Genomic DNA, 69,767 nt, shown 5'->3' with positions numbered 1-69,767 from the left:
TGGGAATGCATCATCTCTCAGAAGGAACATCAGGAAAGCTGAGACCTTTAACCCTGTAAAAGGGACTTTCACCTCCCTGACCTACATTTTATGACAATCCTGCATCTCTGGCACACAGGCTGGCTCCGCACTGCAGCAGAGAGGCTGAACTCTGAGAGCTGAGCCATGAGCATGTACCACTGCGTCTGCTTCCCCTTCCTTCCCCAGGAGGCATGCAGGGGAGGACCCAGTTGCTGCTCCTGGGGCAGCTGGAAAGATCAGGGGAGCTGGGACACAGGGATCAGGCTAAACAAAGGCTTTAGCATCAGCAACACCCTGATACCCGTGAGCTTCCAGACTCCTGCTTCAACCATCTTGTCTTCATTTACTCAGCTCTTTTAAAGCCCCCTAGCTCTGAATTTCCATCCTGATCCCTTCCTCTGACTCTGCTTCTCCTTCCTGCCCCATCTTTTAATCCTAGCCACAGTTTCTGGTTCTGCCCACTCTCTCCTCATGCTGCTTTTTCCTGTCCTCCTTCATAACTCTTTTCTTTAAGGCATGTGCTCAAATGCTTCAGCTCCTTGTATTTTCATTAGGCAATTTGTTTCTCTCCACAAGACTGCCTGAGCATCAGCGAAGAACTGTCACCAAAACCCTGGAAGAGGCAGTGTTATGCTTAGTCACCGTTTTGTCCCAGGCCTCCTCTAACTCGCAGGTGCAGGTGGAAAACCTGTACTTTCCTCATTTGCTGCACTTGGAATTACTGCACTATGTCAGTAAGCTGACCAACATGAGCAGCTACAAGAAATGACCGTTTAGCCAGGACTTTTTTGATCTTCAGTTTTGCCTTGGAGGCCCTGCTGCTTGGAATAAGGGAAATCTCTGGCACATCTTGCAGCTCCTGCTGCCTATCCAGCCAACGCAGGGTAGCACTAAGCAGAGCCTCGGACCTCTTCTGCATGACATTCACTCACATGCAGTATGTCAGACAAGAAAGGAACTGGCAAAGCAAAAAAAAAAATACATCAGAGAGAAACCATTTCAGTCTTAAATAAATGGTGTCACCAAATGAGTCTGAATCAATGTAATGAGACTGACACAAGCCTCCACTGTAGGTGTGTTTAACTATTGCATTCATGTTTTGGTTAATGAACACATTCAACCAAAGCTGTGTGTGCTCACAGTGCACTACCCTATAGATAGATTGATTCCCCTGATACTGGCTGAGGACACTCACCACTGACTGCCCCTTGGTTTCAGAAGGGTTCAAAAAGCTCCTACTTTTTGGGTCACTTTACCAAGACTTGGATAGTACCTGACAGAATCACAATGCTTGTCTGAGTATCCTTCCTCAGGCAAACTAAGTGGGAAACCAACCATCTCTTCAGCCAGACCAGTCTGTAACGCAGATTTGACCAGTGCATACTGTAGACATCACACTATGTTCCTCTGGCATTTAGAAAATGAGTCACCCCAGGCTTGTTTGCTTGCTTGTTTGTTGAACCCTCATGGTATGTTCAGCCATTGATGGAATCTGGGCTTCAAACTAGACCGGCTGCCCTAGAGCATCTGCTCTTCTGCCACTGGAGCTCTAACTAGGAGGCACGGAGATGCAGGACAAGTCCCCAGAGCAGACACTGGCATTTGTTTCCCTGCCAGATCCCTTGTGGGGATTGATCTGAAGTTGAAGATGGTTTTACTTGTATTCTGGTCACTCCCAGAGAAACCTGGGCTTTGGATCGATGTGGAATGTGTCACTGAATGGTCTATTATTCAGTGAGTGCAATGTGCACTCGGAGACACAGCAGCCCTCAGTAAAGATTCAATTCTGCCTCTGAGGATCAAAGTGGGAATGAACCAAGGGAACTACTCAGCTCCTTTACATGACACTGCAATCAGTGGTTGCTTGTTTCAGGGCAATTCTTCACGGCACTTTCAAGTTATGTGTTGCTCCTAATTAAATGGCCATTTACACAGGCACATCCCTTTAGCAGGGTGAGGAGATATCTCTAACTGAAGCTGTATTCCCCTCTACACTGAGACTTACACCTGAGTTAGCACAGCTTGTCCATGCTGCCGTATCTGGTCCACACCACAGCCCCAAGGAGTACAGGGATGCCCACAGCTCCACAGACGCTTTCCCACCATTACCCTCCTGCCCGTGGTGTGGGGCCATGCTGCGAAGGCACACAGAAGTGGCAATAACCAACACGACAGGCCCAGGGAGGAGGGTAGAGCCAGAGCAAATGGAGTCCCGATTTCCAGCCTCAATTCTGGAGATGATCCTTGGAGCAGAGGAGGCAAGCTTGTTGCCAAATCCCTGCGTTGACTGGCATTTCCAGCTGACAGTTGCTTGAATTTTTTTTTTTTTCATAATGGGATAATTTATTGCAGGTTATAGAAGGCACTCAGCTGGAGGGAATCCCAGCTTTGGGAGATGTTTTCATAATGTTTTTTTCTGAAGTACTCTGTTTCCCAGGAAATCACAGTGGTCAGCAATATCTCATGCTTGTTTTTGACCACTTGTTGGGGTGATTTTCATGTGTCTTGAAATGGTCATATGGTTTTTAGGTGTTCTTCTTTGATTTAAATGACCTAATCCATTCCTCCCATCTCTGCTGTCCTCATTTAGCATGCATCTCCCCATTCTAGCTCCCTGACAGAGAACAGAATGCTGGTGAGATGCTAGGGAAACAGGGGAGGCTGGAGACTGCGTTGGAAGGGAGATGCTGGGGAAGGAGGCAGTGCTGGGACCAGACTGGAACGGTGAGAAGCCAGCATGGGCAGGTGGGCAAGAGTGATATAGTGAGGAGTGGTGATGGGAAGGGACTAAACCAGGGAATTGGTGTTTTGGGAAGCCAGAAGAAAAAGGGGCAGCTCATGGACCTTTTCCCATGGGGCAGAGAGTGAGTCCTGGTGTAGAAAGGGACCACCTGACCGAGCAACTGCAGCCTCAGCCTGTGCTGAGAGGGCACCAGAGAAAAAGCATCTGATGACAGAGAAGTCAACAGAAAGGGCTGAAGCTCTGGCTGGAAGGAGGTGAGGTTTGTGGAAGACATTTCACTGAGTATGTATCACAGTATCACAGTATCACACAGTATATTCTGGATTGGAAGGGACCTCAAAAGATCATCTAGTCCAATCCCCCTGCTGGAGCAGGAACGCCTAAGTGAGGTTGCACAGGAACTTGTCCAGGTGGGTCTTGAATGTCTCCAGAGAAGGAGACTCCACAACCTCCCTGGGCAGCCTGTTCCAGTGCTCTGTCACCCTCACTGAGAAGAAGTTTTTTCTCAAATTTAAGTGGAACCTCTTGTGTTCCAGCTTGATCCCATTGCCCCTTGTCCTATCATTGTTTGCCAACGAGAAGAGCCTGGCTCCATCCTCATGGCACTCACACTTTATATATTTATAGACATTAATAAGGTCACCCCTCAGTCTCCTCTTCTCCAAACTAAAGAGACCAAGCTCCCTCAGCCTTTCCTCATAAGGGAGGTGCTCCACTCCCTTAATCATCTTGGTTGCCCTACGCTGGACCCTCTCCAGCAGTTCCTTGTCCTTCTTGAACTGAGGGGCCCAGAACTGGACACAATATTCCAGATGGGGTCTCACCAGGGCAGAGTAGAGGGGAAGGAGGACCTCTCTTGATCTACTAACCACCCCCCTTGTAATACACCCCAGGATGCCATTGGCCTTCCTGGCCACAAGGGCACAGTGCTGGCTCATGGTCATCCTGTTGTCCACCAGGATCCCCAGGTCCCTTTCCCCTACACTGCTCTCTAATATGTAATTTCCCAACCGATACTGGAACCTGGGGTTGTTCCTGCCCAGATGCAGGACTCTACACTTTTCCTTGTTAAATTTCATTAGGTTATTCCCCGCCCAACTCTCCAGCCTGTCTAGGTCTCGCTGGATGGCAGCACAGCCTTCTGGCGTGTCAGCCACTCCTCCCAGCTTAGTGTCATCAGCAAACTTGCTGATAGTACACTCTATTCCCTCGTCTAAGTCGTTAATGAATATATTGAATAATACTGGCCCCAGTACTGACCCCTGAGGTACTCCACTAGATACTGGTCTCCAACTAGACTCCGCACCATTGACTACCACTCTCTGGCTTCTCTCCTTAAGCCAGTTTGTAACCCACCTCACTACTCCATTGTCTAGACCACACCTCCGCAACTTAGCAACTAGGATGCTGTGGGAGACTGTGTCAAAGGCTTTACTGAAGTCAAGGTAGACCACATCCACGGCTCTGCCATCATCCATCCACCTTGTAACATTCTCATAAAAGGCTATGAGGTTGGTCAAGCATGACTTACCCTTGGTAAAGCCATGCTGACTGCCCCTAATAACTTTCTTATCCTTGATATGCCTTGAGATAGCACCAAGGATAAGTTGTTCCATTACTTTCCCAGGGACAGAGGTGAGGCTGACCGGTCTATAGTTACCCGGGTCCTCCTTCTTGCCCTTTTTGAAGGGCAGTAATTTCAGCACAGTGACAATCTATCACCTCCTTGGTCAAGTCTCTCCAGCCTGCCCAGCCCCAGAGCCACTATATGTGGTTGACTGGAGAGGGTCAGTCGGGGGGGACAGGTGACTAGTCACCTAAAGCAACATGGGTGAGGGACTCCCTGCTCCCAAACTTGGCACAGGGGCAGAAGAGGTATTGTTCAGCCTCTCATGCGTGCATGCCCTGGGACTGCCACTGCAGACATGTGTCTGCTCTCCCATGGGCCTGGAGCCACCTCCAGCCAACAGAGATCCTGCCCAGAGCACAGGGTGCCATGTGGAGGGGTCTGGCTCTGCAGCAGGAGATAGTCCTGGGTCCTTCCAGTGAGCAGAGACCTCAGGACAGAGTCCAATGTCAGGTCTGGTCTGGGGAGCCTGCTCCTTCCTCTGAGAGTAAAGCAGCAGATCAGGGATGCCTTCAGTGCCTGAAGGACTGGGACAGCGAGTGGGCAGAGGAATCAGGGGCTGGGGCCTGTCCCCAGCACCCAGCATTGCTGAGGAGCAGCCCTTTGGAGTGTCCACTCTGTCTGGTGCTGGTCTCTAGCACCCCCTCCGTGCCCACCCCAGCACCAATCACCACCAGGGCTTGTGAAGTGAGGGAGTTGCAGGAGACAAGGCTGCTTAATTACAGAGCAGCCCTGGAAACCAGCAGCAGCAGCGGCACTGTGGCCAGGAGGGGAGGCAGCAGGGCTGTAAATAGAAATTGCGGAGGCAGCTGCAGGGAACAGAGTGAGGGAGGCTTCTGCGCCTGCATCGCTCCATCTACCTCCTTTCCCTTCAGCTTCTCTCACCTCTCCCGGCCACCCGGGCTCCCAGCACAAACCAGTGTGTGACAAGCAGCCCGAAAGCATGTCTGGGAAGCAGCAGCTCTGTAGGCAAAACAGCTGCTCCAGCTGGAGAAGTGGGTGTGCGAGGCCGCAGCAGCCTCCTCCATCAGGGGCCACCTCCCATGGAAATGTGTGAGGACCTCTTTGACCAGTGAGGAGACCAAGGTGGGATGGATGCAAAGCCCTTCTACTCCCTCCAGAGGAGGCTGTGGGATGGCTGATGTCCCCATCCAACTGGGGTCTGCCCAGGACAAAGTCCCTGTCATCCCACCCTGACATCTCCATTATGTCCTCTTCCACAGCAGCAAGAGCTCTGCTTTCAGTATTTTGCAAAGGTTTATTTAAAAATGTTGAAACTAACATCCCACAAGAATTGAATATTTCACCACGAGGAGAAGAGAAATCCTACAAAAATATATATCACAGCGCACAAGGGCAGGGGAGGGGGAAGAGCGAGACTCAGTGTGGAAGCAAGAGGGAATACGGAGGGGAGGATGGGAGCCACGGCAGAACGAGACTGAATGGCAAAGGAAGAACAAGAGACAAGCGGGGAAAGTGAAACAGCAGGAGGGAAGAGATAATCCGGAGGGAGACCATGGTACAGGACAGGAGTGGGAAGTGGGAAAACAGTGGGAGAGGGAAAACTGGAAAAAAAGGAGTAGAGAGCCAGCAGTTGGTAAAGGATGGGGCCTCCTCTATGGTCTTGCCAAGGCAGGGCCAGGACTACAGTGAGATGTCAGCAGGGGGGCAAGCAGGGACCTAGAGTTTGGCCCAAGGCTTTTGTGCTGCAGGACTTGGCTCTAAGGCTGTGTCATATACATGGTTTGTCAGAGTGAAAAAAACAAACCCACAGTTTAATTCAGAACAGTCAGAAGGTGATCGTGTTTGAGAACTTGCGGGGAATGAACAAACTGCTCCTTTCCAAGCATTTTTCTTTAACGGGAAAGGGACCAGATTTGCAAGGGCACTTAGGTGCCATTGAGGAAGAGGTAGATAGCCCTCTCTGAAGCTGTGGGATGCTTGGCTGGATGTGAGTCCCTGGAAACTGGACCGGAGGAATGATGTGGAAGCACACACTGGAGGTCTGCTCCCCTGCATACGAGTCGCAACTGACCAGATGGTAAAGCCCAAGCAGGATTTGGGCTTATGGTCATGCTACTTTGCTGGGTTAACAGAGGGAGTTCCAGTTCCTGCTCCAAAACAATACAGGGCAGAGAGGAAGGATTCTTCCCCAGACCTTCCCTCCTCCCCGCTGTGCTCACAAGGAGATCACCCTTGTGTTAACAAAGCCAGGTCCCTCCAGGAGCTCAGCAGAGATGCGATTCCTTCAACTCACCCAGCCCACCTGGACGTTCCTTTTTAATTGCACAGAAATGTTGGGCAGGCTCAGCCCAAGGCTACAAACATTTTAGGTCAGTTTCGCCTTACACATTTCTCTCTGTAAAATTTCCACTGGAAAAAAAATTAAACCAAATCTTTCTCCTCCAGCCAGCTAGAAGACAGGGAAACCTGATATGCTGTGCCTGAGAAGGGACTGGCCTCTGCCCTGGCTTGCTGTCAATCTGTCCATACGAGCATCCCACTGAATATCAGCTTGGGCCAGGGGAGAAACTGCAGGCATGCTCTGGCTCCAGCCTGCATAGGGGAAGATGGTTTATAAGGCTCCAGCCATGGAGAAAACAGGTCCAGTGAGATTATTTATTGACTGGAAGAACCTTGTATGTCCACACGTTTTGAATGTTTTTTTCCAGGGACAAAATGTAGCAATGAAAGTTTGCGCGGGCCAGTGAAGTTGTTTCCTATATCTAACCTGTTTTGTGTGAAAGAGTGAATGACTGTCATAAAAACGTATTTGACTAGAAAAATTGGTCTCGGAAAAGATATTCAGCATATCTAAACTTCTGTCATTGTACGAGTTTTCCCTACTGCATTCCTCAGCTTACCCCTTACCACAGCATCCATGGAAGGTTTCACTCCCTGGAGATACTTTTAACAGAAACAGAAACATGTTAAAGGGAGGAAAAAACAAACAAACAAACAAACAAAACCACCAAAATCTGATTTGTTTGCAGAGTTTACAAAAACCTGGCCAGCAGAGCACAGGGCTTCCCCGCATGAAGTGCTGGAACACGTTTTCAGCACAGGTCCTGCAGTGCCCTGCCGCTTGTTTACAGATATCTCCACGCGGACTGTGGAAAGGGAAAGTCCAAGGACAGCCCTTGGAAGTGGTAGAGTCCAAACTCTGGCCTTGTTTCAACAAGCACTATCGATCAAAGAGCAATCTAATTAATCTGGTCTGGAAGATTACTTAAACCAGCTCAAGGCATTTTATTATAAACCGCCAGCAATGAGCAGAGCAGCCCCTTGCAGCCTGGGCACGGATGTCCTTCCCTCCCCATGGCTGATGTGCCAGCCAGAGGGGGAACAGTGCCACGTGCCCTCAGGGGACAGTGGTGAGCAGGGCAGCAGGCAGAAACAGCCATCTGCCCCCTTCTCTGTCCTGTCCAGCTGCAGCTTCAGTGTCCACCAAGGCCTTGAACAGAGCCTGAATAAGGAAAAGGCTCGGTAATAGATCGATCTGTGGTAAAGCCATAATAACTCCTGCTATAAGTGGAGACTCAGCCTGTGCTTAGACTAGAGACCTCCAGAGTCCTTTTCCACCTACATCTTTCAACCTTTCTGTGCTTTTAATAAACCAGTAATTTTATTTGACCTGTCATTTTCTCCAAATCTCTACTGTTTTTTGTGAAGCTTATTGCAATTTACACTTGTATTTAAATGTCCTTCACGGTGAGCCAGTTGGGACCTGAGATCACCTAATAGTTCAGCTGGGTAAATGGGCAGAACCAGGCCTCTTATGCAACTCACTGTGCTTTGTCCTATAAAGAATAGGCTTTTACTGCAGAGATAAAGGATGAGAGGGACATTTCCTTTTCTCCAAGAGGACTTTTATCAGAGACCTCGTATGGTGCTTTAGGGGCTTCTAATTGTGGGTGAGTTTCCTGTCCCTGGACACATCAGTCCAGCAGCTGAAGGTGTTTGTACAGTATACAGGCAACCTTACCTAAATCTGCATCATTTCAGCTCAGTTGTTATCAATGTGGTGTCTGTGAATTACTTTGAAGGTGTCCATGGAACCTAAGAGAGATCTACCAGCAGTAAATTACAACCCTCCAAATGTTCCCAAGGTAATCTCTAGATTTCTCTTTGTCATCCCAGGCACAGAGAATCACATCTGCTGCTTGTTGCCTGTGGCATGAGTTTCTGAAAGCAATTCTCTGTCTCAGCCTGGCAAAACTTAAGCTCCTCATGCCCAGCTATATCTGCATGACGTTTCAGCTGCTTCAGCTGAACCCCAGTGTACAGGACACTTGCTAAATAACATGATGGGCAGAGGGTTTTGCCTCAGATTTTCCGAAGAACAACACCACAGACTGATGTTATTCAGAAAAATCTTACTGAAGGAGACTGAGGGGGTTGAGGGTGACAGCAAAGAGGCTTCCAAGAGATAAAAATATTTGGAAAGCTAAAGGGACCTTTTCCAGCTTTAACTGGCAAGAAAAGTGGTGGGGGGAGGAACTGAGAGGAAAAAAATGGGGACAGAGAGATGAAGAAAGACACAAGCTGAATATAAAAAACAGAGTAGTTCTAGGCAGAAACAAAGTGGAAAAATGTGAATATCCTCCATTTAGGGGGGATGTAATGTTTCCTTCAAGGAAATGGGTTGCTGAGGGGGCCCAGGTGTTGTTTAAGCCTCTTCTTCCCAAGCTTCACCCACTCTTGGAACCCTTGGGAGGCCAAGGCCTCGGGAATAGAAGAACCTGCCGCCATCTAAGTCCCGGCTCCGGGGAGACCGAGCCCTGGCGTGCAATCCTGCAGCAACTGAACTCCAGATGTTCACTTCAAAGCACACGACATGGGAAGGGACACACAGAGGGGTTAGGTCCATGGGGACAGGGGTATGCCTCTTCACCTTGCCTACCCCCAATGTCAGGCATGCACTAGTGAGAGAGTCACGGAGATCCGACTGTGTGTGTGTCTCTGCGTGTGTGCTAGGAGAGGGGCTGGGGACATCAAGATTTCCCACCACCACCAGCTGTCTTCCCTCCCACCATCCTGCTCTCTCATCACTCCATCCTGCGTGGGCCAGGGGTGGTCCTCAACCTTCCCCCAGCAGGAGGCTAAGGAGGCCCAGCTTGTCCATTTGCCCAGGCATGTCCTGGTGGAGTTGGTTAATAATGGTGGTGGCGGGCCGTGGCACAAGGAGGTTGTTTTTTTCCTGGGGTAGCAGAGGTGGCAGGAGTCTGCACTCGCCAGCTGTGACAGGAGGGTGGGGGGAGCCAGCTCTGCTTCTCCCAGTGAGCGTCACAGGTTCACCAGTGGGATTCTGGGGGGAAAAGGGAATTGGAAATTAATTAGCAACAGGCATTTATGCTGCCCCATGACACCTTTGCCCTGCCTGTCCCCCTTCCCCCACCGCCTGCCACCCATCCCAGCTCACTGGCCACTCACCGGTTGAGCTGGAATGCCGTGCTCTTCCCATGGCCGCCCAGTTTATCCACACCCTCCTGGCCCTTCCTGGACTCCTCTGCCTCGGGTGTGGGGGCCAGGGAGTCACTGTAGGGTCCCAGGATGCTGACAGTGGCGGGGGAGAGGTCTGTGAGGTGCTGCTGGCTCTCCTGCTGCCTCCCACCACTCTGCTGCCCCGAGTGACGCCGGCGCTTCTGATTTCGGTCCCAGCTTTGGAGAGAGACAAGGGGTGAGGTAAAGAGTGACCCCTCAGATAAGCCCCAGCCCTCTGTGACAGAGAAGTTTGTGGGACCCCGCTATGCTCAGAGTTGGAGTCCAGCCTATCTATGTGCCAAAGCTCACAGGGGCTTGCAGCACCAGGTCTGCACTCTTGGGACAAATGGCTCCCAAGCCCACCGTCCTCCTGCCCACCCACCTGAAGATACCGGCATGGTGACAGCCTCCGTTGGCCAAAACCCCACTCACCAGAACTTGAATATGATCCCAGTGGCAACCAGGACAATAATGATGGAGATAGTGATGGTGACATATAGCTGGGGGTCCACACCTGCGAGACAGAGGGTGACAGGGGGGTGTGATGGCCACCCCCACCAGTACCTAGTGGGGGCAGCAGTGCAAGGAGAGGCTCTCATGAAGTCTGCAGAAGGAGCTGCTCCTGAAGGGATAGGGGGGCCAGGGGGAGGCAGAGGGGGGAGAAAGAAGCAAAGAGCAGATTTACCTTCTCCCCGGGGCCCAAACAAGAAGGGCTGCAGGGTGGCTGGGGTCTCACGCAGGTTGAGCCCCGCGTTGTGCAGGAGCGAGTGGGAGTTGGGCTGCGCTGTCGCCATCCCGTGTGGCGAGACAAAGGTGTATCCCAGCGGTGGAAAGCCTGGGTTGGCTGAGTTGGTGTCCCCTCCATCCTCATCTGACACCGTGGGGCCCCAGACAATGGCCCAAGGGTACTGGGAGGAGGGCATGCCATCCTCAAATCCGGAGGGGGTGGCGGGGCGAGCCCCCACCGCCTGGCGCCTCAGCCGCACAACATGACGCAGCTCTCCTCCCCGGGCAGGTAGGGAGCGCTGGCGTGGCAGGGCAAAGCGAGAATCCCTCTCTGGCAGCGAGGTCCTGTCCCAGATGCAAATGGGTCGTGGGGCTGAGGGGCTCCGACGGGAACAAAGAGGCCGAGGGGCTGCTGGACCCCGAAGGCGAAGAGACCAGACGCCAGGAGGAGGGATGGATGAAACCAGGAGGAGGAGATGCCAAAACTGCAGGGAGTGGATGCAGGAGAGGAGTGGAGGCATCCTGCTGTGGGGTGGGGTGGAGGAAGAAAAGAGCCATATCTGAAATGTCTGCCCTGTCAAAAGGCAAAGCCCAGAGCAGCTGGGAGCAGCCTGTCACCCATGCTCCCGTTCTCTTCCCTCCTTGCCGCCAAATGCGGGAAGCTGTGAACCTACCAGGCACTGTGCTCCATCTCAGATGCAACAGTATCTTTGCTTAGCGAGGATCCTGTCTCATCTTCTTCACTGGAAACCAAAAGGGAGAGGTGTCAGTGTCCCCTCACCCAGAGGCGACCACTTTCTCACCAGAGGCAGGGCAATGGGGCACCGGTGCACCCACACATGCACCCACTCCGGCTCTTGTGTTCCCCCATGCCTGCATGCCCTCCTGCACAGAAGTGCATCATCCCCCAGACCAGAGCGCTGCACAGAAACACATGCGTTAGCATTTGCACACAAAAGAAAAGGGGTAATCTCTGGAGCACAGGTGCAGAGGTACATGTGCAGGTTCCCTGGGGATTCTTCTGTCTGAGGGCCAAGAGGGGGATTCAGCATCTTTATTTGCTTATCGTTGGAACAAGTTTGAATCTTAATTCCTGTGTTTATTTATAGTAGTAGAGTGTGTAATCCATTTATTAAAAAAGAGCCTCTTCATTGTGTGCCAGAATGAAGGAGCGAGAGAGGAAGCACGAGAGTGATAAACTAAGAAGACTGAGAAAGAGAGAGTGAATCAGCGAGAAAAGTCCAGCCTTACTAAAGAATTTAAGAGCAAAAATATGCTTATGAAATATTTAGTATTTACTTTCCTGTTAGCTAACACGGAATTACCTTCCAGCACTCCTTGTCCAAGTGTCCTCCGTGCTGTCCCATCCCTCCCTTTCTCCTCTGTTCTCCCACCTCCTTTGGCTGAGCAGCACTAGGCAGCAGTGGTAACAGAGAAAGGGCTGGTCCCCCCATCGAGATTTATGCACTGGCCGCACGACACCCTCTGGCACCAGTTCATCAGGCGGTAGCACAGCTGCCCTTCATGCTGCCTGCCCCTTCCCTTGGCTAGGCATAGCACAGCACCGGCCCTTCCCTGGCAGTTGTTCTGTGCCTGACCCAGGATCCACTCTGCAGCAGAGACCGCATGCATGCACACACACATACACACACAAAAATCATTCAAGATATTGAGCTCATTCCTCCATCCTGAAGAGGAAAGCATGAATGCCAACAGCCCACGGTTATGCCCTTCTGTGGCTGTCGGGATGGAGAAACAGGGATGCTTGGCCAAGGGAGTCAATGCAGAGGCCAACCGCACACCTCCAGCCCTGAGCCAGATGTCTTGCACCTCCCGGCTCCTAATGGGTTACTGTCATCTCCTCCTGCTCAGCCCATGCCCTGAATGAAAAGTGCACCCCCTCTTGAATGGGAGGCCTCCTCTTGCTGAGGAAAGAACCCATTGCTTGCTGTGGTAAGGGGACTCACACCCCCCGATGTACACCTGAGCAGAGGGACTGGGAAGAAGGGCACCCAAGAGTGAGTAGCTGTCTAGCTCCTGCTGCATTAACTGGGGATATTTTTAGTTTCCTTCTGTTAAATATTTAAACAAAGTTCACAGAAAAAAAAATGAATTGTCGGCTAATGTGCCCTGCCCTTCCCTCTGGGGCAAGATCAGTCTCTGGAGGGATCCTGAGATGAAGAAGTGGAGGAAAGAGCAACTATTCTCAGCATTTCTTTGTACTTTGCTCCTGAACTTCTAAGCCTTGGAGGGGACTCAGTATTAAAATGCAGCTCTGCAGAGAGGCAGCAGAACGGTGCAAGTTTCTTCCGAAGCCAGCGGCTGGCGAGATCTTGGCCATCTGGATTATGATCACGATGCCATGGAAAAGCACGTCTGGCAACACAAATCCGTGACAGAATTTCTTTTGGACTTTAGAAAGGGAGGGAATTCCAAGCATCAAGGACCTCCTTGTGTGTGTCCCTGGGCTAGAGGGCACACAAACCTCCTGAGTGGTTTTGAGGTGGCCTGGAGGGCCTGGGGCCATGCCTGCGACTCACCACAGGACAGTAGTTCCCTGGGGTGAAGAGCCTGCTTTGTTTGTAGCACAGCATTCTCAGTTACAGCTCTGACCTTCAGGGGCTGTTTTACATCAGGCAGCAGTAGATGTGGATCTGGACAGTGCCACTCTTGGAGTAGAGATCTTCAGGTACTGGTCTCATGGGGGAGCGTGGTACTTTTGAGGTGCATGTGTAACCACTAGCACTCCTTCCAGCATAGGTGGCTCTACAGGCAGAAATGTGTCTGGATGCAGATGAACAGTGTGCTGGATCACACAGTTCACTGTGGTCCTCACACTTGTTGGGATGCCTTGTAATGGAGACCTCATTGTGCTTCCCAGCGAGATTGTGAGCTCCAGCAACAGCACCACAGACCATGGATTCCCAGGATCTACAGCCTGGGCATAAGAAACCCTACAGAGCCAAACCCTGGCTTCACATCCAGTAGTCTGAATTTCAGCCCTACAGAGCAGGTAATGGCTGTAGCTGAGGGGAAAGCGTGAGTGCCAGCACTGGCTTCCTCATGTACACACAGTGCTGTGGAAGTGACAGCCCAGATGTCAGGTGCAAGCTTCAGACATGAGATGCTGCTGTGCATAGGTCCTGCTGCTAATAGTGAAGAGCAGGTGGCTCCTGGTGCTCCTATTCCAAAGGCAGCTCTAGGTGAGTGCAGAAATGAGGCGATGTCAGTCCATCTCAGTCAACACATTCTGATTTGCTAATCCTGTAACGGATGAGACAGAATGTGTCCTGCACTAGCACACCCAGGCATGGTTGTGGAGGAGCTAGGAGAAGCACAGAGGTGTCTCCCATAGCATGAGTGCTGTGAGAACAAAGGAAGGATTCAGGTGTGAATTCCACGCAGTGAGGGCTGGACTCCACTGTCCATGGAGCGCTCATGTTCAAAACAGAGCACGGATGTCCCCGTGGCTTATTGACAAAGCAGCAGACAAAGCATGTCTGGGGCACTCTGCAGTTAGTCACCAGCAGTAGAGATTGTGACCTGGGCATAGACCCTGCTGCGTTGGAGGGCAAGTGTAACAAATGCCCTTCATTCAGTTCTGTATGCAGCTCCCGATGCAGATGCTGAAGAAACTGGTAGATTTTTCAAAGAAGAGAAGGTGGTGACAATTCTCTTACTACCTGGATATATAAATATCAGTATGCACACACCTTACACCGTTCAAGAGGCCTCTGTGTGCCAGAGCAGACTTTGGATTTCTGTACCAGTACAATATGGCATGGCTCTTGCTTTCAGATATGTTTCCCAGGTCTAATTGTGATAAAAACAGAAAGGGCTACTCCCAGGGTCCAAAGATGGACCAGTGTATTTTCACTCTAGGTACAGAGCCTTCATAGCAGTGTTCCAGTCCTGTGATGCACAGATGACAAAGTGTGAATGACAAAGCTATTTCCCCAGGGCACTTCATTGAGCTCAGTTTTTGTGAATCCTGGTGCTTGAAAGCTGTGAATAAGAATTACACTGCTCTTTGCTACTGCATATGGACCACAATACTGGTCCAGACCAGAGATGCCCCAGGGCTAATCTATTAGGAGCTACTCTCATTGCATTTGCAGGATGGATGCACAAATCCCGCTGCTGTTCCTCTGTGTCAGGGACCCAGCTGCGCTTCCTCCCTCTTTGTAAGTCATGGACCCTGCTGGGACATGAGAGAGCAGATCTCAGTAGCCATGCCCCAAAGCATGTATCCCAGTTCACCAAGGGAGCTGGGAATTTACATCCTAACTAATGGCTAGGAGCAAAGACTGCTGCACTCCTGCTCTGAGCAGGGAGTACAGCTTAAACCCTGAATGTGACACCCTAAGCTCCAGAGTTCAGATGCTACTGTGCCCCAGGGAAGCCCTAGGATTCACTGCCAATAACTCCTTCTCTGTGTTTGGTACTCTTGTATGCCATGGTCCCAAAGATAAATCCTATCCAAATATAACAGCTGTGACAGGAATAAAAGAGCCGAGGTGCCAGCCGTGGGCAGGCAATACCTGCGCTGTAGCTCCCTCACATCAAGTGCAATCTGTAACCTTCTGTTACAAAATGCTGAAGTTTGACAAATTCAAATGAGGAACAATACTATTAATAAAGAGGGTCAAACACAAGCACAATTCACTGAGGCAGGTGGTGTATTCCCTACTGCCTGGAGCCTTCACATGGCTGAATTTCTAAAAGAGATGCTACAGTTCAATCATAAGTTATGGGCTTGAAGCAGGAAATGAAATTGGTGAAATTCTCTGGCCTGTGCTCTGCTGTAGGTCAGACTCAATGATCAAAATGGTCCCTCTGGCCCTAAAATCTGAGGATGTCACAGCTTTCTCAATTCCTACCTGAGATCAGCTCCGTTTGAAAAGCAATTGGATGAAGCCATGCCAGTGAGAAGTGGGTAGAGTCTCCTTCCATCCGGGGATGGGAAAAGAGTTGCACCCGATTCTGTCTGGCCCGGCTGGCAGATGATGATCTATCTGTATTTTTGTAACATCTCGAGCTTGACTGCTGTGATACTGTGCCTCTAGGAATGAAGCCATCTGCTTTCAGAGCTCTCGAGCTAGTTCAGAATGCAGCAGTCTGTTTGCTCGGCAACTCAAGATGACGGGAATGCATCACCGTGCCCCTCTGCACCCCAGATCACCTCGCCTTTGTGCACAGAGTCCAGTTCAAGGTCTCTAAGCCAGCATTCAAAGCCCAGCATGGGACAGGCCCCAGTGACCTAAGCAATCAATCACCACTCCTTATGCAGCGATGACCTCACGTGACGGATATATTCTGCTGGAACAATGAAATTGCCAACCAGTTTGGGGAGAGGGGGAAGGGATGGAAGAAGGGGAAAGAGGCCCATGACCCTGATGAACAGAGCATTCACAAGAGCTGGGCCAAGATTATGAAACTTATTGCCAGCTGAAATAACGCTCGCCATTAGCAACCCCGCAGCACTGAGGACTTCATGCAAATCCTTTCTTCGCCCAGCTCCCCCACAGCAACGATCGCACTCGAAATAGTGATAAAAAATCAAAACAAACCTGAAGAGGACCCAGCCCTCCTCACAGAGAACGAACGCTAGGTTGGCTGTCATTTTTTAGCTCCCAGCTAACATGAAGGGCTACGGTGACAGCTTCCAATATATTGAGACTATGATGTGGGACTGTGGAACCTAGCAGCTATCTCCAAGCGTTGAGCAGAGCGAGTTTAGGCACTGGCAGTGAGACCCACACACACACTGCCTGGTGTCCCAGGCACCCCATGCCAATATTTTTCTTGATGGTCATACACATCCCAGAGTTCATGGTCCAAGAGGCAGAGATGCAGTCATTCTCAGTTTGGTAGCAGGAAGAATGAACCCCGATGCTGGTGAAAAGGGGTTATATTTACATGCTGCTATATTCGGCTGGGTGGGGATGGGGAAAGGGAGGAATCTCAGAGTAGCTGCTCCAGGGTGGCAATTCTGCTGCACTCAGACGAGTTTCAGCAGCTGGGAGTGATAATCCAAATGTGGGTACCCTGGGGTAGGAGATACCAAGCACATCTGGGGAAGGAGTTCCCACCGTATGTGGGGCCAGGTGCAACAACAGCTCGCAGATCAGGCTGAATTTGGGGGCTGGCAGTCTGAATGCAGTAGCTCATATCAAGCTGCTCTACTTGATGTCTGAGGCTATGAGGGTTGGTGGCAGCGCCCAGAAGGATCCAGCAGGACTGTGGAGGGGCTGACGCTGCTCGCCCTGTGTCAGTGCGGGTCCTGCAGCGTTCAGGGACTGCTGGTGGGAATTCTTGTGCCAGGGTTCCAGGGCCAGCACTTATGGGCTGGGTATGGAAATCCTAGGCTGGGGCAGAATCCAGGGCTGCAAGGGTGATGGTGCATTTGGACATATAGCTAGCTAGGGAATGGGTGTGTGAAGCCCATCAATGATCCTCTAAGCGTAAGTCTCCCTGCATTTGGGAACTGTGAGCGTGGCCCCATTCCAAGCAGCGCTCTAGGATGCCGGTCCCCTGCCATCTAGTGCCTGCCTGCAATACATGTCATGAGTCTGCCAATCTTCTGGCTCCCAGTTTCCTACTGTTCCCGGGCATCTAAGTGCTCCAGGTGCTGAGTCTCTACATCTGAATTGCTCTCTCTTGCATGCTGCACCCTTGGCCAGGCAGGAGGAGGGACTAACCCCTCCGTTTCCTTTCTCCAGCTGCGCCAATTTGGCTGAAGTCGCCTTGCTCAGTGCAGGCTCCAGTGCTCCAGCACAACAGGTCTGTGATGGAGCCCAGAGCCGGAGGGCAAGAGACAGCGATGCCTGGGCTGTGCCCCCTCCCTCCCAGACCCTCGGGCAGCCCCTGCCCCAGACTGAAAGAGAAGAAGGAGGTGGGAAGGAGACGACTAGAAGGAGACAGAGCACCTAGATGGGGAGAGGGGAAAGAAAAAGAGGTAGAAAGGACACAGGGAAGGAGACGGGGAGAGATCACTTGGAGACGGGCAGGCATCCCTCCCTGCACCTCGTCCCTGCAGCTCCATCCCCACCCGGTCCCCCAAGCCCGGGTTGAGAGGATGAACTTACCTTGCGGGGAGACAAGTGGGGCGCAGCCGGGGCGGCGGAGCAGGAGCCTGAGGGAGCACAGCTGCTGCTGCCGGTGCCTCTCATGGCCAGGACGAAGGAAGGAGAGGAGGAGGAGAAGGAAGGTTTGATGAGGCTGAGCCCTGGCTGAGGGAGAGGGAGCGAGAGATGCCTTGAAATAAACAGCTGCCGGGGACTGGTCCAGCCCCTCTTTCTCTCCCTCAGTCTCTGTCTCTCTCGCTCCCTGCCTCCCGTTAACCCCATGGCTGCTGGCACGGGCGCGTCCGGCACCGTCGCCCCCGCTGCAGCCCGAGGGCCGTGATGGGAGAGCCGGGCGGGGGCAGCGGCCGGGCGGGGGCACCGCGTCCCCCCGCTCCGGGAACCCCCTGCCCCGGCGGCCGGGTGCGAAGGCTCCTCCCGCTCCCGGCCCGCCCGCGCTGCGCTCCCGCAGCCCCGCGCCCGCCGCCCGCCGGACCTGCCCCCCGCCGCCCGCCGCCTCCCCGCCGCCGCTGCCCGCTCCGCTCCGCTCGGCTCCGCTCCGCTCCGCTCCCCCGTCTCGTCGGTTATTTCGGGATCTTCACAGGAAGCGATTAGGTTGCCATGGAGAGAGGTGTCTCCAAGGGACCCGTCGCTCCAGCTCGCTCCGGCGAATGCCACCCCCAGACGGGTCCGTCCTTGGGGGCGGAGGCCCCCTGGGATCCCCCTCCCCGGGCCGCCCCCCCGGGCTCACCTCCGCCGCCGCCTCCCCCCTCCTCTCCGCCCCGCAGCAGTCCCCTCGGGGAGATGCCATCCCCCGGCCGCTCCTCGCTGCCGCGACGGTCCCGCCCCCCGTCCCTTCATCTCCGCATCCATCATCCCCGGGCTTCGGGCCCCCGGGCCCCCCTGTGCGCCACGGTACCGGGGGGCGACAGGCAGGACGCAGCCTGGGCGGGCGGCGAGGTCCGGTCGAGCCTCAGGGGCAGAGCCGAGACGCCCACGCGTGGGCCGGGTGACACAGACTGGTGCTGTGGGAGCGATAGAGGATCCGTCCAAGGTGGGTTTCCCGGTTGAAGGATCACCCTCGTCGTCTGAACGTGTCCTCAAGTTCGTTTCTGCCAGGGATCAATGGGATGCGTCTCGAAATTGTAGGGATGTGACAGTGAAATGAAAGAAAGAAGCTGATGTGCCTTTGTGAGGCTGGGTGTTTTGCAGGGAAGATCTCCCTCCACCATCAAGTACCAAACAGAAAGCACAGTCCAAATTAGAAGAAAGCAGCTGAACAACAAATGGAGAACAGAAGAATGTCAACAATAGAAAGACAGTTTCCACTCTGGGGTCTGAATTTCCTCAAATCTTCAGAAACCATAAAACTTTTCATCATAAAGCAATGAGGGAAGACTGTGGCTGACCCTGGGGGAAAAAAAAATAAAATAAACACCAAAAAAACAATGCAGAAAGAAATAGTAGAGACAGCACTGTGCTGTAAAGCAACCTGCAGCTGCATCAGGCATGGACACAGATGACAAATGGACACACAGTATCAAACCTGAGCATGGTAGGATGCCCGGAACAGGTGATGCCACCCTCAGACAGACACCTTGAGGGGGCTGAGTCCATCGGCCTTCGTCAGGCCTCCTATGAACTCCCACAATAACGAACCAGGCTGATATGAGCTTTCCTGTGTCGGGACGTTTGAGCCCCGCGCATGTTTTTGTAAGTGTGTTTGGGAGAGCCAACAGGTTTTTTACATGTTTGGGAGTAATGCCGGTGTGTGTTTGGATGTATCAGCACAGGGATGTGGTTGTGTAAAGGCTTATGGTCACTAGGAGGTCATAGTGTGAGAGGACGGCACTGCCAGGGAAGATGTCACGGTCTGGGTTTGTGTGAGACATGGCACCATTGTGTGTCAACAGGCATGAACACGGCTCAGCCCCTCGGCTTTTGTCCCTCTCACATACACAGGGCTTTGTGTTAGAGATTATCCAGGCTTCTGTCACATTCTCCACTCTTTTCATCTCTAGCCCTCCCAGGCCGTGTACAAACGATCTGTGCAAAGCTCGCTCAGCGAGCCCTCGCACACTCAGCCCAAGTGACCAACTGTACAATGTGGCCAGGGACACAGCAGTGTAGCATGAGCCAGCATTCAGCTTTTCTTGCCCTCTGTGCTTCTCCTCCTGCCATCTCACCTGGAAGTAGCGGACAGTAGAAAGCTCTGGAAGGGGCTACATCAGCCACACGGGCTCTTTCTGACCTTTTCAAATCCTGACGAATGTGTTTAGTATAATTGGGAAGCACAAAACAGACGAGAAATTTCAACCGGGGAAAGGTCAGTTAAAGGGCGAAAATCCAAATGACGCAAACACTGAAAATCCCCCTGAAGAGCTAAAGTACAGAAGGAAGCAAAATGAGCCAGAGATATGAGAGAGAACGGGGAGGAGGATGTTGTACAGACCAAGGGAACCCTGGGAGATGTGGGGGGGAGTCAGGAAAGCCATTGAGGTGATGGGAACAGTGGGTGCAAGGGCTGATGTCACTCTTGCATCACTCTAATGTGATACAAAGGGAATGGCTTGTTTGGCTTGGAGCAGAGGCTTAGACAAGCAGTGTGTCAATTGGAGGTACAGGGTGGTCTCAAGGGAAAGCTAACAGGAAATTACAGGAAAATTTGAGGGTGGCTATGGAATCAGGTGGGCTGATGGAGGAGCATTTGGGCTGTGGAATGGGGATACAAGAGTGGTGCTAAGTATAAAGCATTACTCTGAAGGTGTTAAAGTGAGGGTGATGTGGTGATGGAAAGAAGAGGGAAATGTAAAAATTATCTCTGCTGTGTATTTGGCCAGGATTTGGACCAGGACCAGTGTACGTTGTGTGAGGACAGCTAAGTACCTCCCTGCCCAGACATACCCAGGAAGGATATGAGGTTGTTATTTCTGTCTAGCAGAAACACTTTTCAATGATCGCGTACAGATCATTTACAGCCAAGAGTCCTGAGGCCAAGCAGCTCATTGCTGCTGTTTTTAACATTGTTTCCTTAGGGCAGAAGGACCCATGTAGTCACCCTGCTATCTGCAGAAGTTTGTCTGTCCGTCTGTCTGTTAGTTGCCATGAGTTTCACAAAAGAACCAGAGTGTAAAAGGTAAATAAGCTCCAATAAGTTGTACGAAAACCAGTAGCCTGACAGAGAAGAGATGCTATCAGTACCATGCTGGAAGAGAGCCCATAGCCATGCTGCTGGGCAAAACCCCACTGGTCAGAGCAGTCCAGACAGCAGGCCAAAAGAATCAAGCAGAAAATACTGGGAAAGCTGTGTGTGTCAGAGAATAGTGGAGCAGGAGCCCAGCAACAAAGAGGATGAGCAAGAGGAAAGGACTTGCAGACATGGCAGCCTGTGGAAGGGGTGTCATCAAGATACCCTGGTTGAAGGCATGGTAGTGGGAAGCATAGAACATATAGGAAAGAAATCTGTAGAGAACCCAATTTCCTTGGTCCTTTTGCTCACTGAACAACTGGTTAATAAGCTCTGGAATACCAGAGACATCCCAGAAGACTGGAAGAGAGCCGTGCTGTGCCAGTATTTGTAAAGAGCAAACAGAAGACCTGAAAGTTTCTAGGCAAAGCAACAAAGAGCTGATATGAGATTCTCCAGTTAATGCCAATCAGCATGATTTGGAGGAAACTAATCTTGCTGCATAAACTTGTTTTGTTCTTGTCAGTCTTTGATGTGACTACAGGTTTGTTCAGAAAAGGTGATGCCTTAGATCTATCCAGGCTTCTGGAAGCATTAATATCCCAAAGCGTGCTGATGAAAAAAATAGCATTATGCAATGCTAACAGAGCAGGAGGTTAAGTGAACTGGTTAATTCCATTTAACTACTTGCAAATGCAAAGGGGGTCATCCCTGGAAGTCTGCCATTGAGTGGCAGTGTTTCTTACGTGGATGCCCAGGAACAAGACCAGGGTCAGGTATGACTCACCATTTTATTCACTGCTTGGTGAGCAGATATAGGTCATTCTGAAACAATTTACTGAGGACACAAATATTGTTAGAGTGTTAAAAATAATGAGGATGGGACCAGCATAGAATGACCTACTGTTCTCGGTAGGGTGGTCATTCTCATAAAACTTCTTATAAGATAATTGAGAGCAAATTGTGTGGCCATGAACAGGAAAAAATATCCATATCTAGTGAGAACAACTTCCAGTCCTGAAAAGCAGTGATCTGAAAAGTATTTAGGCATCATAACAGCCAGAAAACCCAACACAAGCCCAGCAAGCTGGGCTGCAGCAATGGATTTTTACTGATCCCTGGCCATGCAAAGACATAAGTAAGGAAGAGAAGTGAGGAGATGATTAAACCTTTCTCTGTGTCTGGGTGAGTCCCATGCTGGAAAACTGTACACTGCTTCATGGTCCATAGTTTTAAAATAACTTGGAATATAAGGTGATCTGAAGGCTGGAGATCTCAGCTATTTAAAGAGGTCAACCCGTTTAACGTATCAAAAAGCAGAATAAGACGTGACTTGATTGCAGTACCACTTCTTTCCTGGGGAAAAGTCTACCAGGTATTCTGGCAGAGAATAACAAGAGCCAGTCACTGGAGAGTGATTAATCACAGAAACGAACTACCAAGTGAAGTACAAGATCCTCTCTCTTCTGGAGCCTTTGAATCATGACCCAAGGCCTGTCTGGAAGACAGTTCCTGATCTGCAAAATCCTGAGGGCTGTGAGAGCAGATCAGATGAAGAGTTACCATGCATTTACCCTCTTTTTAGTAAGCAGCTGATATTGGGCTGCCTTTAGGTGTAACTAGGTACAGGTTTTATGACCCTGTGCATGTTAGCCTAGTACCAGTTATAGGGTTAAAAGCCTCTGGATCGTGTTGGTATCTAGGCGATTCACCCCAGCCTCCTTTGTCCTTACGGTGTTCTTGTCTCAGAGTCTGTTATTACACACAGCTGTGAAACATCATCTCAGAAAACGTGACCCTAGCTATGTTTGGAGAAGGACTAAGAAAAAAAGTATCATTAGCCTTTTGACAAGTTATTTTGATTCTGCAGTGGCCAAGAGAGAATCAACCTAGAATGAGACAGGACAGCTCTACAGGCTTTAAAGTGGGACAGTGAGCATATAAGAAAGAAGGTGGATCTACAGCAAGAAGAGAATGGTGTTTTCTTTCTGGAAAGATCAGAGCAAGATCAGAAGAGAGGGATGATGCTAGGGGTGGTTACAGTGAGGATTAGAAATCCCAAACATTCAGAAATAACAACGCTGAACCTCCCCGTGTCACAAGATTTATCTTAAAATTATGTAATGTTGTAAAGACTTGCTTTCATCTGCACTCTTCGCCTCCTATTTTCAACTCCTTAGGTTACATGAAAATCACATTTCACAGTTTCCCTGTGACCATACAGATAGGCACTTGCCTTGTGAACAAAGTGAAATCATGGGAGTTAACGACTCCAGGAGTCTGGAATTTAATCTCAACACCCGGCACTCTGATACAGGGAGGAGGCAAAGACTTTGCTAAATTATGAGGATGTCACCGTGCACTCTCACAAGAGCTTGCATATTTTAGGTAGACAATGGCCTTCTCCTTTGGAGAGCTCAGGATCTGATTCATTCAAAGGACTTCCTGGTCTCTGTCCTTGGTTTAGCTCTACGCAGGACAAAGAAGGAGCAGACGAAAATGTGGGTCACACAGGACACAGGACCTAGGGGTTGGAGTCGAGAAGGAGGACAGAGAGAGCATCATGTACCTCGGATGCTCAGGCTGCCTGGCTTTATCTGACTAATAATGAAAGGCAGCAAGCATGTCAGAGAGTGTGAGAGAAACAGATCAATAGAGAGATAAAACTGAGATGGAAGGAGCTGGTGAGGGGGTGGGGAAGAGAGTAATAAAACACTACAAATCAGCCAGGTTACATTTTAAGCTCATTTGAATGCACTCTGTGCTGGTGTAAATGAATACAGCAGGTGTAAGGTTATGGTGAATCAAACCTACATACAGAAAGGGAGAGTGCGAAGTGGGAAGAAGATAGTCCTCCTGCTACTTTTTTAATCCTGCTGTATGGAGCAGCGCAGACCTCACTAGCTCTGACAATACGGATAGATGGCCTGTCCCCATTGCCCTGGGACACCATGGTCTTCAGCCTGTCCTGGAGATGTATCTGTTGGGTAAAATGTGTCTGGGTCATATTTTACTCAACAGAGTACAGGAAATGCTCCTTACCTTACCACTTAATTCATGGAGACCATGGGGCAGGAAAACTTCTGGCAATGCCCCAAACCAGTGGGTTGGGGGCACTTTTCTATGAAAGATGAGTGACTGTGCCCACACGGACGTACCAACAGAAGCTGACCAGAGAAGCCTCTTTGTTCAGTGACAGATTTTTGAGGCAAATGAGACTGAGACATCCCAAAGCTAAGGAGGAGGCAGAGTGTGTAAATGAAAACGTGCTCTGCCAGAACAAACTGAGGGTCTGGGTATGTCCCCCTGTTGGGCACCTCTTTGCCTCCCTGGCCCAGGCATTCAGAGCCATTTTCCTCCTTCTGCCTGGAATTAGTTTTGAGTGACTTCCACCTAATTCTAGTGGCATATTCACTAATGTTAGAAGTCTGGTTTTCCACACTGACCATGGCTGTCCACATTGCTCCCTTCTTCTGTCAGTAGCCTCAGTGTGGAGACCGAGCACTGAAGGAGCCTCAGGGACGGAAGGGACCCTGAGAAGGGGTAGGAACAATATGTATGGCTGTTCAAATGGGCTTGGAACAGCCTCTCACTGGGAGACACAATGATCTAACTCCCCAAGGCAGACATGGGTGGTATTTTCTAGCTCTAAAATTGTGCTTGGAGCAGTACAAAACCCCAAAGGAGCCTTTTCCACTACTCAGCCACAGCAGCTGCATGAGAAGAACTAGAGTCAAAGCAAATGATGAGAAGAGAATTGTTGATACTGGCAAGTGAAACCTTAACAAACTTAGACTTTACCCAGATAAAGATTTCAAGATGTTACGCCTGTTTCAAGATGTTACGCTTGCAGAAGTCTGGCAAAGCACAAGTCAACTGCATTTAATACATGCTAAACTGATCAAGCTGAAGACTGATTCTCTGGCTGGCAACCATATGCTAGAGTGGAAACTTGCCCTGACAGCACTAAGATTTTGACATGCTAAAACCATGTTGCCTGCACAGACTATATTGGGCTCACATCAATTTGTTGCCTCTTTTGCTTTCATTAAAAATCATCACTGATTTCCAAAGGAGCCAACCATGAGGAAGCTGGTGTCGGGCTGGAAACTCTTGGCCAAGCAGCTTAATGCTGCTTATCGAAATGCATGTTTGCTGCCTGCGCTCCTCCCAGTCTCCCTCACAACTCACCTCCACCTACCACATGATTTATACAAGACAAGAAAAACTATGAAGTTTTTTTCCAAAATGACCCTCACTTTTTAGTCCCACCGTTGTAAAAATAGCTCTTTCACCCAGCAAAGGGAAACGTGCCCTCAGTGATGCCTCCTGATCGCATTAGACTTACTGATTTGCCCACAAAGAGATACTTAAAACATACCATAAACATTTCTATCCTTGTGGAGTGTTTAAACTATCTTTTTATGGCCATACTCTGCCTGCAGCAGGGATGCATTTCTTTATAAGTGCGATGGTTAATGATTCAGCAGATAGTAAAGCAATTTTTTTGGTAAAAACGGATGCAGTAGAGGAGGGGAGGTATGCAGGGATTTAAGAAATGCACAGTTTAAATACACAAGGACAGTACCTTGCAACATAAGATTTTTTACATTTATATATCCCCAAAACACTGCCTAAAATAGTGAGATCTTAATGGTGTGAAAGCAGAGCGATGTGTAGGCACATACAAGGTATTCTATGGATCTCTTTTAATTGTGGTGTGGTACTTACAGAATGTATCATTGAAATATGAAAAATACTGTGCCATGTAGTAGTGTATCTGTTTTTTCATCAGTTATTTTATTTATATATATATATATACACACACATATATATATAAAAAATATGCATATATATTTAAAATGCATATATTTATATGGTTATACGTAGAGGTCTATGAGAAAGATGGCGACAGACTTTTTAGCAGGGCCTGTTGTGATCGAACAAAGCATAATGATTTTAAACTAAAGGAGAGGAGATTCAGACCAGACATGAGGAAGAAATTTTTCATAATGAGGGTGGTGAAACACTGGCACAGGTTGCCCAGAGAGGTGGTAGATGCCCCATCCCTGGAGACATTCCAAGCCGAGCTGAACTGGGCACTGAGCAACCTGATCTAGTTGAAGATGTCCCTGCTCATTGCAGGGGGATTGGACTAGATGACATTTCAAGGTCCCTACCAACCCAAACTATTCTGTGATTCTATGATTTTAACATAAATATTGTACAGCTAAGGGGCAGGTATTCACCAAAATGTATTGAAAGAACTATAAACACACTGATATTCATGCTGCACCTGTGACACCTAAGCCCACTGCAGCCTGTTGGATGACAGGGCAGTTCATCCGAGATTTTCGACACAAGAAGGGTGGCAAAGAGCAGAACAGTGATCAGGAGCTAGCAGCAAGGAGGGTAGGCCATGAAAAAAGTGGTGGAGAACAGAGATGATGGCCGGAGGGCCGCTGTGACCAGCACGGCCGGGCCAGGGCCTGGCCGGTGGCCCGTCAGCCCGGGAGGACGCGGACGAGCCCCAGCCTGGCAGCCACCGCCGCCCCTCGAGGTCCAGGAACGCGAACCCGGCCGTGCCACGGCAGAAGGGTCTGCCCGCCCTGGCCTCACGCCAGGCCCCGCGGAACCTCCCGAACCGCAGGGGTCCCGGGGCCAACGCCGCGGCTCGCCGGGGCGGCGCTCAACTGTCGGGGTGGCGACGCGCCCCCCCTTCCGGCCAGCAGAGGGCGCCTTCGCGGTAGGCCCGCTTCGCCGCTCGGCCGTGTGGCCGACCAATAGGAAAGCAGCGGAGGCGGGCCGTGCCGCTGCCTCTCCCAGTCGGAGGCCGGCGCGAGGCTGCGGGGTCGGGCAGCGTCAGCACCCGGAAGTGGGCGCTCTGCAGCGGCGGTGCCGTAGACAAGTGCTGGCGGGGCGGGCCGGGGCCTGAGCCGTGCGGCGGGTGGCGCCCGGCGGCGGGGCCGGGGCCGGGGCCGGTGTGAGAGCGATCGCGGCGGGGCCCGAGCCCCGCGGGGTGGCGGCAGCAGCGCCATGGCGGCCGAGGGGAAGGTGACGGGGCAGAGCCAGGAGCAGTTCCTGCTGCTGGCCAAGGCGGCCCGCGGCGCCGCCCTCGCCAGCCTCATCCACCAGGTCCTGGAGGCCCCGGGCATCTACGTCTTCGGGGAGCTGCTGGACATGCCCGCCGTCCGGGAGGTGAGACCGGCCCGGCCCCCGCGGCCCACCCCTGCGCGGCAGGCCTGCCGGGCCCTGCCCGCGGCCCGGGCCGGGGGGCGGCGGAGCCTGACCCCGTGTCCCCGCAGCTGGCCGACAGCGAGTTTTCCCCCGTGTTCCGCCTCCTGACAATCTTCGCCTACGGCACCTACGCGGACTATCTGGGTGAGGCCGGGTGGCGGGCCGTAAGGGGGCTCATGGGCCCTTTCCCTTCCCGGTGATGCAGGTCCCTCGGTGTGGAAAACATGCCAGAGTCCTGAGGCGCTGGGGCCCCTCGCCTGAACTGCCCCCTGTGCCTCTGTCACTGCGGCCCCGCAGGTTGTGATTTCGGGCCAAGACCACAGGGGTACCTGGCAATAGTTAATGCTCCCGTTTGCCGTCTATGTGGGAAATTTCCAAAAACATCTTGACAAAGGCATTTCTGAGCAGCAAAGGGAAAGACTTGGGTATCCACTGGGATGTGCAGGCCTGCATGAATAAGGCATGGGACAGCTAGAGAGCATAACTTGAGGCTGAGGGAGAGGAAAGCCTGCTCAGAAGAGGTCTTTTGAGCTGAGAACTAATGTGGATGGCTTGGCAAGATGTAGCATTGCTTGGGAGATTGATGTGCAGATACTTTGGGTATAGTGTAGATGCCTCTGTGCAGGGCTGGGAAATGGAAAATGAGGCATAAATTCTTATACCCTGTTCTTTCCCCTGACAATAGCTGAAGCAGCAAACCTCCCTCCCTTGACAGAGGCTCAGAAGAACAAACTAAGGCACCTGTCAGTCGTCACTCTGGCTGCCAAGATCAAGGTAGTGGTCGTATTTCTCCCTGAGTTTTCCCTCCACTGAGATTGCCTCATGCTAGTTACTGTCATGTTTCCACAGTGCATCCCTTACTCAGTGCTGCTGGAGCAGTTACAGCTGAAGAACGTCCGACAACTGGAGGACCTTGTGATTGAGGCTGTGTATGCAGATGTGCTGCGAGGGAGCTTGGATCAGCGGAACCAGCGCCTGGAGGTGGATTACAGCATTGGGAGGGACATCCGGAGGGAGGAGCTGAGCACCATCAGCCGCACGTTGCAGGAGTGGTGAGGAGGAAGCCCCCAGTACTAACACTCAAAAAAGGTTGCAGGAGTGGCCGGTGGCTTTCCCGGATTCCTTGTGTGTCACTGGGGGATGGCGTTGTGAGGTGGCATACTGAATCCCCTTTCTTTCTACTTTGGAAAGGAATTTTCCAAAAATAGTTTTCCAAATCCCCCTGCTTGTTGCTGGAGGGGTGATGAGACTGCAGCAACCTTTGCACAGTCCTGGCTGCTGGCAGCAGGCTTTCTGAGTATAAACCGGTAGCCCCTAACCTAGTGCCACCTTGTTATTTGTCTCCCTCCTAAGTAATAACGTCACTACATTATTACATTGGACTCCAGTCCTTTGTCTTTCCTGCCTAGTGTAGCTGTCACTTTCTGGTCTTTTTGGTCTCTAGAGTTGAAATGTGTCACTTTCATGTTTCTTTCTATGCTGGCCTCTTCATTTTTACATCTTCTCTCCAGGTGCCAGGGCTGCGAGGTTGTCTTGTCAGGCATCGAAGAGCAGGTTAGCCGGGCCAACCAGCATAAAGAGCAACAGCTGGCACTTAAGCAGCAGATAGAGAGTGAGGTGAGTGGGCTGAGGAGGGAGCAGCCCAAGCCCCTCACTTTGACATAAGGAGAACCAATACTCTGTGGTTGTTACGGTCTTTGCTCGAGTAAGGTGTTAGCATTTCCCTAGGCCTGATCCCCCAGGGGGTTGTGCCTGAAGAAGAATCCTAAATGAGCTTAACATTCCTCTGCCTTTGCAGTGCAAGGGTCTGGACAGCTGTTAGCTCTTTTGTTTGACCTGAGCTTGCAGCTCTTAACTCCAGGCCATGCTTTATTAACAAAAAACAAAAGAACACAACCAAACAAAAAAGAACCCCAACAATGACAAAAAAACACTAAACCAAACTAAAACCCTTGGGAAATTCCTTGGTTCTTGCTTTTCTGCTGTTGCAGGTGGCAAACCTGAAGAAGACTATTAAAGTGACAACAGCAGCTGCTGCAGCAGCCACATCACAAGACCCAGAACAGCATCTAACAGAGCTCAGGGAGCCGGCTCCTGGCACCAACCAGCGCCAGGCAAGCAAGAAGACTTCTAAAGCCAAAGGGTAAGGATTGGGGGTAAAAAAGCAGAGCCCCTGTGTGTTCATAGGAGATGAACTGAGGGGAGCCCTGTTTCAGAGCAGTGAGGTTGCTGACTGCAGGGTCTTGCTCCCTGGACAGGGAGTGGTTAGAGATGTAGTCCCAGCTGAGCTTTTCTCCTGTTAACTTGAGGGGGAATCTCTGCAGCTCTTGATCTGACTCAGAGTTTGTAAGTCTTTCTTGTGTTCTCCTCTTGCGAAGAACATCAGCTGCTTTTCTCTGTGTGCATTTAGAAAAGGAAATCAGGGATGAGCCTTAGTGTCCACTCTGAATTTTTTTTTCCTCTCCCCACAGGCTCCGAGGCAGTGCGAAGATTTGGTCTAAATCAAACTAGTTGGATCTCCCTTCACAACTGGGAGGGTGAGAGGAAGAGATTTGGGGGATGGAGGGGTCACAAGGGTCCCAGGTGTGATGCTTCTAAGCTCTTTTCCAAGATCCATCTTGCCAACTAGTTCTCCTGCATGTTTGTTCTCTTCCCTACCTTTTTTACTGACTTCCCAGGCAACGCCTCCCTCCTCTTCATCACAGCATTTCACACTTTAAGCTTCCAGTTGTATGCATTGCTGTTTTCCCTACCCCTTAAGTCCCCATCACCACTGCCATGTGTTTCTCTCTTTGTCTCTGTCTTTTGACAGTTCAATTTAAAGAGCCATGAAACTGTGTCAGTCACCTTTGCAGCTGCAGGGCTTCACAGAAGCTTGGAAAGGGTGCACTGGCGCTCAGCAATCATTTTGGCTCTATGAGACCCCTGGGATACTTTGCTCCAGGATGCAGCTGCCATCTTAACCTTTGTTTTACTAGGTGGGAGGGTAGTTTTTGAAGGGATTCTTTTAAAAAAATATATAAATATGTTATAAATATATATAAAACAATAAAAATATAGGTCTATGGAATATGGACATATCTGTACAATGTTGTGCTCCTGTGGTGGTGTCTCTTTGTCTCATACACTGATTCTGGATGTTCCAAAATAAGCTGTGATACTGAGAGCCTCTGTCCCATTTCTGGGTGGAATATGTTCTCAAAATACTCTTCCAAAGGGCAGTGCCACAGTAGCTCAATAGAGCTGGGATGAGAATCTCTAAAGCAGGAATGAGGCATAAATCTTATTTAAATTGTTTATTGTGTGATTGATTTGCATCCGGAATGTTCAAAAAGACACTTTCCAGATAGTCTCAGAGAAAGGTGCAAAGACTGAGGAGAAAATTCGTATTTGTCTCAATAATATGTGCCCAGTGACCCTGGACAAAATGGAAAGGGATGTGGGAACTTGTCTGACAGAGGGTTGAAGGTTACAGAGCCAGTGCCCACTGGGGTGAGTTTTTGTGGAATAGATGCTGCTTAAGCCATTCTTGGGTCATGTTGGAGTCTGGTTGAAAAAAAAAAAAAAAAAAAGAATCCTGTGAGATGCCTTGAAAAAAACCATCAGATTCTTCAGAGGATGCGTGCTTGAGTCTGGCTTGAAGCCGAGTCAGTCAGATGCGAGTGTCGCGCTGCGGTTCCACCATGGTGTACGCTGATGTAAATGTAAATTGACACCATGACTCCCACCCCAGCTCGGTTCTGCCTCTTTCCTTGTGCCAATGCTAAAATTTGATTCCCTGAGCCTTGGTATCTCTGCGTGAGCAAACCACCGGAAAATTAATCCAACAAGGGAAACTCCTGATTGTTGTCTGCACGGAGACTTTTTCAGTTCACTGGCCGGGATGAATTTTCTTCTGGGTACTGTGCAGACAAGCAGGAGCTAGAGCTGAGGCAGCAGAGGTGGGAGCAAGCCTTGGTTAGGGGAGTGGGGAGAGGAGTGCAACCACGTGTTCTGTGGCAGCAAGGTGTGAGATTGTCTCAATACTCAAAACACAACAAAATTGCTGTTTTGTGCAATATTGCTATTTTACTAGTTCTGGATGCTGTGATGCTGCACCAGCTTTCAGTGGGAAACCCCTGTCACCTGAACCCACTCTTACATGTGTGAGGTCAGAGAGCAGGATGCACCAGCCGGCTGTGCCAGGGACAGGGATGTGCCCGGCTGTCCTGGGGTGACTGCAGTCACTGGCTGAGGTCGCCAAGAGCTAGGGCAGCCCCACACCTTTTCCCATTCCGTGTCTCGAGGCATCCAGCCCTTCAGCTGCAGTCATAGGCATGGAGATGCCAAGCAGAAGAGCCGTGACATCCAGACAAGAGCTGCCCATCTGGCTGCAGGAGCACATAAGGGGGCAGCAAAACAGGTTGTCCCAACCCACCTAGAGAGGTCTGCCTAATTTGCAGCAATAGGGAGTCTACTTGACAAGTCCTGTTTTCCATAAATTGCAGGAAGGGCTTGTGACAACACTTTCAGCATTTGCTTAAATTACCTTGAGCCTTCCTCCCTCTGCATCGCATCACCTTCATCTGTCTCTGTGAGGAAAGTCAGTGTGCTTGCTGCATTTGCAGCTGTCTGCAAGCAGCCAAAATGTCCATGCACATCACAGTTGCCCTTGGATTGGGACTGGGACTGAGTTGCTGGCAGGGGAGGTGATACCTGGCAAGACGGGAGCACCTGCCAAATGTTTGGGCCTTCATGCCCCTTACAGAGGAGCTGCTGGCAAAGCTATTGGGATGTGATATGAAGGAGAGAGGAGAAGGGCTTGGGATGGAGCTGAGCAGCCAAAGCACACATCCTACCAGCCTCCTGAGGTCCAGTGGAAGCTGGGCTGGAGTGGTGGCACCTCCAGGAAGATCTGAAGTTACCAATAATGGATGAGGGTACTTGTGCCCCACAGGAATCCCACTGCCTAAGGAAGAAGAGCTGTAACAGATCTTTGTCCTGAGTGTCTTGGCTTCTCTGCGATTTCTTGGGCTTTCGTAGACTCATAGAATAGTTTGGGTTGGTAGGGACCTTCAAAGCTCATCTAGTCAAACCCCCTGCAATGAGCAGGGACATCTTCAACTAGATCAGGTTGCTCAGAGCCCCGTTCAACCTAGTCTTGAATGTGTCCAGGGATGGGGCATCTACCACCCCTCTGGGCAACCTATGCCAGTGTTTCACCACCCTCATTGTAAAACATTTCTTCCTCATGTCTAGTCTGAATCCCCCCTCCTTTAGTTTAAAATCATTACCCCTTGTTTTATTGTTGTTCTTTGCTCTCTTTAACCACTCTGTGGTACTAGATACAAAGGATCTTTTTAAACACCCTGAATCTCCAGTGTAAACACAGTCTCCAGCCAGCATGGAGAGCTCCACACCAGTTGTATGGGATACATGGTCAGGCAGAACAGCACCTGCACACCGTACACACGCTGGCATCTATCTTGTGAACATAAAAACCTGTGTGCAGCTGACAGCAACCAGAGCACGGACCAACACAGGGTTCTGCGGGGGCTTGCCACACCAGCCCCAGGCTTCACTGAAGCCCCAGCCTCATATCCTCATGGCTAAATCACAGCCAGTGTGAGTCTGTCTGAGTGCTTCTGCCATGAGTTTGTGTTGCGACATCCAGCTTGCCCCTCTCTCTGAGGCTCAGCGCCCTGGTAGCAGCATTTGCCAGGTGCCAATTTTCTTATTTGCCTCTCTTGAGGTTGGTTGTGTTGTGGATTTCAGAAGAGTTTGGGTTTAAATGTATTTGATCAAGGGGTATCTGCACTGCTCTGAAAGTCTTCCATTCTGTTTACTTTGGAAAGGGCACAGCTTTTAAGGACCTCCATTAAGAAAAAGGAAGCAGAGGTAGCAGATAAAATTACTTCAGACCTTTGGTATGACTGAAAAAATGAATGAGAGATGCACAGTGCAGAATGAAAATATTGCTGCAAATTGTCTTGCTGGGTGGCAAACAGTGGGCAGGAACATAGGTTTCCCTTTGCCCTTCACCTGAAAACCACCCTTTTTATAATCCTATTCACTTCAGCCGTGACTCAATTTCAGTCAGAGAGGATGTGAAGATTAATTAATTAGTTAACATTTGTAAATCACTTGGAAGATGGCAAGAGTGAGATAAGTACTGATCATTATTATTACAAGTTTTCATTTTAATTTTAAATGTGTTTTAACCCTGTTTTTTCCTAAAGAAAAGACTCAGAAAACAGACCCTGAGTAGAGCAGAACAGAAATACTTGGACACACGCCACTCTAACTTCTAGCAAAGGAATGAGGTTTAGGGGGTTGTAAAAGAGAGGGTATGGAGAAGTGTTCGTCACTGCTTGAGGAGCAGGAGATCTGCCAGCATGAGCACAAAAAGTGTAACGATTCTTGTGCATGATTCCTTGCAACCTCTCTTTGGGTATTATACATGGGACTTTCACATCTGGATGCAGAAAAGGGAGGAGGTACGACAGGACCTGAATGGCTCTATCGCTGATGTCTGACTTTTGCCGGTCAGCCTCTGCCAAGAGGTGACCATGGATTCTTGTCAGGAATTTGGGTTAGTGATGGTAATTCTTATTGCATTACTGGGGGCTCAATTTCTTCTGGGGAGCTTGCTGCTCCTCTTCTTGAAGGTGGTGGGCTTGTCAGATACAATGGTGCCAGCAGCCCAGCATCCACCATGGTGCCCACCCGTACCTGGTGAGTGGGGAGAAGCATCACTGTAAGCACCCTGTGGGACTTGTCCATGGTTCTCCCCATCCTCTAGGGGTTTGTTCTGGAGGACTTGTGAAGGCAGAGGTGATCTTTGTGCTTAACAGCCCCTGGCAGGGCTCCCCTCAAAGGGAGCCAACATTTTATTTATGTGGGTTGCTGAGGCTGCCCTTGCCTCTGTCCCCTAAATTAGAAATTTAGGGGGTTGGTTTTTGTTTGTTTGTTTATTTTTTGACAAACAGGAGGGCTGTTGTGTATGAAAGCATTTGTGCATTCACCCAAGGGGCATTTGTGTACCTCCCCTCAAAGGCTTTTTGTGGAAGGTGAGTGCGTGACAATCTGGTCTGTTGGGTGGACTGACATGGATGGACAGATGGCTGTTCAGGTCTGCTTCTTGCAGGGCCATAGCTTCATAGAATGTCCTTGGATTGGAAGGGACCCACAAGGATCATTGAGTCCAACTCCTGTTCCTGCACAGGACAAGCCCACAGTTCACACCATGTGTCTGAGGGTGTTGTCCAGTCTCTTCTTGAACACTGTCAGGCTTGGGGCCGTGACACCTCCCTGGGGAGCCTGTTCCAGTGCTTCACCACCCTCTGGGGGAAGAACCTTCTCCTAATGTCCAACCTAAACCTCCCCTGGCACATCTTCCTGCCATTCCCTCAGGTTCTGTCATTGGCCACCAGAAAGAGAAGATTGGTGCTTACTCCTTCTCTTCCCCTTGTGAGGAAGCTGTAGCCACCATGAGGTCTCTTCTCAGTCTCCTCTTCTCTAGGCTGAACAAAACAAGTGACTTTAGCCACTCCTTATATGGCTTCTCCTCCAGCCCCTTCACCAGCTTCATGGCCTCCTCTGGACACTTTCTCGCAAAGGCTCCGTGCTGACAGCAGCCACTGACAGTTGCACCTGCCTCTTGCCACGGCTGGACCAGGACCCCTGGAACGAGGCCCTGGCTCTGCAGGACTACGGTGCAGTGCAAGCTGGAGCAGTCAGAGGAGTCCCATGGTCCATGTCAGTAGCCGCAAATGCAGCTCTCAGCTCACTGACATCCTTCTTGTCTCCTTTTTACACCCTGGAACAGTTACTCATTTTCCTTCTGTGACCCCTGTCCCTTTCTGCCATCCTCTCCATGGGTGTCTGTCCATGTTCCCACTTGCAAGGCTCTTCTTTAGTCACCCCTTTTCCTAGTAGTAGCCGCTGCTTAGCTGCAATACTCAGAAGAAAACAACTGCTTTCTCTACTGGTTCCTCAGCCACCCATCTCTTGGGTGTTTCTCTTCAGGGCTGCTCCAGTTTTCGGCACACGTTCCTGACAGTGCAGCATGGAACGGGGCTGGATTTTTATCTGTCTTCTCTACAGGTGGCAGGCTCTGCCACTGCCAGGGAAAGGAGTTCATTTGCAATAAAATCCTTTGTGTGATGTGCAATTATATTTGTATCATGATTAATTCAATAGTCACTGAAATGTCAGCTGCATTCTAGAGCTGTGACCCCTATACAGGTAACAAGAACATCCAGAATTTCTGTAGCACTTGTGCATGCATTAAAAGCAACTCTAAGCCCTCCTGCTTTGAGACACAAGTGAAGCCCCAGCCCCTTCGGATCAGGAGGAAATGTTTCTGGGGGGGTTTTGCCCTGTCTCCTGCAGGTTTCCCTGCATCTGCCTCTGACGCATTTAGCACTGGCTTTGTCACGTGGGAAGACGGATGATCTGTTGTGTGGGAGCAGAAGCGAGAAGGAGGCTCCTGGTGACCAAGTGTGATCACTTCGTGGTGCTGCCTCATAATCCCTTGTGAAAGCTTCTCAAGTGCCAACTAAAACTTGTTAATTTTATTGTCCCCACTAGTCTCCCTGGCAGGCTGCCTCAGAACCCAACTGCCATAGTGGTTAGAAAGTTGTTTTTTTTTTATTTCCAGCTTAAATGTATTCATAGCTTGTCTATATTCTCTTGCTCCTGTGCCAGTGTGACTTCAGCTGATGTTATTCTTCCTCCCTGGCATTTATTCCCCTTAAGTACAGACTTCACTTTGCTTAACTAACCAAACCAGCCCCCTTCTGCATTGTGAGCTCTCCATGGCTCATGAGCTACCCAACAAGCTTGCTCTTGCACTTCAAAGTAAGCTTTCTTGGCTAAAAATGAGCACAGCTCTCTTCCACAGGTGAAGTCTGATGAGCCATCTTGCATAGCAATAGTAACCCGTACTTACAGCTACTAGAAATGCCTCCTGGATTGTGTATGTCTTCTCGATGCCTTGGTAGGTGCTTACAGTTATATGAATCACTGGTGATCCTGAGTCTGTCTTCTTTTCTGCTGCTCATAATCAACAAGGCTTCAGTTTACAGCTAAGAAAGTTTTGATTTTAGGTCTTATGTGCCTTTCCCCTTTTACTTTGTGCTACTACCTTTAGTCTCTTTGCTAAGGCATCAGCAGATACCTTCAAGGCCACCTATGTGCTCCTCTGTGATACTGTCATACAATTTGGCAAAGTGTCTGGGTTTTATTTATTTACTCATGCATTTATTTTTTGCAGTCTTTGTTTTCCCTTATTAGTCAGGGTTGGATATCATGAGGCTAGCATCTCTACTTCCACCTGATCATTATGGCACCAGCAGTTGGAGATGGATGGTCTCTATTCTATTCCACTTCCTTTGTATCTCTGTTGGTTTTTTTTTTTCCCTTCTAAGTTTGCATTAAGTGCCTTTAGGATTATAAACCCAGCCAGCCAAAACAGCCAGATGTGAGGAGACAGCAGGAATAATAATAACCCAAGTGGAATTTCCTCATGGGACCAATTTTTGAAGGGCTATCTTTAAAAACTAAAATTCTAGGAGAAAAAAAAAATAAAGTTACATTTAAGAGGGAGCTGAGAAATAAAATAAAGTCATTTTTTGGGAGTGTTTTGGAACGTAGAAAAATGTTGCAAACTCAAACAAGCAATTTTAACCTAGACCCTGCAGTGAGGTCTGTTTTAAATTGTTTTTCTAATACTAGAGTGGCTGCCATGCGAGTGACATTTGCCTGTAGGATTTTACACTCCTACCCCACGGAAGCACACATTTGTTTCCCAAACAAACTTGGTTTCCTGCAGCTCCCTCTGTGGTCTCATGTGCTTTCAAGTCCCTGTCAAGTCACCAGGTCTCTTCTTCCCCTTTCCACCCTCCCCAGTAGTTTAGCACTGTGCCACCCTGCTTCCCTCTCTGATTCATAGATTCTTGAAGCCTGAAGGGACAGGCCTAATCACGTCATTTGGCTTCTCGAGTGGCCAAGAACCACCTCACCCCGTTCCTGTACCTGCTCTCCAACTTCTCTTGGAGACACCTCATCCAGGTCTGGAGTAGCACAAGCTGGAAAACCCAGGTATCTTCTCACGTTCACACTCTCCCCTGAAGGTTGGCATCTCAGTTCCAGTTCCATCATTAGGTAGTTGCAGGTTTTCTGCTGGGTTGAAGAGCCCCCTGCTGTCAGAAGCCTCATTCCCATGAAGGTAACGCCAGCCCATGCAAGTGGAATGACCTCAAACACAAGTCTTGACTTCATGTTTATCTTGTAGTGCCAGTCAGTGCTTCCAGGCTTCACGTCATCCTTGTTGCTCCCTTCTCAAATTCTTTTACTCTTTAGTGCCTTTTTAAGTGTCCTTAACTCAGATTTCACAATGGTTTCACTATGGTGATATAGGGGAGAAACTTTACCTCCCTTCTTGGTGGATGCAAGCTGGTGCCTCCATGTGTAACCCATCACCACAGCTGTGGAATTACTCATTTACTTTGTTATCACCCAATCCCCTAATTCTTTTTTGGAGTCACTCCAGAGTTCCCAGAGAATAGTGTTCCATCTTGAGAGAGCTCAGACTACATTTATGTCCCCGGATGAATGTCTTTCTGCTTTCACTGCAGCCAGAAATACTTACTGTTTATAAATAAACACCACACCAACAGTTATGGACTGCTCTGCACATCTCATCTTTCTCCATCATTTATCACCTTTATTGTCCTCTGGGTCCTCCAAAAGCTTCATCAACACTGGTTTAATATCTTCTTTCTGATCATTAATTACATTACTAATGAGCATTAGTTTCAGAACAGCATCCTACTCAAAATAATTTCATATCCTGGGGTCTCTTTTTCCCCTCATTACTTGCAATCTATCAGTGAACTAAAATTTATAATATTGGCCCTTTTGTTTTTTATTTATTTTAATCAGGGAATAGTCTTTTGTGGCTAAGATAGATACCTTGTGCTGATGTAACTTTTAAGTTGCTATAGGGTCTTTGTTAACCCAGTTCATGATTTAATCAGAAAATATTACAGCTGTTGGACAGGAACAATTTTGAAAAAGTGAGACTGAAAAAATTATAAAAGCAAATACATCCATTTTTATTTTTAAATTTATTGCATTTTTGATGTCAATGCCAGTTTAACTGTTTTACAACTGTGCATATCTCATTTACTGTTTACAAATATTGGCACAAGGCTATTTCCTCAGTGTTATACAATGCTTTAAAAAGTGCAGTGAAAGGTACACAGGGCTTCAGGGCTACTGACAAAAACATTTAAAGATGAAGTTCCCACTAACTTTAATGGCTCTTATTTTCATGATAAATTTTCAAATATGGAAAACTGATCATACAACGGACCAACCCCCATAAGTTTCTATTCTGTGTGTAGCTCATGCCTTCTCATCCAGCTTACATCATCCATCAGGTTTTCCAGCCTCTCTCCACCTCATTCCACCCCCCACCCTCTTTAGTCCCCCCTCTCCCTTTTAAGCAGGGACCCTACTTGCTCTAAGACCCAGACTTGCAAGACTCAGGAGTACCACTGAACCACATTGCTTTGGTGCTTCAGCTAGTCCCATCTGAAGGTGGCAGCTGTGGAAGGAGTGAGAACAGAGTTTGTCTCCATCCGATGAGAAGGATGACTTGGAGCTAAACCCTGCACATCTTAAAAAATACACTGTTTGACTTCCACATTGGGAACATCCAGTCCTCTTTTTCTCCATCATAGACATCTCAGAAATGTAAGAGACTCATCCCAGACCTTCCCTTTGCCCTGATACAGCAGGTGGACTACTTCCCATAGGAAACAATTTTCACTTGAAACAGTAACTAATGGAAAAAAAAACTATCCCCATGTATGTGTGGTCTAAATGCTGAAGTTGGGGTTGTATAACAGAGACGGGCTTTCTGATGGTGTGGGTGCTCCTGTTTTCAGGCAGTTCCAGGCACCTGCTTAGAACAATGTGGAGCCTCTCACAGCTTGTCTAAAGAAGGTGGAAAAGGAGAACATCATAGGTTGCGCACACACACCTTCTTGTTGTCTCTGTGCAATTCTCCATGTGCTCTTCCTTTGGATTAATAACCTACATCAGTGATCAGTAAGGGAATTTTCATCAAACCAGGGTATTGACAAAAGGGAGAGCCCCCAAAGGCCCCCACTGGGGTGCAGATCTGCCTTTTTTTCTCCTTGCCTTCACATTCCTTCAAGCCGCTGCCCAAAAGGCACTGCTGTGTCCAGACTGATGCCAGCCTGGAGCAGCTGAGGCAGCTTCTCCAGCAGAACCCTGAGCAGCAGGTGAACCAGAGGAGTCAAAGAAGGTTTACCATCCCCCATCTTTGGAGAAAAAAAACAACCTTCCTGCTCTCTGAAGTCAGAGATTAACATACGTCAGCCTCGGGACTAGCAAAGGGGAGACCCTCCCAATACACTTCCTGTACTTTGGTTTGGGATCTCTGCTCCCCTGGAAGGGTGGAACATGCACAGTCTCTGCCCTAAGCTTTCAGGGGTTCCATCCTGCATCTTCTTTTCTGGGCAAGATATCAGTTCCCAGTGAGGTGTCTGTCCCTCTGTCAGTGCCCAGATGTGCAACATGGGGATATATGGTGAGATCCCAGCACACGACTTCCAAGGGCAAGTCACGCATCAACTTCCCGCCTTCTGTTCCAAATGAGTTGATGAGGTTTACTAAGGGTGCTGGAGCAGAAAACTGGCCCAAGAGCCCAGGAGATCTTCCCTAGTCCCGTATTCCCAATACCTCTCAAGTTGCGCCTGATACTGAAGAAGTTAAGAAAAGGCCATCCATAGCAGCGCCAGCCTCAATTGCAGAGAAGTAATAAGAAAATAATGGAAATATTCCCTGGCCATGCAGGCATCCCACAGGCCCAATTCTGGTCTGCACAGATGACCAGGCAGCAAGAAAGACCAATCAACCTCCCTTGAGTGCACAGCACAACTACAGCAATTAAAGGGTATTTTTGCCAGTGGTGGGTTCTTGGGTCGTCTTTCATAATTTCCACGTGGAGTATCATCTCACTTCGTAACTATATGAGAAGGCTATCAGGCTATTTTCTATCAGAAAATAAAGCCTGAAACACCAAGTTTCTCCTCAGCAATTTTCGAAGGACATGGAAGAGGTTATTTAACTCCACAACAGGCACAATTAGGTCAGATGAAGGTAAAGACTGGTCCAACAATTCTTTACAGTTTTTTTTCCTTTATTCAGTAAACATCTAGTTACAAGTTTCACAAATTAAAAAAGTGGGGGAGCTGACTGAAGAGGTGTCGGGGGGCCCACAGGCTGATCCAGCTTTTGTTCTGCTCCTCCCTTCTCTCACACGCACATCCTTCTGCTTCTCCACGGCTGCACCGAGGAGCAGGAGGGGAATCAAAGCCTCTGTCCCAGTGAGGGGACTGACACGGGGTTCTAGCAGAATTCCCTCATATTTCTTTCACAGGGGACTAAACACAAATTTCAGAACCAGCGCAACCCAGCACAGAGAGAGTGGAAATGATGGAAAAGGCGAGGTGGCAGCTCCTTATGCCCACCACTACTGGCAGAAAGAACAGAACCAAGGGAGAGCAGAAAGGGAATGGGTAACTAATGCATTTCTTGCACATCAGTGAGATTCCCCATGCCCCACTGCACCACCCAAATGGGGCAAAAAAGGGCAATGCAGAAGATTAGTTGCTTTGTTTCAATTCTTAAGTGGGAGGGAGGTTAATACTAAATTTGAGGAGGGTCCAAGTGGTGCTTTGACGGGGCTTCAGAGTTTCAGTATGTACCTGGGAGGAGGGAAACAGAGAGCATAAAAAGAGTAAGTGTGACTAGAAAACAGCACAGAATACAGATAAAGACATGTTTAAACCTGACGTCTGGACATTTAAAAAAAAAGGGAAAAAGTCCCTTCTCAAGCACTACATCACACCCTAGTGAACCCTATTCAAAACACAGGAGGGCAGACACCACCACATACTTGTATTTCAAACTGGATTGACAGCAAATGGTCACTAAGTTCTATGCAATGACAGTATAAGCACTCTACAGATTTTGATCCTACATCATTTTATACCATTTCAACCATCAGTTAAGGCTGACACGACACTTATTTGCTGATGACAAAGCTAACTTAAACAGCTTCCACCTTCCCATTCAGAACAGTTTTTCTCAAAATTCACATTTTCCCCTGCTCTCAAGTGGGAAAATCCATTTCCAACCAACACTTCAAAATAATATAAGACTGGGGCAATGAAAAAAAAAAAAATCATATGGCTAAGAGGCAACTTCAGAGTGGAAGACGAGGAAAAAACTTGTTAAGACTTACAAGAGCGTGTAGGTAGATTTGGGGGTGACCACATTGCACCCCCCACAATGTCTGCTCTGGGTTCACCAGTCGTATCGACGGGACTGTCTGGAGGGAGAATCCTCAGGGCCCTGGATTGCAAGACGAGTCCCTTCAGCCCGGCGGCCACTGCTGCCTTCGTGACGTCGGTAATCCAGCCCCCGCTGCGGTCGAAAACGGGATGTCTCTCGCCTCCACTCATCATCAAAGGCAGCTGCATCACCTGCGTGAGGGAAGTACAAGGTCAGACAGGGTGGAGGTGGGAAAGCAGCACCTGGGCTTGCTGTGCGGAGGACAAGGGCAGTACTCACTTTCATCCATGTTGATGTAGTCCTGCCTCTCCTCCTGGTCACCTGTGCGATGGTTCCGGGACCGCTGCATTATGTGGGCCCGCTCCCTGATGTGGTGTCCGATTGACATCTGTTCCAAGCCACTGTCTGAGTCCCTTACGGTCCGCCTAGTCTCACGGATCTGAGGGCAGATTCTCATGTAGGATCAACATTGTAATGGATTCCCTCAGCCCTATAAGGCACTCTGATTCTTGCCTGCAGTATTTCAGTCACGTTGCACTGCCACCACTCCCAGGATGTCAGACACAACATAATGAAAAGGGGAAAATGGATTCCCCCCGCCAGCACTTCCCATGCCCTCCCAGTGGCCCTCAGCATGGTTCAGTGAGTCACAACGGGCTCCTCAAACTGTAGCTGACTGACAAGCAGAAGTGCTGTGGGTGGCCAGCGCTGAGCCACCAAATGAAGTCTATCCGCCCACAGCAAAACCAACAGCCTCGTGCTGGGAAGGTGCACTGCAGCCTCCTCCTTACCCCACCAGGTGCTGAACGCATTTCTGAGGTCTCCTGATAGACTTTGGGACCATCACCCAGGTTGGAATAGGAGATGACAGTTGAGGAGGTAAATGTCTGGCAGTTAGCACCACTTGTCATATGCTCCTGCAAGAGGAAATGGGGAATGGTATAAAGAAGGAATGGGAGGGAAAGGAGACAGCAGTTAATTATCTCTCTATACAACTAAGTAGGAAGAGATTACAACGAAAAGAATATAACCCCCATGGGCCCATCTTTCTGGAGAATACATCTTCCTGTTAAATTAATTCTTGTGTCTTACCAAACAAGTCTACCCCCACACTTCTTCCTCACCCATCTCTCCTCCCTGCACTCAAGAACAGCTCTCTGTCACTGAATCCTGGTCATGAAGCAAGGCCCACAGCCTGTACTAAAGCAGCACAATAAGACGGGAGGCACTAGTACTTCCCCCTCCCTACAGACTGGATTATGGAGGGCTCTTACCATGTTTCCAATCATGTCGTTCATCATCCCAAACATATCTATAAAGCCACCTGCCTGATAAAAAGGAAAAGAGAACACAAGAATAGTCAGTTTGGAAAGATACAGGAGGAGAGAACAACAAACTATCTGCAAGGGACAAAAAACAGCTGCCAAGAAGAAAACCCTTGTTCTTTTCCCTTTCTTTCAGTAGTGCAGGGGAAAAACAAAACAAAACAAATCCCAAACCCCAAACAACAACAAAACAAACAAACAAAAACAAAACCAAACCACAGAAAAACCACCAACCCTCCCCACCCCTCAAAACAAAAAATACAGACAACAGGATTTGGGGTGGTGGTTCTCTCCATTCTCTCAGGTTGCATTGCCCAAGTGTTCTGACTCTCAAGAACTCTAGATACAGTAAAGTTTGTTTTTTTACTTTGGGTGTGACTCCCAATCCACTGGGGTTTGTGAGTCCGGACACTCAGCAAAGCTAGGAGAAGAAATCTCAGGATGTGCACCAAGAGTGATTTTAACCATAAGTCATCCTCGATGATGTTTTCACCACATCACTGTCAACTCTGAATTTAAGCCACAAGGAAGTTTTCATTGATCATATTCTTTCTAACATAATAACACGTTTTCTTATTTTCCCTACAAACACTTGACTTTTTAATCTTGTAAACCTAAGGGCTACAGTAATATACTGGGCCAGCAGGTCTCACAGCTTAATTGTGCAATATGTAAACAAAATTACTATGTCAGTTTAAACTTGCTGATTTTTTTGTTTCCTTGAGTAGCCTCTTGTTCTCATTTCCAGCAGAGCAGTATTCGCATGCAATGTTATTATCCTTTGAAGTCTATCTGTTTGTATTCTGATTAAACCTTTTCTGAGCTACAACAATTCCAGGACGCTTAGTCTCTTTCACTGAGGCAATCCTGCAGAGCAAGGCAGCTAAAGTTGCAGATCAGTATGCTCCCACCACAGTGTTCTCACATACACACAGCCATTCTCATGCCAGTCCTGTTCACCTGAACTATTCTGTTGGCTTTTCCATCTGCTACCACTGGCAAAGGAGGTTCAATAATCACCTCTGCCGACTGTTGGGCCAGTCTTTTCCTCACCTCATCACAGTTCCTCCATTACCTCCAAACAGATCCGCAGTTTCTTTTCAGACTTATGAGGTTATTGAGAGACTATCTGCTCTTCCTGGATATTAACTGTCCCAATTCCTATGAAATATTGTGCTATAACAGCTTTAGGGCTCTTTTCTGGTCAAGGTGCAAATACAACCTCCTCATATAAACTGAGTTAGAATCTCTCCTCTAAAACAGCTCACAGACTAGATTAAAACATTAGAGGGGAAATAAGGGGAAGGCCTGAAGCCATATAGTAACTCAATGAGACAGGTCCAAGAGAAAGCAGCTGCCTCCACTTTCAGTTCAATATCCTTTTCCATATTCCAATTACTATAAATCTAGAGCTCATTCTGGTCTCTTCACACCTTCCTACCCTCACTACTCTTTAGGATAGATGATCTTGCTCACAGATGGTGACATTTTAGCACTGGTTGCACTCAGCACTGATGAATCTCAGTAGGGAGCCACTACTTGGAAAGCCTGTCAGTTTGACCCAGAAAAACAGATAACTTACCATGCCGAGCATCCCAAAGGGTGAAACAGCTCCTGCCTGCCAGGACAACAGAAAAACAGAACAGAGAATGACCTTGCAACAGCTGAACACTAGATCCTCATCAGAACACCTTCATCCTTCTCAGAAACAGAACTGGGAACACTCAGGCCTAACAAACAGGTTCAAACCATATCACCCCTAACAAACCACACAGAAGGTGATGCTCCTAAATTTCACCCAGTTACGTTGACTTACGCCCTTGAGAAGTAACACTTACTTCTTCCTTTCCTCCCATTCAACCTCGAATGCAGTTGTATTCAATGCACGTGGAGTGACCACCACTAAGATTAATTCTGCTCCCAACATCCATGTGAAGGCAAGGGGCATGGCCAAACCAATAATAGCAGAAGACAGGAGGTAACAAGGCAGTTTAAGAAATCCTATCTAGTACTCAGCCCCTCTTTTACCTGCATCCTACGGCCAGCCTGGCGAGCCCCAGCTGTGGTCCCATCAGTGATGCCAAGGAGCGGGCCAAATCCAAAACTTCCAGAAAGCATACGGTTCATGTGCTGCCGGTGGATGGCAAAAGGGTCCCTTTCAGAAAGGTTGAGAGAACAGTGGTGAGGAAGGGATGACAGAAGACAAAGTCCTATATAATCCATCCATTCTGACTTTGAGTTTCTCTTATGTAACTGTACATTCCTTTCCAAGCTGAAAATCCAGAACTCAAATAACTCAGTGTTGCTTATGGTGATCCTTGGGGCTGGAAGGGACCTCTGGATCCCATCTTATTTCTTGCAATAGAAGGTATAACACCACAGAATCCCTCTCAGGCACCGATGCCTGTTCACAAGTAGTTTGGTGTTCTGCTCCCACTAACGCTTTAGGGTCAGGCACAGCCAAGGCCACTCCAGAACCTCACTGTTCTAACAGATGAAAGCCACTTCTCAGATCTGCAGTCCATGTACCACCATTATTTCATGTTCATTTCAAACCCCTGTATGTTAACAGCTCTGTAAAACAATCAAACCCTTCTAGAAGGGCAGTTCTTCATTTTGCAGGGAGGTGCACAAACATTCTCCTGGCTGCAAAGAGAGGAGTATACTTAATGGGACCAGAGAGCACATGATCCTAGATATCGTCCTCTGATCCCTGCACACACACACGCACACTCAAACATGAAACTGAACCCTCCAGAATGGACTGTATGGCCTAACACCCTATGACAGCCTTCTGCCCCACATAACCTTCATCCGCTTCTTCCCTACAATGTTATCTGTACACCTGTCAAGAGGTTGAGACCACATACAGTTTTTGCAGACTTGAGAGGGAAAAATAATGGGGTTCCTAACTGGTTTTCCTTCTTTTCCTTCTTTTTCAGCCTCCACTTTGAGGGCTGTATGCATTCACACATGCTGGAGGAACCAGAAGAGAAAAAGGACAAACAGCCACAGTAAAATAAGTCTGGGAAATATCATAGCATTTCTCTGCACATCTTAAGCATGAATAACCCCAACAGCACAGAACATTCCTGAGATGACAAAAGCACCTACTACAAACCAATACTTTCCTTTCTCTACTGGAACTGCTTCCCATAATAAAAGCTAGACTCATACCTGCCACATCAATGAGAAGACAGTCATTCTGTGACTAACTAGGACATCGAGGTCTCTTCTCCTGCTACTCTGTTTACAGTTGATAAAATTGTTGCTTATTACCAATTTTAAAAACAAAGCCCAGAATTTACTCTTCTGTATAAATTAATGCCACCCAACTTCTAGTAGTGCTATGCTTAACACAATCAAATTCTCCCTGTAGTACAGTCTATTCCTTATCCGCTTTGGCAAGAACTACCCACTTAGTTTCACTGCCAAAATTTATCAATAGCATCCACTTTCTGGACTATGGACAGAAACAAAAACATTCAGCAAAAGGAATCCTAGGAAGGGTTCTTCAGATCTTTGTTAGATTTCAAGACTGATGTTTCAAAAGTACTTGTTATCGTCTCTTTACTTAGTTCCTTACAACTTGACAACTGCATTATTAGTCTTCTCCAGCTCCATTAATGATTTCCTGTGCAACAAACACTGGACAAACAGTAGAACTTATCCATCTGAACCGAAATCCTACTTTTCATACAAAAAAAAAAAATCCTTATGCAAAGAAAAACATAAGGTATTCTAGTCCTCTCTTCCTCAGACATTTGCAAGGCTTTTTGGCCTACTTTACTTAATTATGCTTTCCTCCAAGACCGTGTTCTACCTTTACAGAAACCAGACCAATGCGAACCAGGTTATTCCCTGCGCTGCCCCTTCACAGCACGTCTGTACTTTTCCCCCGGCAGCTGCTGCGCTGCGGTGCTGCCCGCGGCCCAGGAGGCCCCTCTGCCCGCCTGTTTGGAACGAGGGCAAGACACACCTGGCCCTCCAGGCCCCGGGTATGACCTGTGCCGCCCCAGCCTCCTCGAAGGGGATGCCGGTGTGACTCACATGGCAAACATGGGGTCCTCCGGCTCGCCATCCCTCATCAGCCGGAACATGCTCTCCTCGGTCGGGGGCGGCCTCTGCGAAGGGGAGACGGAGGTTGAGCGCAGCCGAGGGTGCGAAGGGGACGAGCAGCGGCACCGGCCGCAGCGGCGCCAGTCTCCTCGCCCCCTCGCCTCCCGCCTCGCCCCCACCCGGGCAGCTGCTGGCCGCGCTCCCCCGCGGCGCCCTAGGCCGCGACCTCCCGCCGCGGTCCTCCCCGCACCGGGCCCGGGCCCGGGCCCAGGCCCAGGCCCAGGCCCCTGCCACTTTCCCTTCCCCTGCCTGCCGGCGCGCCGGTGGGTGCCGAGCGGCGGGCGCAGTCCTTCCCCCTCCGCGACAGCCGGACGCCTTCGGGGCCGCTCACGCCTCCGCTCCCATCGCGGCCTGGGACCGCGCTCGCCCCCGCCGCCCCGCCCGCGCCAGCCGGCTCCCCTCGCGCATGCGCGCCCGCCCCGACCCGGGCGGTGCCGCGCTCACCGGGGGAAGGCGAGGGCGGAAAAGAGACCCCGCCCCTCGCCTCGCGCCGGACTTGCCGCGCGCGCGCCCCGGAGCTCGGGCAGGCCAGCAGGGCTGCTCGGCAGAGCGCCCCCTGGCGCCCCCAGCGGTCAGGCCGGGCTGGGGGCCGCTAGCTCGGAGCACGCACCCCCAGGGCGGCCTATACGCTGCGGGGTCAGCCCCGCAACCTCACACAACTGCCAGACGGGCGCCCCGGGTGCGGGTCTGCAGGCCCAGACAGACGAGCATGCCCCAGGCCTCAGGCGTCTTAGGCCCAACGCCAGTGTGATGGCTTCATCAGCCTGCCTTACCATCCGTAGGGCCTGAGTGCGGCAGCGGCGGGCACCGGGCGCTGCTAACGCCACCCAGCTTAGTGCACGGCAGTGCCTGGTGGGTCCGGGAGCCAGCTGCAGCTGGCAGCAAGTAAAAACATGCCCAGGCACAAGGGGCCATTGTTCTTGGGCAGAGGTGGTGGTGGGCAGGCACTGGGGTGTTGCCAACGTCCTGCCTTGGCAGAGGGGCAGCTGACGGGCAAGGCGAGCGCTCAAAGGGTCAGAACGAGAGAGAGCACGGTCACAAGTGCCTCTGCCATGCTCACCAACTGGGGATACCACAGAGGAGATGGAGGTTGCCACCTGGCAGTTCACAACAACGCCAGTGGTTAGTTACCAGTTGGTTTCATTGCCAGAGTCTGCAGCCACATCCAGGCAGATGCAGGGTCAGCACCTGGCCCAGGTGTCCTGCACAGCATGGACACACAAGGGCAACTGAAACATCTGCCTGCCTGCACTGAGAGCATGAGCAGCACACACATACCCCCCAGTGCTCTGCCAGGTGGAAACAGGAAGGATATTTCTGACCCAGCAGGTCGAGGGAGGTGATCCTGCCCTGGTGATACTCTGCTCTGGTGAGACCCCACCTGTAGTCCTGTGTCCAGCTCGGGAGCCCTCAGTACAAGAAAGACATGGACCTGTTAGAGAGGGGCCAAAGGAGGCTACCAAGATGATCAGAGGGCTGGAACACCTCTGTTGTGAGGACAGGCTGACAGAGCTGGGGTTGATCAGCCTGGAGAAGGCTCCAGGGAGACCTTATTGCGGCCTTTCAGTATCTAAAGGGGCCTATAAGAAAGATGGGGACAGGCTTTTTATCAGGGCCTGTTGTGACAGGACAAGGGGTAATGATTTTAAACTAAAGGAGGGAAGATTCAGACCAGACATGAGAGAGAAATTTTTTACAATGAGGGTGGTGAAACACTGGCACAGGTTGCCGAGAGTGGTGGTAGATGGCCCATCCCTGGAGACACTCTAAGCCGGGCTGGACAAGGCTCTGAGCAACCTGATCTAGTTGAAGATATCCCTGCTCATTGCAGGGGGTTGGACTAGATGACCTTTGAAGGTCCCTTCCAACCCAAACTATTCTATGATTGTGTGATTCTAAGACAGTTGTGGGTCATCACAGCCCTTGGGCTGCCAGCAGGAACCACAGACAAAACAGAGGTACTTGGTTTGCGCACCTACAGACAGCAGTGATGGGGAACCTCGACAAATGGGTGGGGTGACAGTCACTGTCACCATCTCTGGGGAATGCTAGTTGCCTTCAGCTACCACCAACTCCACAGGATTAGAAGGAAGAGAGCAGACTGACTCATTCCAGCTCAATACCGGGGCGCACTTCCTTAGTGGTGTTTTTATTGACTGTTGCATCCTGCCTACTATGTGAGGGAGCCAGACTAAATCTGTGCCAGAAGACTGGAAATAGCAGGTTGCAAATTGTGGTTCAGAAGTTGAACTCTTTGTGTTGTGGCAGGAGCCAAGTCCTTTGATTTCGGAGTCTGACAGTGGAAAATGACCCAGTAGCATGCTTTATGTGGTGAGATGCATAGGGGACTTGGCAATATGTCTTGCAACAGCAGATCTCAAAACTGCTTGGTATCCAGAAAGAAGACCTCTCACTGGAGGCCTGTGCATATGTAGAAGACTCTTCAGATGTTCCCCATTGTATCTAGTAAGTGTGATCTTCAGAGGCTGCAACTAATGTCCGCAACATTCAAGCTGTGGACAGCACAGTGGTGCAGGATGGTGAGATGGAGACAGATCCTATGGGCAGGGCATGGGCTAAGCAGCAATGAACCTCTGGCGCAGTGGTCCTTGGGGAGGCTGCTCATAGCTGAGCTGCTGAAACACTCTCTTGTCATCAGCCCAGAGATGAACTGAGAGCACTGGAGTTCATATAGTGCCTCTGCTAATGCTGCCTCAGCCTCTGCTGCTTCTTTTGCAACCCTGAATCATCCTTCAGAGACCTACAGCCTGGAAAGCCTTTCCTGTTTAGTGTGTTTTCATTTTGCTCTGAGGCTCTTCTGGTGCTTGCCTAGAATGTGTGGAGTTGACCTTGAGTGGCAGGATCCAAAGGCAGGTAAAGAGCATCTTGGGCAAGAACGGAAGTATTTCTTTTTTTTTTTTTTTTTTTTTCTCCTCAGATCTGGGATAAAATGACTTGCTGTCCCCCAGATACCAGTGAGTCTCCCACTCCCGCAAAGTCCTGAAGATGTTTTTTTTCCAAATTCTAAGTCAGGTATTGCTACCTTCCAAATGCAGAGGAACAGAACAGAGTTTGGAAGAAATATTGCTTTGCAGGTCCTTTTTCTTTTCCTAATGATGCTCCTCTGCAACTGGCCCGCAACCCAAAGGACTGAGTTTACAAGACTGGGGGCTGAGGCTGTGAGTATTACTGGATGTTCCTGTAGCCTTACAGGCAGCCCCTACACTTGATGAACCTCTTTTACCAAGGACTCTACGTTACCAGTGGTATTACCAGTTCAGCCAATCTTGGGGCAATCTAGCTTGCAAAGAGTCATGCTAGTGGCAAACGCTGGGTGAAACCCTGGAAGGAAGAATTGGAAGCGCAACCTTGTTCTGGAACATGGGCAAGCCCACAGTTCTGAGGAATGCAGAAGCTGTGTTATGGCACTCTTAGTAGGAGAGATTTCTGTGTAGTAGTCACCACATTATGCCTAACTTGCACCAAGGGAATGGCCATTCGCAGGATTAGAATAACAAAGCACGTGGGGCTGTGAATGAGAAGCAAGACTCCCATCTTGTTTCTGCCACATTCGCTATTTATGCTGCTTCTGTTTTCCTCATGAATCAGAGCCATTAACTACGTCTCTCCATTTCCTTTTTTAATTTTTTTTAAGCTACCCAGGTTTTGCTGTAGGTGGTGGAGGATGGGGAAAGAGGAGGAAGAATGAGCTCAGCTGGCAGCCAGGAGGAGCTGAGTGAAGGGCAAAATGGAAGAGGGGTGAATGGCGGCACTGCTCTCAGCTCCACCTTCTCCCGCCTACTGCCAGCTGCTGCCCCGCAGCCTCCCCTGCCAGCCTCATCACCCTCAGCAGCAGGTCACCCAAGGGGGCAGCCACTGTGGAAGCATTTAAAAAGCAAACTGAGTATCACGTGGTGAAGGTAAATAAACAGGACACTGAAAAATCATACCTTGTTACCTGCTGCTTCCAGGGACCAATCATTTTGGCCAGGAACACACAAACAGCTTCTTAATGTGTCCAAATGTTCCAGGGCCCCTGTGGACGCCTGTAAGGCAAAGAAATCGTTGTTATCAGAAGCCAGACACACAACCATTTTCTCATTGGTTCCCTTCATCTGTGCCTCTTACGTAATCCTCACCCAACAACTAAATGACCTCAGATGAAGGACGCCCTGAGTGAAGGACAGCTCTGATTTGATCCTCAAACGTAACAATTCACATTTGGGATGCTACAGCCAGCTTGTGGTGGCTGCAGCTTGTGTTGCATGGCTGCGATTACTTTCAGAATATTTTTCTCATGTTAAGAATGTGTCTGTCACACTGTGGGTGAGAACCACGACCTCCATCTGTGCTGTGTTAGCAAAGAGAGGTTCACAAAAATCACAACTGAAAACCTCCCTCCCCTTTCCAATCTTCTGACAGGCTGTGTCACCCCTCGTCACTCCCTTCTATTCCTCTTGCTTCCTCTCGTCGGGCTAACTATCCTGCTTACCAGCCCTCCGCAGTGCTTATTTAAATGTGTTACCATGTGCCAATGCAAAGTTGGCTGGTGGCTGAATTCTTTGGTATTTCCTTTTGACTTCAGGAAAACATGAAAGAAGAAAAGTGATTATTTGCCTGGATTTTTAATGGACACAGAACAGAAAGATGAATGGTGTGGATTAAATATGTAAATGTATTCAAACACATTCCCTCTGCTAGTTTCACTTTTAAGTGAAACTACAGCTACTCTGTATCTGAATTTATGTAAATCTAAGATAAGCTAATGCAAATACACAACCTTCTGCTCTTTTGTTGTTCAGCAAACAGTTTGGAAGAATTTTGGAACCACTTATGAGTTAGCTTAAAAAATAAAATTATTGAAATGCCCAGTATTTAGTTTTTGCTCTTGCTCAGAAAATGGCTCATAGTTAGTTCAGCCTTCAACACAAACAACAAAGTCCATGCCCTCCCAACAATACAGTGACAAGACTAGCAAGGTATCAAAACAAAAGGCATAAATACTTCCTGCTAGGTGCATGCACCCTGCATATGCTAGAAGCATAAAAATACATACCATGCATGAAAGCCCAGACATATGCAAGCACATGCTGATGTATGAAGACACACACATAGGCTTAAAACATGCCTCAGTACAAAAGTACCATACTTTCTATACTCACAATAGTAAATGCATGTAACACAGAGAAAATATCACCACTATACACAAACGGGTATGTACCACATCTAAGCACATGCACACACCTGCATAAACACAAAACACAGTGTACAGCACAAAACTTGTAACTTATCGTCCAGAGAAAATTACATTCATATTGTTCTCTGGGCTGCAGATGGAAATGCATATTACCAATATTCCCAAACAATGATATATCATGTAACTTCTGCACCTCTCTCATTCTGTCTAAGAACATAAGGCTCCAAAAAGGATGGAATATACTCTGCTGAGTTGGTAAAGAAACTTGAGGCAAGGATTACAGCACATGCTGAAAAGGGACTCACATCTGCAGACCACACAATGAGCGTACTCGCTTTTGCAATTAAGGGGAAAATACAGATGAGAGAGGGGAGCAGAGAAAATCTGCAAATCAACTCAGCAGATGAAACGCAGATGGACAAATCTGGTGGAGAAGCAGAAGACACAGGGAAGAGTTAGGTGAGACGGTTAAGGCGTTCCCTCAGGGCTTGAGTGAAGGCAGCTGCACATGAGAAGCCAAGGGAATGTCACTGTCAGGATCTAAAGGGCAAGAAGAGTTGGGATGCAGATGCAGGCATGTCACAACACATGAAGAGTCCTACATCGGATTTAAGGGAAAAAATGTACTTGATGCAGGGCAAAATGGGACATGGGGAAAACGAAGGGGAGGACGCAACGTTAATTTTGTACATGAGATAAAGAATGTGGCAAAGGGAAGCCAGGGAGAGGGCCACGGGAGGAATGCTGTCAAGAATACAAGTACAAGACAAAAGTTGAGAAGCAACAGACAAGGTTAAAATTGCAAAGAGGATATATATATGGTGGGGAGCGTGTAAGGGAAAACATGAGGCTGCGTGCTCTAAGTGGTGGAGGGAGAGGTCGCAGGTGGCATACCAGGTTATAGAGCTGACCAAGCAGCCCAGTCCTACAGGTTGTTGGAAATGGGCTTCCCACACACAAACAGGTGTTTGTCTGTTTGCATCTGCACTGTTTGTGTCTACAGCATGCTTTGGGCACAGCAACATCACTGAATATAATCCTTGTTTTCTCTCCTCTAGGATGTTGTGTCAAGGCCTGTTTGTGCATTAATATGAAAATGTCTCTGCCAAGGGATGAGTGTTGATGTAGTTTTGCATTTTCAGTAACTGATTGTGTAAAGGAAAGGATGAAAACCCGGACTGGTGAAGAGAATAGCAAAGCCATGTGCCACATTTCTCCTGACAAGCAGCAGAGATGAACATCATCTGTCTGATTTATAGATTTTTTTCAGCTCCTGTTTTTGGGTGTAGCTCCAGAAATTAATGTTTTCTTCTTGCAGAAGAGAGGGATGAAAGAAGGGTAATTGAACCAAACCAGGGCTTGAATACTGATAGCAGGTAGACCTGACAAATTGGCCAGAAGGGCTGTATGGAACAGAAGGAAAAAAAAAAAATAATGCATTTATTTTAATGATCTGTTATTTTGGTGCTAGTCTAGATCTGTGTGTCTAGGTTACATGACAATTTATTTGGGGCAGACACTATGCAGTGTGCGTAGCTAGAAAGAACACAGATTAGTCAGATCATCCGAGAGGAGCAGCTGTAGCTGCAGAGGAGACAAGATGGCAAGGTGGGGACCTGCTACCTCCCTGTCACACAGATGATGCTTTATCCAATCTCTTTCATACTTTCCTTCAGGAGACAGGAACTCATTACTCTTTCTGTCCCGCAAGCATAGCTTTTCCTATTAAATTTTAAAAGTGATGCACATTTTATTAAACTTGGAGTACCAGTTCTAAATCCTGACTTTGCACTGGAGCTTACCGAGCTTGTATCAGAAGGCCAAGAAGGATTTGTGTGCCTAAATGCATTTTCCAAACAGATGGATTAATAACCTTCCAGTGTACCTGTAAGAATGGCTGTGTACATGTGTACACCCATATGTACGCATGCTTAGTTTTGTACATAGACTTGCAAGTGCATACAGATTTTTTCGTATATGCTTGTGACTAAGAGTGGGACAATATAAATCTTCTGGGAACCGCAAACAGAATTTAGTCAGCCCAGTCTGCTCAAACTGACAAACAATAGTGCAGCCATAGGAACATCTGTTTAGTTAGCAACAAACCTCCGCAGCTGCAAGACACAACCTGCCACCCTGCAGGAAAGAGTTTTGCTTACAACGAGACTGAGCCGGGCGGTGACCCCTCTCAGCGGGCCGTCCCCTGCCCGGCGGCACCGCCACTGCCTCCGGGCCGGCGGGGGCTGCAGGCGGGATGAGCGCGGCTCCCCCGGCCGGCGGGCAGGGCGCTGCGGCAGCCAGCAGGGTGCAGCGTTGCACGCCGTATGCTGCCTGGCCGCTGCTCCGCCCGCCCCGCCCCGCCCCGCCCCGCCGCCGGAGCGGGAGGCCGGGCTGGCAGCGGGCGGCCGCAGCTGCCTCAGCCGAGAGCCTCACCCTAGCACCGCCGCCCTCTCGGGCTGCCGGGCGCCCCCCGCGGAACTAAGGGCTGGGGTGCGGGAAGCCCATCGCCAACATCTGCTTTGCTACAGTGGCGTTGCACACGGGGCTGACGACACCGACTCCTCCCCGGCTTTAAGCGCCGGATGTGCACAACGCCCGCGCCCCACGCTGTCCGGCTGCTTCCAGACGTGCCCCTCTCCTCACAAGCCGCCCCAAACACCAGCCAAGACAGGTCCCCACACCCAAAGGAGGCAGCTGCACCGTGCGAGAGGCCAGCCCCGGGCAGGAGCCGAACCCGGCAGTAGCCCATAGCGTCTCTGGCCGGCCGCCTCTGCCCCACACCCTCAATCCTTCGCGCACCTTCCCCACCGCCCCACGTGCCAGCGGCACCTCCCTCCTCACTGCAGCAACCGCCCCCCCACCTCGCCAGCAAGCCGACCCCCGACAGCCAATAGGAAGACTGTTGCCAGGCAGACAGCTCATTTGAATAGCCCAATCAGGCGCCCTTCCTTTCGTCCCTCCTTATATGGGGAATCGGGACGCGCTCGCTAGCTCTCCCCCCACCGCCAACTACCTCACCGACTTGCGCGAGCGCCGAGCCCCGCCCCCTCCCGCCACCGCGGACAGAGCGCGGGAAAAGCAGTCTCGCTCCGGCCCTGCCCCCACCCAGTGGGTTCTCGCGCGGGGCCCCAGGGCCGGGTGGGGGGAGGGGAAGGGAGGGCCGGGCCGCGGGGTGGGCGGGGAAGCCCCGCCGCCGGGAGCGCTTCCAGCGGGCGGGAAAGCGGGCAGCTGGAGTGGAAAATTCCAGGCAGGAGGCTGCGTGAGTCTCGCTGTTGCGAGCGCTGCCCTCCCACACGGCCCCGCAGTACCGCTCCTCACCCGCCCGGGGGTCCCCTGAGCGGGGCGGCTGGGCTGCACAGGTGGCCTTCCCCGGCCGTGCCGCAGGTAGACGGCTCGGGCGCTCCCACACAGTGCCCGGTGCAGCAGCCCCACGGCTCGGCGGGAAGAGCGCAACGGAGCTTTCGCGCTTCGCGCCCCCACCTGGCCTTGACGGGCCGGGCGGCGCCGGAGGGGGAGGCGGCGCGCCCCCGCTGCCAGGCGGCCGTCGGCTCCCGTGTAGCGCTCAGCGCACATTGTTCCGCCGGCCGCGCTCCCTGTGGCGCGGCGCGGCCCGTCCCTCTCTCCTCCCTCCTCCGCCTCCCGTCCCTCTCCCCTCCCTCCGCAGGTCCCTCCTTCCCTCGTCACCGGGCGGTGTATAAATCCCCTTCCCCGGCGTATCCCCCCACCGCGGGAGACCCTGATACTTTGGCCCCCGGGGCGGGAGCCCGCCGCCTCCGAATCGCCGGGACTTTGCGCTCCCGCCGCTGGCCACCCCCCACATCCGACCCTCGCTCTCTTCCCCGCGGGGCTCCCTCGGACGGTTCCCACCGGCCTCTTCCCTTCGCTACCCGGCCCAGAATGTCGGAAAAACGCGTCGAGGAGGCTCCGGCGGAGCTGAGCGCTAAGGTGAGACCCACCCTCCCGCTTCGCCAGCCGACCCGCTCCCACCGGGGCGCTGGAAGCAGCTCAACCCCGCTCGCCCCACCGCGGGGCCGGACGGCGGCGTCTGAGCTGCCCGGACGGCGGGGGGCGCGCGCGGGCCCGCCCGCGGCCCGGCCAATGGGGGGCGGGGGCGGGGCGGGGGGCGCGGGAGTCCTCTCGCGCCCCCCGCCCCGCCCCCGCCCCCCATTGGCCGGACGGCGCGCGCGCCGGGTCCGGCTCGGGGCGGGGGTGTGCGCGGGGGGATCGCGCCTGCGCGTCCCTCGGCGCGGCGGGAGGCGGCGGGGCCGTTAGGGAGCGGTTTAACGACGGCGGGGCCCCCGGGCGGGTAGAAAGTTGTGTGGACACAAAGCGCGGGTGGCGGGCCGGAAGCGCCTCGGTCCTACGGACAAGGTTCTTTTAAATCAAAACTCTTCCGTACTTCTGGTTTCCACATGTGTGTTGTCTGAAAGTAGCTCTGTCGCGTTTTCGCTGCTCTTTCTTTGTCAGGGAGGGCAGATTTAACACCTAATATGTTTTCTCTCCTCACCGTTATTCTGCATCTCCTTTAAACCCTCTTTGTTTAAGCATCCCAGTATTTTATTTTCTTGCCACTGACCACCAAAATGTTTTTTCTCATCTCACGTATAGGAGATGAAAGAAAAGAAGGAAAAAGTTGAGGAGAAAACAGCCCACAAAGAAAAGAAGAAGGAGATTGTAGAGGTGTGATCCTTCTGAGGGATATATTTAGATATTGGGGGGGAGGGGGCAGTTTATAAGGGGTGGTTAGCTGGCCTCGCTGCAGGTAATGAATATAAAAAGACTATGGGAGATTAAGAAAAAGTCTAAGAGAGCTCATAAGGGAGAGAGGCAAATGGATAATTGTGGAGAATGAGCCTTGAAAGACTTAGCATAGTCAGCATGGTCTAGTAAGGAGAGGAAAAAAAAGTCAAAGAAGGGAATGGGGACAAGGGCAAGTAGGAGTTAGGTGGCACAGAGATGTGGTCCTGCACCTATTGAAGTATCCTGACGTGCATAAGGAGTGTAAGATGAAGAAGGTTGGGGAAGGAACAGTGAGGAAATGCACAGATTGCTGAAGGTGAGGAGAGATCTGGGAGCAGATATACCATCACCGTAGGTTGAGTAATTAGCCTGTAACCAGAGAGTTGTTCTAATTGGATGGTAGCAGCTGTTTGGGATGTAAGCTTGTGGAAGCCAAGGCAGCTCATATTGCTGAGGAGGGACTGGAAAGATTTGTTTTTGAAAAAAGGCTCGTTGGGAGGAAGGTTTCAGCTGGAATGGTGGGAATGATGGAGTCTGAGTAGCAGTGCAGACATCACTCAGGTGATGCACATAAGACTGGAGTCTGAAGTGGGTGGAGCTATGGAGGTAGTTCTTGCACTTGCAGCACAGAGCACATGGGAATGTCATCCTGATGCCGATTTCTGCTCTGATCAATTTGTTTCACTTAGGATGAGGAAAATGGAGCTGAAGAGGATGAAGAAGAGAATCCTGATGATGTGGATGAAGAAGAAGAAGGTGGTGATGAGGATGAAGGTAGGAATAATTGCTCTAGGGAGAATGGGAATTATCAAGTTGTGGAAGAATAGAAGATCATGGAGGGAAATTCCTCCTCTGAATCCCTCTGACTGAGATTACATTCCCTTAAATGCTACTTCAATTAACCTGTTATTTCCTTTCTTGCTCGTGCTTTAGAAGGAGATGAGAATGGTCAAGAGCAAGATGGTCATGCAGAAAAAAGATCTGCAGAGGAAGAAGAGGTGAGTGATAGTGTGAGAGTAATAGCAGTGAGAAGGAACTAGGTTACCTGCTATGTGCTGATCAAATCCCTGTGGATGCCCTTGCTGAGCATGTCAAATTTGCCTTAGGTCTCATTGCTGCTTCAGCGGCAGATGGGTAAACAAATCTGATGTGGCAAGGGGATAATAAACCCCTGTAGACTATTTGGAGGATGCAGGTCCTTCCACCAGCAGACACAGTGCTGAGAGTTTGAGAATCAAGGTGCTTGAGATGGCGCTGGGCAATGACCCCTCAAACACATGTGACTTTCGGACTTCAGGCCAGAAGGTGGACCTGTCAGGTGTCAGGGTGGGTCTCGGTGTCTGAAGTGCTGTGAGCCTGGGCTTATTACCTCCCAAAAGTAACAGCACAGATATGCCTCCAAATAGAGCTGTCCACACCTTAGTTGTGAGCATCAACAGAACAGTTGTGTTGGGTACTCAAAAATCCTTTAAAGAGGAGGGGATTTAGGGTGGGCCCAACATATTTCCATATGGAGGAAAGACCAGCAGTAACAATTTCATGGAGAAATTATGTGCCTTGGTGTGGTGACTGATGGTAACTCCTTTTTTCCCTCCCTGCATCCTGTGTAGGATGAAGTGGATCCAAAGAGACAGAAGACAGAAAATGGGTCTTCAGCTTGAATTCTCCCCTCCCATCTCCTCTGTTCCGTCCATCTCTCCTCCTCCATTCCAGCCTGTGCTTGCACTATCCATTAGCCTCTGGCTTCACACAATCTCAGATGAGGGAAGATTAGAAATGCTCTCAAACAGGGAAGACAGCTGTTTCCTTCTGACCTGAAGATCTAGCCCATCTGTGACATTCCCCAGCTCTGAAATTATTCCAGACCCCACATCCCTTCAACTGTGCCCCATTTACAAATGATCCTCTTCTCTCGTTGTTTCCTGGGGCCCAGTACCTGAAATTGCCAGGCTCTTCACCTGGCGAGCATCTCTCCTTCCATTGTCACTTGCCCTCCTTTTTTTTTGTCACTAGTATGACTGAGATTCTTGACAGCTTCTGCTTCCCAGACTTGCTGTTGGGTATCCTCCCTGAGGCCAGGAGGCTGCAGGCACAGATATCATGGTGCATTTTCCTGTCCTAGGTCTCATCTGCTTTCATGTTGAACCCCGAGAGACAAAGAGAAAGAATATTACAAGCAAATAATGGTTCTGTTAAACTACATACAGAGACAGAATTTATTTTAAGCTTTTTTTTTTCCAAGTTTACATGACAGCAAGCTAGCCCTCGTGAATTTTTCAGAAGATAAGGGTTGTTTTTATATATAAATTCCATCTGAACTGTGTAATTTTTTTTTTTTTTTTTAATTAGGAGGCTTTTATAAGATAAACCAAGAAAAATAATTGGGGACCAAACTTTGATTTCCATTTTTTTTTCCCTTTCAGATTTTCTTGTGACCATTTTTTGTAAATTAAAGGCAATATAGCCACAGCATTTTCTATGGCACAGACATCACGAGGATGATAGATATAAATATATATATTGTTTTCAACTAGCACTGTAAATAAAAGTGTTTAAAAAGTTTCAAACAGCTTTTGTGGACAGTTGTGTCTGTACATCTTGGGTTATGATCAGATCAATCTTCTGATCAGATTGCCAGGCAAGTTGGTTTGCAGAAAGGTAGGATGGCTTGACCAGGAGCAGGTAGTGAGGGGAACCCCAAATTTGTTGTTAGAAGACCCGTGTTAATTTTTCAGATGGCTCCTGCACTGCAGACAAGTGTGCCTGGGTCCTGCTCCCCACCTTCTGCCGGATGGTTACAGTGAGGGCAGCACAAGCATCAGATGAAGCTCCAGGGCCATCATGAAGCTCTGGAAACCGCCATTGGGTCCTGACACCAAGTAACAGAGGTTCTGAAAGGGAACCTGAGCTGCAGCTTTGGGGCATGGGCCTGCAGCTTTGGGGCATGGGCCTGTGCTGTGCTCACCCTCTGCTGCTCCATGGCCTCCCTGCCTGGCTCCAGGCCTGACCCACACAGCATCAGTCACAGCCACAGGGATGTGTTTCAAGAGGCAAGAGCTTCAGTTCTTTGTCCCACTAGCCACCTGGGAGAGATGTGTCAAGTATTTGTCTTTTTATCTTTGTAGGCCTTTAAAGTTGCTGTTAGCTTTCTTTTAATTTTTTAACTCATATTTTGGCAATCATGCAATGAGCCACTGAGAATGGGAGCTGTAAATAATACTGGCTTTTGTCTGAGCATCAATGGCTTTGTGCTTGTCCAACTGCAGCAATAGATCAGATACTGGAAGTGCAAACAGTTGCTTTTCTCCAGAGCAGCAAAGCGTCAAACATAATTTTCTCCAAATGTCCGCGTTTGGCTGCAGGACTGGCCCCAGGGTGCAGAGGGACACAAGTGTGGTGCAGAGGGCACAGCTGCTGCCAAGACCCTTCCCACCTGCAAAAGCCTCGGGGCAGGGGGAGGGTGTGCCTGCCTGGTGGATCTCACTGCACTGTGCAGTGTCAGTGCAAGCAATGGACACCAGAAGCAGGCTGGGAGATGGGACAACGTCGGCTTGTCCTCCTACTGCAGGGCTCTTGGCCTTGCAGAAAATCCAGATGTGACCCAGGTTGTCTCTGTACAGATCCTCTAGTTCCTCACGCTTGTCCCAAGCTTCACAGTCTCTTTGGACCACACCAGAGAGTCCAGGGGGCAGTGCTGAGCTGCTAAGTAGAGATGCGGAAGGCCGTGTTCACTGCAGCTCTGTCCTGCTTCCACACAACTCACTTGGCAGCTGGAGCTACAGATCCAAACCATAGAAAGTTGAGAGCTGTGAGATTCTCTAGGTGCTGGGAAACACTCTGGATCATCCCGCTGCTCCTGGTACCCATTTCTGGTGAAGCCTCTGCTGTGTCTGGACCCATCTCAGCCCAATGGCCACCACATCCATGGTGCTCCTGCCCCAGCCCCTACTCTCCTTCTCAGCTCGGTGTCAGGAAGAAAAATTGAGCCCTTCTCCTCCATCAGGGATGAGCCTACAGTTCTGGGATATCCACATTTCCAGTTAGAGCCATGTACTGGGCTCTACCTTCAGGGGCCTTTGCAGCGCAGTTGTTGCAGCCATGTTCTTTCTCTGCTGCCCTGGCTTGGTTTCAGTCATGTTACTTGCAACCCTGTCCTGCTCCACAGAGGTCCCTGGGCAGCTGGAGCCACAGCCAGCTAGGGTGCCTTCCCCCCGTGAATAGTATTGCAAAAGCAGGGAGCTGATACCTCAGATTGAGGGCTCCAACTCCGGAGGCCTCAGTACCAGAAAGACATGGACCTGCTGGAGATGGTCCAGAGGAGGATACAAATATGATAAAGGGGATGGCATACCTCTGCTGTGAGGACAGTCTGAGAGAGTTGACCTTCAGCCTGGAGAAGACTCCAGGGAAACCTTATTGCAGCTTTTCAGTACTTAAAAGGGGCCGATAAGAAAGATGGGTACAGACTTTTTATCAGGGCCTGTTGTGATAGGACAAGGGGTAATGGTTTTAAACTACAGGAGGGAAGATTCAGGGTAGACACAAGTAAGAATTTTTTACGATGAGGGTGGTGAAACAGTGGCACTGGTTGCCCAGAGAGGTGGTAGATGTCCCCATCCCTGGAGACATTCCAGGCCAGGCCGGATGGTGCTCTGAGCAACCTGATCTAGTTGAAGATGTGCCTGTTCATTGCAGGGGGCTGGACTAGATGAATTTTGAAGGTCCCTTCCAACCCAAACTATTCTATGAGTCTATGACTTGCAACTCCCCTCCCTACTCCTGCCAGCCTTGGGCACTCTGATGAATGCTTACATTTATCTTTTAACTGCACTTTTGCAATTTTGTTTTCCAACTCTTTCTCCTTTATAAAAAATGATGGCTTCTTGTCTCTGTTTAAGGTACTTTCACATTGGAGCAAGTCGTCAGGACTCCCTCAAACTTTCTGCTGACCTGTCACCTTTTACTGTTTGGTACTGAGGATAAATTATTAGTGGATGATACAATTTTTGCAGGGGCTGATTAGAGTTTTCACACTTCGTCCCCATCATTGCAGCAGTGCCTGACTATAAGCAGTGAAGAATGTACTTGCCACTGAGAAGGTATGGAGAGATAACTCCATCTCTGCTTTCTGTGTGAATGCAACACCAGTACCTCTGACTCTAGTGAGCTGGTCATCCAGAAGGAAGCGAGCCAGCACCTGGTTGTTAGCCCAGCACTAACAATGTGAACAGCCATCCCTCATTTCCTCTGAGGGAAACACTGCAGGACAAAAGGAAGTGAGAAAGGGCTGCCAGCCAGGTTTCCCACGTCTCTATGGACCCCTTAGCTCCACAGCTTCTACTAGTTCTTCCATCTTATTCAGTTTTATTAAATACCTTTGCCATCGTCTATGGATAGTTACAGCTATAGTTCTACAAATAGAAGAATATCTGCTTTGGTAATTTTTCATCTTGGTAACCTGTGGGACATCATTGCTGACTTGAAGTGAGGGCTACAGATAGCATGATGGAAAAATTGCGGTTTCTTCCCTTTCCTTAGACCTGCAAAGATCCATGTTGTATCTGGTGATAATTTAGCTGATAAAGGCAACCACAGCAAGAAGTCACATAGATTTCCAGAAAAAGTTGAGAATACAGGCTTCTGCACTGCATTTCCTCTCAAGCCTACCTATGTGCTTGACTTACATCCAAACTTGAAGATGCTTTTTATCATTCAGTCTAATTCTTCTTCCACAGTGAGTGTCATGCTTGTGCCATCAAGGTAAGAACAAAGCCCATCTTCATCAGTGATTCTTCAGTAATAATGATACTATTCAGGGGCCTCATTCACCTTTCTGGGCCCTGTGTTAATTCTCTGCTCATCTAATTTAATTCCTGTGATCACCTGTTAATCGCATCAGCTGAGGGTAGAACCCCCTCAATGCTATCAGTTTTACCAAAAGTTACACTCTACAAGTCAGTGCATGCTGAGATTTAAACTGAAAGAGACTGCACAGAAGCATGTACCATCTGAACCTAGTTGTCTTTTGATCAGGTATTTTGGCTGGGTCAAGTATGATTGTAGGCCAGACCTTAGTTTTCAATAAGCCCACAACAAAGCCCTTAGTGGTTTCACCTGAGAGAGGTTTTGGTGTCAGGAGGCCTTTGCTGAGCAACTTACTTGCTCCAATCACAGCATTGTTAGAGCTGTCAAGGACATGTCTGGTGCTCATGGTCCCTTCCTTGCTATGGGTGGCAGCTGCTCCAAGCTACTAGCAGCTCTGGTCCTGCCAAAAGCATCACCAGAGATTTCGTTCTTTCTCATCCTCTTCCAAGGATGAGAGAGCTTGCTTTGAGAGAGGTGTGGAGGTGGTGCAGTCATGCTCATGTAGGGTCTACTAGACTTTCCTCTAGACTGACAATTTCTGCTTCCGACAGCCCCTTTGTGTGGTTTAGAAAAGCAAATGCAGATGTTGGTGCAGAGAGCACGTAGAGTTGCCTACCAAGACTTAAATGGGTCCCTGTCCGACCTCGGATGAGTGAGTGAGCCCTTGCTCCCTGGCAGGAATCACTGGACAATTGGGACCTCGACCCACCAAGGAGGCAAGCTCACCTCCCGAAGGCTGTGACGGAGGGTGCCAAGCCTGCCAGGATAGTACTGGTGAGATGTGAGCTGCTCCTTGTTGGGTGACCATGCAGGCACAGCTTCCTGAATGGAACAGCTCTCGCTGTGGTGGTGAGCAGCAGACAGCAAGCATGAGAGGAGTCAGCTGTGCTCCATGTTGATTGAATAAAACCAGTTAATGCTTCTGGTTAAGCAGAGCAACCTGACCTAGCTTTGGAGTCAGCTCTGCTGTAGCCAAGGGGGTTGGGCTATAGATCTCTAGAGGTCCCTTCCCACCTACGTTTTTTCTGTGATATGTGGAGAAATAGAGACCTGCCATGGAAAATCTGAGCAATGTCTGAAGATGTTTTGAAGTGCTGTGCCCAGAGACAAATGCTGTTTTCATCTTACAGCTGTCACCTCCTCATTTCCCCCTTAGGCAAATGATCCACCAGCCTCTTTGATCTTTCACACCAGTTTTAAGCCAATAAATGAATCAAGACCAGCATAATCAGAACCATTGAAGGGGCAGAATTGTGGAACTTCCTTCAGAGCTGGAAGAAGTGAGCCCTCCAGCTGCTGCTGGTTTGGGAGGAAAACCTTTCTTGCTTCAGGAAAGTCCAGAATAACCCAGTTGTACTAGCTTAAAACAATAGCGAAGATGGATTACTTCTCCATCCCTTCAACTGGGATCAGGGGTTTCTTTAGGCCCTCTGGTTAGGAGATGCATTGCTCAGCTGCTTCCCATACACCATATGGGAAACTGAAGCAACTTGGCTTCCCAGATCCTTAAGAAGCCCATGTACTTTTCCCTCCCACCTCTCTCCTTTATTTCAAGAGCAGAGTCAAAGACAGACATGCTCATAGCTGATCCAGCTTGTGTGTTTTCTCAGAGAAGAAGTCTGTGTTTACATGTGTGGGCTCAGACTGGGGACATATTGCAGATGGACAAGACTTGAGCACTGGTATTACCAGTGGCTGAGTTTGGGGTTTTGAGGTGAGCTCTTACAGTTTTAGCAAAATATGGACAGCCACAGGTGAGAGGAGAGACCTAAGGTGTTAGTATTCAAGGGTCCCAGCCACACAAAATGGCTTATGGACCAAGCATGGTACCATCAGATAGAGCTTCACTCTTGTGGGAGGCATTTTCTATCAGACACAGAAGACTAAGCTTTCCCATCTCAGGCTGTTCAGGAAGCCTGAGTCCCAGCTGGGGGTATCTGTGCACAACAGTAGTTCCTTAGCTAAGCCTGAGAGAACTGGGATATCAGAGCAGACATGCTTCACCTTGTCAGGTGTGTCTGTGCAGGCAGACCATGGCAGGTGACTTGCTGCAAATCACCCAGTAAGGAGGACAGAAGAGCATGTGACCCATGTATATGCTGTGGGTGATATTGAGCTGATGCTACTTGTCATTGGTGGGCTATAGGAGCTGCACATTCTACAGATCTCCAGTGACTTTTATGATGACATCTGTTGTCCTCATTCTCTACCAGGTATCTCACTTTGTCTCAAAAAGTCCAGTTGAACATCTCCAGTGTCTTATTGGAGTTCAACATGCTTTATTTTTAATGTAGTTGCTTAATCCATGAATTGGTGTCATGTCAGCAAGGTGCTTGGCCATATGTCCTGCAATTAAGACTCTTGTCACTAAGTCTGAAACGTTCCTGGAGCTTCATACATCCAAGATGGAAGATCCTAAAACCAGTAAATGCCATAAGTTATAGCAAAAATAGTCATCTTCCAGAGGTCTGTGATTATGTATATCTGCCAATATCTCTCTGGCAGCTCAGGTAGCATAATGTCTTGGACTTTCCCACGTCTTACAGCAATTCATCCATCATTTTAGGATGCATTTATTAGGCTGCATATTTTGTAGTGAAAATTTTCAACAACCCTTACCTGAAGCATCCTTCACCAGTTTTTTGGTTGTTGTACATCCAAATGACTTCATAAAAACATATTCACTGGACAGCACTCCACATCATGGACTCAGGTAGCACTCTATTAGACTTGTCCATAAACACAACAGAAATCCCATCTGAAACTTACAGCTAGTTGCTGTTTTCTTATGTGAAGGACAGTTTCTTAAATGGTACTTCTGATTTTTTTGCTATGTCAGACCCAGTCTTGAAAACAGCTGAGGCTATTGGATATGGCTCCAACAAACTCCCTGAGCTTCCAGGATGGTAGCATGGTAGATAGAAATTTGTCTGCTCTCCACAAGGTAAATTTCATGGAAGGTTCAGTAGAGAAGTTTGGGAAAGCCAGCTTGGTAGTTCAAATTAGTCATGAGGTTTTGCTTATAACTAAATAAAATACGGACTGCTTTAGGGTCAGTGAATCCATTTTCATAGCTATAGAAATAAGCCTTCTTGTAGAGCACTGCTAACAGTGTGCTGTACTGGATGTAGTTTCTCGTTGGGAGATGATCCTGTTCAACCTCAGTCTTTCCATGCTTTACAGGGTTTTCAGATCAAATCTTGATTTAAGGTCTCACATCTTTGGCACAATTCCTATAGGTGTTCCCAGCATTCACCACTGCTACTTTTGCTTTTATTTCCAAAGGTGAAAACCCTACAGGTAGCTGATGGGATCCCAGACTGCAGACAAGAAGGAAAAATGTTGTCATGGTATTGATGTACAGTGCTGACACCTGCAGTATGCCAATCACTATGCAGTAGAACGTCTCAGCACTGTACATGCTCTCATCACTGAAGACTCCAAGGGGTCCTCCAGCAGGACCCAGTCCTTCTCTGGGACACAGAGTCAAAGCCCCAGTCTCTTCTTTCAAACTTTTCCTTGTGCTGAAAAAGAGCACCACCCTGGGAGAACAGGCAGCAGAAACAAATGTAGCTCAAACTGACACCTCTTTCAGCTCAGAGGGTGCACTTTATCTCGTTTTTCTTGTTCCTCTTGAATGGATTTACTAGTGAAAGAAGAATCCCTGGTCCTTTAAACATAGATCTACAGCTTTCCTGCCTAAAGGGCCCCCTGGTGGCACCAAACTTGATATGTCTGTAAATACATAACTGAAACATTGTGATCAGTCCTCATTCGAGTCACTGTATACCCATAATGCCTGTCAGAGAGCTTGCTGTGAGCTGTCTCTTGGAGTGAAGGAATCAAGAATGGCTCTGGTCACACCACCAGTCTTATGAGAGGCCTAATTCAAACATGGAGAAACAAGAAGTACCTGTGTGATCAATCAGCATCAGATTTGTCTTGTCTGGGTGTCCACAGGGTGATTTCAACACACAGAGATTGCTCTCTGACTTCCAGGAGAAATGGTCCTTTGCATCAAGAGTGCAAGGCAGAACCTGGAAGGAGATTCCTCCTCCCTTGAATCCACTTCCATTAAACGGGACGCTGTATTACTTTCCTAATATCTGCTCCACAAATCTTCTTTCCTGGCCCAGTACAGCTCTTACTGTGCTTTTTGTCTGGAACAAGAACAATTCTGGATCAGAAATGGGATATTTCCTCCAATATGTCCTTCCTCAAAAACTAGCCTTTCTGGGATTGTACCATACTATCAGGTGCACCAGGCAGTGTAACCATGCCCACCTCTCATCTGTTTTTCTCACATGCTGTCAGAGGAAGGTTACCTGGAAGCTAAGGTTAAACTGAACAGCTCCTGTGAGCCTCTTGCACAACTTCAGGAGCCTTAAAGGACTTGTGGGAAGGCTGTAGTAATCCCAGAACTCACAACTCTTCTTCTGTGGCCAGGACTGGCTCCACCCATGCAGATCCCAAAGCTCCTCCACTAGAAAGGCACATATACATTCATGCCACTCGCAGTCTTCTCAGCTGTAGCTGATTTTGGACCCTTTCCCACTACTGTTCCCTCCCTATTGGATCCCCTAGGTAGAGCCTTAGAGTTCGACTGTCCCCCCCTTAGGAAGTTAGTGGCCTGTTTTTCTCATTGTTTACAACTCCAGGTGATTATCAAGAACTTATATTGGATGCCCAACAGCAGAGACAGAACCTGGTATCACTGCAGCTTTCTGAAGAACCTGTTTTAGGGTTGTCAGTTGCAGAATTTTCTTGGGGAAACAAACTTCTTGGTTTAGCTGGCAGGCCCACAAGTCCCCAAGCAGCCACAGCAGCTGCCCCAAGTATCTTCCAATCTGTCAGTCCTGCACTGTCTGCTGGCTTTAGGACACTGCTTGGATAGTCTACTTGTCCCAGAGCCCTTTACAGATATCAGGCAGCCATTCGGAGTGTGCTTTTATGTGACAGCAATGGCATTTTAAAAGTTTTCTGGCCTTTGCACTCCACAGCACAGTTTCTCAACCACTCAGGTGTGCTAGGAACCTGCTGTGGAAGTAATTTTAGTTATTGTGTACTCTAATTACACACTCACCTTTTCTTCTCCTCCTCCTTTTAAACCTAGTGTTTACACTGGTCTGTCTTACAGCCCCATGAAGGCCCATATTATCATAAATTGTGCACAGCAGGGGGTGGCTACATAGCCAGAGGCAGCATTCCCAGTGGCCCTGACATAGGAAGGCAAATTTGCAAGAGTTTGGATCAGTTTCCTCATGACAGAATCTGTAAGGTGGAATCCCACCCTCAGGCACCTACCTGGGAAGGTTTCCAGGTCATCTTCTGACCCTTCCATGAGCATGCCCCTTCACTTTGAGGAGTTGTCATTTTTTATGTCCAGCTCGAATGTTTGTTTTTCACAGACCAGGGCAGAAAATGCTGTTAAACTTCCCTTCCCTTCCCTTCCCTTCCCTTCCCTTCCCTTCCCTTCCCTTCCCTTCCCTTCCCTTCCCTTCCCTTCCCTTCCTCTCCCCCTTCCCTTCCCTTCTCCCCCCCTTCCCCTTCTCCTTCCCCTTCCCCTTCCCCCCTTCCCCTTCCCGCCTTCCCCTTCCCCCCTTCCCCTTCCCCTTCCTCTTTCATTTCCTTTCTCCTTCCCTCCTCTTTTTATTTTTTTTTTTTGTCTTTTGAATAACTAGTCTTGGACCAGTATTTTGACTGTAGCCTCATTTTCCATTATTAAGGCTTCTGAACTTTACCTTGGCTTGTGACTGAACCATTTCATCCTTATTTCCTCCTCTGCACAAGCTGATGTGCTCTTACAGTTCAGGTGGGAGCACACAGAACCCTTGAGGTTACCAGTCTTTCATAGTGACTTTTATTTTGACTAAATAAGCAACACACAGAATAAAATTATAGTTGTTTTTTTTTTTAAAAAAAAAAAAAAAGAGAGAAAGAAAATAAAAGAAACCCCTGTATTTCTTTCAAGTCTGGAACAAGTGAGCCCTCTGACCACCTGTAGCTAGGGAAAAAACAGCAGGTCTGTGATAAACTGAGGGGAAGTCCCCACACCCACATGCCACCACCACCACCTCAGTTCGTTTGATTCCAGGAGCCTTTTCCTTCTTTTTCTCTGTGGTTTGTGTGCCTCAGCTCAGCAGTCACACTCTTCTGCTGTTTCCTAGCCCTGCGCTGGAGTTTTCTTGCAGAGAAAAAGCCCAGCTGGCTTTTTACCTGAGTCTTAAAAATGCCCCACATGTACTCTTAGGGAAGCCCTGCAGCCAGGTCTGTGAGTAAGGGAAGAGCCTGGGGAAAAATGGATAGATAGTGTTTTAGTCTCATGATGGTGATCAGCTGGCACGGCTCCGTCATTCCTGCAGAGAGCCCTGTACCCTAGGGTAGAGCAAGAGGATGCCATTGAGCATTTTTCACATCAACAGCCTGCAGGTGGTGAAGAGGCCGCCACAAGAGTTCTTCCCACATCAGAGCCTTGTTCTGAAAAACATGTACCTCATTGCCAGTCAGATTTTGGTTTTCATTTCAAGCCATGGGTCATCATTATGCTCCTTTGCTGGAGCAGAGAACCTGCCTCTGTTTCACATCTTCTCCTCATGGGGAGAAAATATCAAAGATCAATTGCGAATGTAGGAGCATAAAAGTGATTGTGCCAGTGGTTTCTCTAGCCTAGTGCTCTGACACAAGATCCCTAAGGAAAGGTGCTGAGGGACAGGGCATCATATAGAATCTTCCTGTAAACAAGAACCAAGGACATCCTGAGCTGACCAACATAGTCAGGTCATCATATTCAAAAGCCAGTGAGGAACTGATCATCCACAAATTACCTACTTTATAATTCTGGTCTCAACAACATCCGCTAATGATAATTCTACCATTTTTGTGATGGGTAAGATTAACTTCCTTTTGTTTGTAGTAAAATTGCTGCCTGAGCTTACCACTGTTTCCTTCAGATTAAGTAAAACAGATCAAATACCTCAAGTTCTGTACACTCAAAAGCAAGATCTCCAGGGCTCAAGTCAGTTTTTCTGTACCACTCTTCCATTTTGCCACATCCTTTTT

The 69,767-nt window shown here is 49.4% G+C and overlaps 4 protein-coding genes across 4 annotated transcripts; 2 read left to right on the top strand and 2 right to left on the bottom strand.

The window, feature by feature from the left end:
- Positions 1-9,677: 9,677 nt before the first annotated feature.
- PIANP (PILR alpha associated neural protein) lies at positions 9,678-18,476 on the bottom strand (the record flags this gene model as incomplete). Its single annotated transcript, XM_080348759.1, has 8 exons — positions 9,678-9,699; positions 9,825-10,052; positions 10,308-10,389; positions 10,561-11,126; positions 11,276-11,344; positions 15,163-15,230; positions 17,690-17,833; positions 18,417-18,476. The coding sequence occupies 8 exons, from the start codon at positions 18,474-18,476 to the stop codon at positions 9,678-9,680; spliced, it is 1,239 nt and encodes a 412-aa protein (XP_080204885.1).
- Positions 18,477-26,673: 8,197 nt separating this feature from the next.
- Positions 26,674-30,159, top strand: COPS7A (COP9 signalosome subunit 7A). Its single transcript, XM_080363265.1, has 7 exons — positions 26,674-27,050; positions 27,158-27,233; positions 27,775-27,863; positions 27,939-28,141; positions 28,601-28,706; positions 29,081-29,232; positions 29,561-30,159. The coding sequence occupies exons 1-7, from the start codon at positions 26,889-26,891 to the stop codon at positions 29,598-29,600; spliced, it is 828 nt and encodes a 275-aa protein (XP_080219391.1). The 5' UTR covers positions 26,674-26,888; the 3' UTR covers positions 29,601-30,159.
- A 10,125-nt stretch (positions 30,160-40,284) lies between these two features.
- Positions 40,285-47,320, bottom strand: MLF2 (myeloid leukemia factor 2). The gene is made up of 9 exons (XM_080363728.1): positions 47,156-47,320; positions 46,838-46,911; positions 44,816-44,942; positions 44,370-44,405; positions 42,737-42,790; positions 42,254-42,379; positions 41,742-41,901; positions 41,413-41,653; positions 40,285-40,873 (listed from the first exon to the last, which is right to left on the bottom strand). Exons 2-8 carry the CDS (start codon positions 46,885-46,887, stop codon positions 41,475-41,477), a joined length of 732 nt encoding a protein of 243 aa, XP_080219854.1. The 5' UTR covers positions 46,888-46,911; positions 47,156-47,320; the 3' UTR covers positions 40,285-40,873; positions 41,413-41,474.
- An 8,628-nt stretch (positions 47,321-55,948) lies between these two features.
- On the top strand, positions 55,949-58,845 carry PTMS (parathymosin). The gene is made up of 5 exons (XM_080361420.1): positions 55,949-56,048; positions 56,712-56,783; positions 57,533-57,617; positions 57,777-57,841; positions 58,454-58,845. The coding sequence occupies exons 1-5, from the start codon at positions 56,001-56,003 to the stop codon at positions 58,502-58,504; spliced, it is 321 nt and encodes a 106-aa protein (XP_080217546.1). The 5' UTR covers positions 55,949-56,000; the 3' UTR covers positions 58,505-58,845.
- Positions 58,846-69,767: the final 10,922 nt, after the last annotated feature.

This window comes from Nesoenas mayeri (assembly GCF_963082525.1).
Source record: "Nesoenas mayeri genome assembly, chromosome: 1".
In the NCBI taxonomy this organism is placed as follows: Eukaryota; Metazoa; Chordata; class Aves; order Columbiformes; family Columbidae; genus Nesoenas; species Nesoenas mayeri.
The sequence above is the reverse complement of the archived record's forward strand: the minus strand, read 5'-3'. Positions and strand labels throughout refer to the sequence as shown.

Coding starts and splice junctions, on each gene's coding strand:
- COPS7A (XM_080363265.1), top strand. CDS start 26,889: ATGGCGGCCGAGGGGAAGGTGACGGGGCAGAGCCAGGAGCAGTTCCTG. Junction 27,234..27,774: donor CACCTACGCGGACTATCTGG/GTGAGGCCGGGT, acceptor CCCTGACAATAG/CTGAAGCAGCAAACCTCCCT. Junction 28,142..28,600: donor AGCCGCACGTTGCAGGAGTG/GTGAGGAGGAAG, acceptor TCTTCTCTCCAG/GTGCCAGGGCTGCGAGGTTG.
- PTMS (XM_080361420.1), top strand. CDS start 56,001: ATGTCGGAAAAACGCGTCGAGGAGGCTCCGGCGGAGCTGAGCGCTAAG. Junction 56,784..57,532: donor AGAAGAAGGAGATTGTAGAG/GTGTGATCCTTC, acceptor TGTTTCACTTAG/GATGAGGAAAATGGAGCTGA. Junction 57,842..58,453: donor GATCTGCAGAGGAAGAAGAG/GTGAGTGATAGT, acceptor CATCCTGTGTAG/GATGAAGTGGATCCAAAGAG.
- MLF2 (XM_080363728.1), bottom strand. CDS start 46,887: ATGTTCCGGCTGATGAGGGATGGCGAGCCGGAGGACCCCATGTTTGCC. Junction 44,943..46,837: donor GAGGACCCCATGTTTGCCAT/GTGAGTCACACC, acceptor CCTTTCTGAAAG/GGACCCTTTTGCCATCCACC. Junction 41,902..42,253: donor TGCGTTCAGCACCTGGTGGG/GTAAGGAGGAGG, acceptor ATCTGCCCTCAG/ATCCGTGAGACTAGGCGGAC.